Source organism: Vanacampus margaritifer, chromosome 1 (assembly GCF_051991255.1).
Source record: "Vanacampus margaritifer isolate UIUO_Vmar chromosome 1, RoL_Vmar_1.0, whole genome shotgun sequence".
In the NCBI taxonomy this organism is placed as follows: domain Eukaryota; kingdom Metazoa; phylum Chordata; class Actinopteri; order Syngnathiformes; family Syngnathidae; genus Vanacampus; species Vanacampus margaritifer.
This window is the reverse complement of record NC_135432.1, coordinates 49,775,390-49,836,946: the sequence shown is the minus strand read 5'-3', so window position 1 is coordinate 49,836,946 and position 61,557 is coordinate 49,775,390. Positions and strand designations below refer to the sequence as shown.

Genomic DNA, 61,557 nt, shown 5'->3' with positions numbered 1-61,557 from the left:
CAGTTGGGGCACTTATACTGTATTGCCGTTGTTCACAAACTTTGAATAAACGAGCACGTTGTCAGTCCTTTACCGCGACAACACGCTTCCGTAAACTACTTCAAAATAAAAGCGCTACAATGCATTGATCTACATATACTACTTGGTTAGGTAGGTTTATTTTGAAATTGGGTTTCTCTCAGTGTTAGCCCCGTGTACTGTCATGCATACTGCCGTTAGTTTGACTACGACTATCTCAGCGGGTATCAGAGGTAGAAATGACGAGGACTCTTTTCAGCCCTATTATTAATCATCGTCTTTGTACGATTATGGCAATTTTGTAATCGTGGAGGGCAATAATCAAAATAGTAATTTAATTTTGATTAATTGTTTTAACTACTTATATTTAATTTAGTTAATAATCAATGTATAGATGCACACATACGTATTATTCCCCCACATCTATTATAGCTGCAATGTTTTTGCTGATGATGTAATGACTATATTCTTTTGATAGCAAAACGCTTGTGGGAAATCTGGTTTATTCAAACTTTTACATCTATTGCATACATTGACATTTATATGCTCAAAACTTTTCAAGAATGAGTCACAGGTGTGGAATATAACGGAGACAGTCAAAAAGTCAAAAAGCCTGTAAAAGTAACAAGGACTAAATGGGGACCTGTGCTTGTTCCAAGTCACTTTGTTTGTTAGCGCTGCAAGACTGATCACACATACTGAAGCCTTTAGAGAAGGCAACTAGCAGAGAGGGAGTTGTCAGCAGACGAGCAGACGAGCTTTGATAGTGTTTAGGGGAGATGAGGAAAAAAACTTTTGACTGTTTCCCTATGCTCCAGAGTGAGGTGAGAACTCCACTATGTGCTTTTTAATGTGAAGCTCCACTACAGGGGACACAGTGGTGGGTGACTCAGAAAGATTCAATCTAGGTCACAGCCACACAATTACTTCCCAAGTGGAAGCAGGAAACACATAACACTTAACTGAAAATTGTTATTTCGTCTGCACAACGCCATTACGATGATTCTTTGTCAACTTAAAACCCGTGTCACTGCTGCTATTGCTATTTATTACGTCATATAAAATAGTGGCACACTCACGACTTCTAAAGCCGATATGACGCGTCCTTGAAATGTTTTCACTCATGATTAAATTTGGCATTGTTGAAACAAGGAGCATAAAGCTGGCTCCTGAATAAAGGAGTGAGTCAAAAGTGGCAGATTTTTGCAGCAAACTATAATGGAACCTGATTGAAAAGAAAAATGTTCCTATTGTCATACGAATTGGAATATATATTTGGTGTCTCGTGTAGACCAGCAATCTTCACGCTTCGGCAGTAATGGTATTTTGTATTTTTACTTATTACAGCAGGACTGGCTGAACTGATAATGGATTTTTGAGATTTAGCCCAATAATCTCAGGTGCTTAGTTTATTTTTTATCTATCCACAAATAAATTGACAAAATAAAAGATTGGGGGACTACTTTCAAATCTATCAAGAATCAAGTTAAGGCCCCGTCCAGACAGAAGCAAAGCCGGTTTCGTTCCTCAAACAAATCTCGTACACACAGAAGCATTTCAAGACTTGTGTGTGTCCAAAAGAAGACGCTAAGGACGTTTAATGGCTGTAATGTATATGCCAAGTCTGGAGTGGCACTGTAGCGCAGCCACAGGGAGTTAACAGAAAGCGTAGAAGAAAAATCAGCGAAAAAGACGGACACTTTTTAATTTTTTTATTTTTATTTTTTACTTTATTGCAATCTACAGAGCAAACATGGCTTTGCATGTATCAAAACAACATGAAAAAGACAAACAGGACAAGTGACAATGGCAGGTGATTCAAATACAACACCACTTGTTGAACGTGGGAATAAAGAAGCAAAATAGTTTGCTGCAAAAGCATAAAAAAAGCTAAGGAAGCTGCGCAAAACGACTACTACACGGCTATCCGCCATTGTTGTTGACGGACTGACGGTTCGCGCGCAGACATGCGAGAATTGGAGCATATGACCTCAATCTGCGACAATGCGTTGTCATCGAGCTGCGACCATTACGTCATCACTGGAGGAGTATCCTGCATAAGGTGTCCAGACGGACGCATATGGGGCGCGTATTGAAATCTTTCCACTCTGGAGCCCGGTTTCAAAAGTTATCGTTTCAAGCTCCGTCATATGGACGGACGGCTTAAACGACCAGAAACTTGTGAGGATACATTGAAACTGGCTTTTGTGTGGACGGGGTCTAAGTATACACATGAGGCCTTGACTTTTAGTACTTCAGCACTTGTTGCCGTTCTAGATCAACCGTCCAAACACCTTCAAGGGCAGCCTCCTCTATCTGATTATGTACAGTAATACAGTGCCATGCCACAAGTAATCATTATTCCACATGAAATGACAGTAACAATCATACATATTTCAAAAATGTTATTCCTCAATGGCATTATTATAACATGAATGTAGAAACATTACAGGGCAAGCTGGGCTAAAACACAGCTATGCCTTACCTAAAAATGGTACTACCGTGCGCAATACAAAAGTGATATACCGAAGTATGTTTGTATCCTTAGATTGTGTCCATCTACAGTCTCTACAAAAATGCCCGCCAGCCCTAATAAAGGAGGAGGTTATGAAGGGCAATGTCAGTAGCAAGTGGTTCAGTGAAGAAAGGAAAAGGGCATGTCTTTGAAAGAAAACAAAACCAATGGCAGATGCATCCCATTCATTGTTGAGGTAGAGTGGGAAGCTTTTCCTCATAATGATATGTGTCCATTTACGATACAAATCTGTGTTACTATAACAAGTTTGGCAGAGTAATGGTCATATTTGATGCAGTTTATAACAAGTTGTATTGCCATTGTGTCAAGGCCGAACAGTCCTGTGTTCGCAAGGCTGTTTCAAAATGGCACATGGCAGACAAGGAAGGCGCTCTTCACAGGAGATGAGAGTAAAGTTACACAGCAAAGTCAAGACTTAAAATCCAAAGACCAGATGGAAAAGGATACCTCAAGTGATTTTCGGTATTCGATCGAGAAGAGGACTTGAGGAGAATTGTTAGGTACATTTACAACAACAAAAGGCTTGCCTGCAAGCAATGCAGGGCTTGACAAACGAGACAGACGTGCCAAAACATGATATCAAAAAAGTGTATTTGTCCTGAATGTCCTGGAGATCTTCCCCGTGGTGAGCCCGTGATCATCAGTAGATCAGCAAAAGTCATAAAGGAATCATTAGAAATGGAACCGAAATTTCAGTTGTACACTTGCATGGAATTACATTTCTGGTTTATTAATGATTCCAGACTCTTGCAGCTCTGAGCCGAACCATCGAGACATGGGAGCAGCACCCAAACAAAAATATAACTGGATATGGATAGCTTCTGTAAATTTGAAGCAACTGACAGACCATGATTATTGTTTGTTTTGTTTTATTATTTTTTTCCTTTCGGACACATTATTACAGGTTACATCGATCACATAATATAATTTGCAACATTGTCATCTGAAAGAAGGGCTGACGGGTAGAAGCCATGGTTTATTAATAACCCGTCCCCATCAATTCTTACTATACGCATCAGTCATATACATTGCTTATGAAAGTCATTGGTTCATATCGTTATCAATCCCAGACTTAAGTCTCCACACTCCTCGCTCAGTTCATCTAAAGTAATATCTGTGTGTAAGTTGCAGCTAGTACCAATCATTTGGAATTGGTAAATCGGTTCCCGGACGCCACCAACAAGGCCACTCAACCAGGCAAGCAGCCAAGGCGAGCACATGCTCGTTCACCAGTAGCGTCTTTGCTGATCTTGGATCAGCTTTCACACGTTGTGGCTTCCAGAAGAGTAGATCGGCTTGCATTCTGCCCATTGCGTATACAGTAATGTTCACTCCATTTTGATCAGTTCAGCCACCACTGTTGCCAGAATCCGATGATGCTTAGATCTTGATACTCCTGAGCGCTCAACAAGACCAGCCCACCCGGCGGAGTAGCCCCCGCTAGCCGCATCTCGAAACCATGTTTACCAACCCCATTGTAACTATTTACCGCGGATACATTGCAGCCACAATACAACCTTATCACAACAGCCTTGCATGTTACAACAAATGACCAAACTGAAATAGAGCCAAACAATGTTTACGTTCTTACAGGAACAGCAATACATGTTATTAATGCAGGGGTATAAACAAGAGTTAACCTTGGCAGTGTCAGCAAGTAATCATATGCTATATTTCCATTATTCAAATCATGAGACAGCTCCAGTTTTGGGTTAATTAGTAATATGTTACAATAATTTCATTTGGGTAAGGCATGATCCACAATTTAATGATGTGAGTTACTGATAGCAGTTATTGTCTCTCAAACTCCACCAATTCTTCTACTCTTTTCATGATCTGCATTTTCTTCTGAGAAGATGAATCTTCTTTTGTTTGGATGAAGATCCGACAGTCTTTTGTCCATGTGATCTCGATAAATCCATTCTTTCTCATTTGTCGCGCCCTTCTGGCAATGTCAGCATTTCGTTTTGTGAGATTTTCATTGACGTAGACATGTTTATCTTTAAACAACTTGTAGCTATCTCTCAAAAGAGCAATCTATTTCTTCCTGTCAACAAACCTGATCGGAACTGCTGGTGGTCGTGTCCCCCCAGTTGGAAGCGAAAAGCACATCTGTATGTGCGCTGGATCCACAATTAATCTCAAATCTCTGAGTTGAGTTGTCATTTGCTGTTCGACAGTCTCGTTCGCTGAAGCTTGGTCAGACTCAACTGCACTTGTGCTGACCCCAGCTCTCGCCCGAGGGCCGCGGCGCGGTTTAATCTGGATACCTGTTAACTATCACATCGTTAATTCAAAGATTCTGCTCAAAATCATCCACTTTTTGTTCCAAGGTGACAATGTGTCAATCTTTTTCTTGTGTCTCTTTCTTAAACAGCTGAATTTCCTGCAGAAATGGCTCTATGCTCTTTTTCATTTCAAGTATTTCGATGACCATTTTTGCAAGATAATTTATCTCCTCAATTTCGTCAGCTTTTTTTCCGCCAGGCATATTGCAACAATGTAGTTAAAAATCCCAATGTCAACAAAATAGTTAGAATTTACAAGCGAGTGCTGGAGAAAGTACAGATGTGTCCTTCCTCGACAGATGCGTCCCTGAGGACATCACTTCCCGATGTCCACTGTGGACATAGCCTCCCTGTGGTGGTCATGAATTTACACAAGAGCTGTTTCTTCAGCATGGCAGGTTATAATTCAGATTGAATTTGCATGGTTTTGTTCAAAGTAGATGACTTTTTAAGTGTGATCATTTTGCCCTGATAAATATACAGTACTCCCTTTGTTACCTTTCTGTCCTCTCTTTTCCACTACACTTTAAGAATTCCATAATTTTGAACCATCGACCAATACTACTTTTTTCCTAGCCAACTGACAGTCCATTTTCAGTTTAACCTACCTATCACAACTGGGGCCCGTGGATTGGACCTCACACCGGCAAGTCGAACAAGGTGCTTAATACGGAGCATGAAAAGGTTCATACATGTAGGCACCCTAAAGAACATGTAGGATGCAATATAGCAGAGGACAGGCTTTTGGACAGTGTCCGATTGGAAGGTAAACAGGTCTACGTATTTATTTCTGTTTTATCCCATTATAGAGTTGACATAGCTGGTAGTTTAAACCTTAATTTTAATCATCTATTTATAGCTACATGCTGTACGAAAGCTTTGCAGAGAGCGTAGAATTGATTCTAAAGGTTCCAAAATGGAATTGATTCTGCGGGTGAAGGAAGAAATGAAGACTCTAAGCAAATATGATAACATCTTTCAGAAGGTTTGGGGAGCATCTGGTAAGTACAACAAGGGGGAAAAAAAGAATGTCAACAATTTTAATCTGATCTCATTTGATGACTACTAGTAATTTAGTTTTTAAATATTTACATCTTTGCAAAAGAACTGCCGGCAACTTCAGAGTGCCTGAAACGACCCAACGGTGGGATGGTTAATTAACCATGGCTCACCACATGTTGCAGCCCGGGGCCATGTTTCATTATTAAGGGTGTATTTAGATAAGAGAACAAGTTTGGTCCGCTTGTTTGGTCTGGACCAAAAGCTGACTTTATTTTTTTGTTTTGTTTGGTGTGGTTTGTATTCACACTGTGCTTATTGCAAGTCAACTATATTGTGTAAACACATCAACACGTGTGACAATCGGTGTTGCACGCAGAGCACACACCCCAAAATAGAGGAAAACGTTAATTCCTAAGTGCTGCATTACTGCTCTGCATATTTGTGGTGTTATTAGAAGCAAAATAATTGAGAGCATCACGGGCAGCTCGTTCAACAGTGGTTCCGCAACGCTGTTTCGAATTTTGGGACAGTGTCGTCGATTGTGCTCAGTAACGCAAAGGAGCAGTTGTGCTCTGCGTGCCCCAACCCAAAACATACTGGCAGCAGCGTGGCCAAACAGAGTCCGAAGAATTATGTATGAATTTAGGACAAAATTCACTACCGGGCAGTTTTTTCCCCCCACAATGCTTGGCTACGGTGGCTTGTTCAGCCCAAAAAGACATGTGTCCTGCAGTTGGTGCGCTTCGAAAGCAATTTGTATTCACTCTTGAAGCAAACCAAACAGAATCTGTTTGGAAGTGGGCCACAGTCTGGTTGTTTGACCCACACCAGGATTTGTTAGTGTGTATAATTTCACACCTGTATAAAAGGTCCAGACCAGCGCGTTTTAAACACTATTTAAACAGATCATTGTTGTTCAGATCACCCTATTTCTAAATGGCTACAACTCATTCGATGCCTGTTAGTACATCGTGTTGTCTACTTTGTGTGAATTTACCTTATTGTGAAAGTCACATTCCAGTTAGTTCACCTTGGTTAATTCCTGCACATTCCGCCCCTCTAATTTCTGGTGTCAACATAAATGCATGTCCTCAGGAATTGGTGTAAAAAATGTTATGAAGCTAGTCAATCTGCTTTACCTCACCTCTATCTATCTATCTATCTATCTATCTATCTATCTATCTATCTATCTATCTATCTATCTATCTATCTATCTATCTATCTATCTATCTATCTATCTATCCTCCATAAAGTGTTGCCTTCAGGAACAGTCTGAAACAGCTTCCCTAATGCAACTCAAATGAACTTAAATCTATCTATCCATCTATCTAGTGATGCAGCGTAGTGCACCAGTGGTTAGCATGTTCACAGTTCTTCTGCTTTGGATTTGAATTGCAGGTGTTCAGGCTCCCTTAAGTATTCCAAAACCACGCATATCAAACAGCCATAACACCGAAAAGACCAATATATGTCATATACATTTTTTTCGTTTGTTTGAATTATTATTATTATTTTTACATTATTGGAATTAGAGTAATCCAAAAGTAATTTATAAGTATTCAAGTTACACTACTTTAATATGATTGCATTTTGATTAAATTACTAATTACATTTTTAACAGGTAATTGTATCGGAATACATTTTAAAAGTAACCCTCCCAACCATGGTTGTGGGGAATTTGTGTGAAACATTGTTGTACTGTTGTTGCCTTAACTACTGTATTCTTTTGTAAACCATCATTTCGGATCTTCTGCTATTTTTGCCTCTATGTAGATTGTCATTATACGCTGGATTACATTTCCACAACACCTTCCTTGAGATTATTTTACTACTGAAAATCCAAACCGTTATCTCTCGTTCGCCTCTATTTCCCAATTTAAGGTCTAATTTTTGTTTGCTTTTTTTAATCCCCTCGCTTCATCAATAGCACTTTTACAGCTCACAAGCAATGTTACACCTTCAAGCACCCACAGTGCACCAATTGATATTCTCCTCACACTTTTGCTCTTTCACTTTTGGCACACTATGTCTGCCTCACCCCCTCTCTTTCTAACAACCCACTTTGATTATTCTAATCACACAATCATATATTTTCCTATGTCTTGTGAATTCATCATGTTTTATGGATATATTCTACTGATGGTTTAACACAAAGTTATGTATAGCAGCTGTCACAGTCAACACAAGTCAACATGTAGTCAAATTGTCAGATGCAATATGAATATGAAATGTTTGATTAATAAGGGCACAGAGCTATACGAATTATAAGAAGCTGAAGCTGTCTACTGAAAGAAATTACTTGACATTAACAAACATGAGATTTTGTTCTCTCAAGGCAGGTTACACAGAGTGGAAACATTCAAGCCAATTAAATGTGTTAGTGTATAATTACCTCCGGTCATTGTGTCAGTTGATTACATCACTAGACTGTTTTACTGTTGTATTTCATGGAAAATAAATAAATAATATTACTCAATATGCTTTATATACATATACAGTATATATATATACACATATATATATATATGTATATATATATATATATATATATATATATATACACACACACACACACATATATATATATATATATATGTATATATATAAACATTACTCAGTATGTTTGCATAAATGACTTAAAAAAAAAAAAAACTATTCCATTAAGCTGTTTGGAATCAGACTTCTATGAATATCGCGCTCTATTGAGACACATCTTCAATGATGTGCCAAGATCTCATCCACTCCCGAGTCCCTTCTGCCGACGAGCTTTTTAACCACCTCAATGACTTCAACCCCAGAGCAGGAGGGCCATCTCAGAGATGACAGACTCTGCCTTCTCAGGGGAAGGCATGTCGGTGGAATTGAGGCGGTCCTTGAAGTATTCTCCCCACCTACTCACAAGGTCTCGTGTCGAGGTCAGTAGTACCCGATCCCCACTATGCACAGTGTTGATGGTGCACTGCTTACCCCACTCAACACACCCGCTGGTGGACCAGAATTTCCTCAAAGCCGTCCGGAAGTCGTTCCTTATGGCCTCACTGAATTCCTCCCACGCCCGAGCTTCTGTCTCATATACCTGTGGAGGTATGGAAGTGTCTAGGAGAGGTAGCAGTAGAATTTCTGACTGGGTTGTTCAACAGGATCTTAGATAGTGAGAAGATGCAACTGCAGAGGAATTAAGCTGATGAGCCACATAATGAAGCTATGGGAAAGAGTAGTTGAAGCTAGACTGAGGGCAGAGGTGAACATTTGTGAGCAGCAGTATGGTTTCATGCCAAAAAAAAAGAGTACCACAGATGCAGTATTTGCTTTGAGGATGTTGATAGAGAAGGTCAAAAGGAGCTGCAATGTGTCTTTTTAGATCTGGAGAAAGCTTATGACAGGGTGCCCAGAGAGGAACTGTGGTTTTGTATGAGGAAGTCTGGAGTGGCATGTTCAAGTGGCAAATATGGCACAACACCCCTTACTAGAAAAATGAATTTAAAGCTTAACTTTAAATAAAGCCAGTGTGCAAAATATCCAGTTAAGTGCATTTTACTGATACTAAAGCTTGTTAAGCACTTTAATGATTTATGGAATTATTTTCACTTGTGATAATTAAATCCAGTGACAGTTTCATTTCAACGGATTTGTCAAAGAAACCAGTGGGTGTCAGAACTTGAATTTCTTCTCAATAAGTGATTCATGTGTCATATCATTCTGCTGTAAGGCACAAAAGGTGTGATTGGAATTCATTTGGAACATTTGTGCAACAATGAGAAATAAAACACTGTACACACAGGGAGAAGTGGAAAAGTACAGAGTATAAACCGGAAAAGATGATACAGTACACAATAGAGTTTTTGTTGGTCTTCACACATTTATTATGAAAATCACAACCAGTCAAATCTTGCTTCATCAGATTTTCTCAATAACTGCACAGCACGGTATACGAGTGACCTAAAACTAAATATGCTATAATAGTATGTCACTTCCACGATACTGGTGTCAGGAAACCTGCAACTCAATGCCAAATGTGAATACAATTGATGTTGTCCATGTCCTAATGGGGTGGGGCGGGGTGGTGGTGGTGGGTGGGGGTGGGGGTGGGGGTTGCAACATTGTTAGGTCGTCGACCTAATCTTCCAGGTAGTATGGTTTGTTTGCGTGCATGTGTGTGTTTGTCTAGCAAGGATTATATCAGGTAAATTTGGGATTTATCTTAATGTGGCCATGCTTGTTTTGGCTTCAACAGAATAAGGGGTCATGTCAACATTGCTGTGGCAACCCAATCCACTGTGGGTGGAGGTGATAAGGGAATTATGGGAGAATGAGCAGTCTAATCCTATTAATTTGACACTGTGCATACCCTTTATTTCGTCTTCCCCAATGCGCTTATTTTCACAAATTTCTCTTCTTGCTCAAATCAGGTATTATTGCTATGTTCAACCTTTTTTGAATAAGTGCAAAATAAGTGGGCACAATTTATAACATTTGGCTTTTTTTCCGAAGGGAAATACATATGTAAAAGAGTCTGGAGAGTCTTTCGGGGGAATCAGACACTGAGTACTTGTGCTGTTGAAAATATTTAGCATCTCATGCATGCCAGATCCATCACACTAGCATCTATTGAAACTCAAACAGAATTTGCTTCTCCGACTGGTCGCTGAATCAATGGAGGCTGGTGTTTGTGGATCTCACTCTGCTTCATCTACCCTTCCTACCTTCCTTTAGTCTTTCTTCTGGTTTCTTGAGGTCTCCCTAATCTGTTGGAATTGAGATGTTTCTGGGATTGGTGAAATATTCTGGATTTGTAACTCTGTGGGTGGAAGGTAGTGTCTGCTTGGTTCTGGATTTCACTTTGTTTCATCTTTCTTTTCTTTGATCCTTCCTCTGATCTCCTGACAGCTTCACGACTCTGGCAGAACTCTGAAGTATCCGGTTAAGGTGAAGGGTTTGGGATTTTTAATATGTTTCAGGTGAATTAAAGAGCACAAACTCAAACACACACCCGCACACACGCACGCACGCACACAAAAAAAAAGCAATGATGATGATGATGACATGTTGACTCCTGGCTGACGAATGAATAATACTGAGGTCTCTCTCTCTCTCTCTCTCTTTAAATTTTTAAAAAAATATATTGCATTTTGTTCAACAGGTTTTCTCGCATATCTGGTACTGAAATTGACATATTTTCAACTTCCTCATAAACAAAGCCAATTTGTTGAGAAATCTGCCTGTTTTTTTCCCGAGTGAAACAAGATGACATAACATCTTTTATAGGTGGTATTATATACACTATCAGATGTGTTTCTGCCAGGTATGGTACAAAGTTTATCTGCCAGGGACTAAGCCAGCTCATGACATGCTCTGCTTCAGAAATTGCCTTTCGAAGCAGTGCCTTTCAAACTATTACACAGCAAAATAATCAGTCTGTTTCCACCCATTACACACTTGAACACACCATCACACGCCCAGGCTGCACCTAGCAACTCAAAGCATTTTCAGCTTTTATTGACAGTCAGATTGATTAGCAAGGAGCTGCTCGGCTCCCATCCATCATTCTGCAAGCGCAACCGAGACATAAAGTAGAGAGAGAGAGTGATACTAATGAGTGACAGAGCTAGAGAATGACACCAGCAAGGCCAGCTTCATCAATCATCATCATAAAAAAAATAAATGTTGGAGAGACAGCAAAAGAATGAGGGTTTTGGGATTGGCGATGGAGAACATAGCGGGACTACATTCATCAAAGCTATATAGCAGTGGACATTAAAGAAATGTACTCAAACATCATCTAATTAAATTTATTTTTGTTCTCCACAAACTCATGGTTGAGGAGAAGTTATTTTGGCTACACTTTCAGATGTCAAAGCTCCAGTTCATCTTTTACAAAACACCCGAATTGTTCATCTGTGGGCAATTAACAGTTTTCACATTTTCTTGGAAACATGATAGATGCTATTTAAAAAGAAGATATTGATGGCAGAGCTGAAGGTATTTTGGAATAAATATGCAAAGTTAGCCAAAGTGCGATTGATCAAGTGGAAGGATGTTCTCTGAAAGCTGGTTATGCACCTGTGAAAGTATGCACAACAATTGTCAGAATATAGTGTGTTAGTGTTAGTCTTGGGAAGGAATATACTGCATTTCAAACTGTTATGACTGTTTTGGATTGGGTCATGGGATCATGAAATTGTTATGGCCTTGGATTATATCATTCCTTGTGATGATGAGGTATTTGTCGGTCTTTTTTTGTTTAGTCATTTTTATTTTGTAGTTGCTACACAGTTGGTTGATGGGGTCATGAAGTCACTGTGTTATGATGTTGATGTAATTTGCTTATGCAGTTATGTCCCTTATGATAATGTATGATGATGAAGAATTAGCCACTCTTAGTTTGTTAGTCTGTTGCAGATACTATGTCCCTTGTGATGATAATATGATAAAGGTGTCAGTGTTATGCAGTTGCTATGTGTCTATATTAGTCATTTTTATCAAAGAGGCCTTTATTCTGCCGCATAGTACGTACATTGCCCTAGCAAGTGTTACTTAATCATACTTTTGTCAGTAAGCAGAGGTTCTTTAGCCAATGTTCCGCTCAGCACGTTGAGTTTTCTTCCATGCAAGCTGTCTTTCATGTGTTCTGCTTCCAGCCCTGCTCTCTGTGGTTACTTTGTACTTTTGAATTCGGCATCCAGCCTGCTCAAGGTACTTTTACCTAAAACTTTTCTGTCAAGTTTTTCTTCGGGGCCATCTAAATCCAGTCCTGTTCTGTTGCTACTTAAATTTTTTATATATGACAACAATATATAATAATAATAATAATCTCCCAACTCCCATGTCTGTCTGCGTTTGGGTCCAAAATCCTCATCTCATGTAACACGAACAATTTAAGAGTATAAAATGAATGTATATACTTCAACTATTTAAAAGAATACCTTTGTATGAGTCAAGTCTTAACAGCTACAAATGTATCTAACACTGTTACTGTGATAATACATATTTAAATATGCTGAATGTGGGAGTAAACATGTTATAATCATCAAATTTCAAAACTTCATTTTTGGTACAACTCTATTAGTGTGTGTAAATGGGAGGCATTCGTGCACTTGGTAGATTGTCACTTTATTAAGTTTAGTGAAGTTGAGGCACAATAGTTTACGGGGCCCTGCCACATCAAATATGGGGGACACACTCATTACCAGAAAAGTACTCAAAGTGGAGTAAACAAAAATTCTTTAAAGGATAAACAATTTCAGACCTGCACTGTTTGGTCCGCTTTAAACGGACCAGAGTTTGTTTCCCACGCTGATCCGGACTTTTTGTGCAGGTCTGAATACACACAAACAAATCCTGGTGCGGACCAAACGCACTCGGTGCGGTTCGCGTCGCAGGCTGAATACAAACCACAGCTAATCTGCTCCAACTGCAGGACATATGTGCCTTTTTTGGGCTTAACAAGACACCGTAGCCAAGCATCGCAGGGGGGGAAAACATTCCCCGGTAGTGAATATTGTGCTAAATTCATTCATAATCATCTATATTCTGTTTAGCCATGCTGCTGTCAGCATGTTGTGGGGGCGGGGCACGCGGAGAGCAACTGCTCCTCCGGTTACTGCACGCAATGGACGACGCGTTTCAAAATTAGAAACAGCGTCAACCTCCATTGAATGGGCTACTCTTGATGCTTGCAAATATCTTCCATCTAATTACGACACAAATATGCAGAGCAGTAATGCAGCACGTCGAAATTTCATGTTTTCCTCTATTTCCGGGTTTGGTTATGCCTTCAGCCCTCGTTATTTTTGTCCAGTGGGAGCACAGATCGTCACGCGGGTCAATGTGATTACGCAATATAGTCCACTTGCAAAAAGCACAGTGTGAATAAAAATAATAATTAAAAAAAGAATGAAAAATGTGCTGTAAAATAGGGCAAATTTGTTTGATATATGATTTTTTTTGTAATTCCCTCTCTGCGTCAATCTGAGGTGGAACCCCAAACAGCAGTATTGTACCTTTACTGTGCCGATTGACAAGTTTATTTTTTATGTACTCAAACAATACAAGGTGATAATGATGAGCCTGGCATCATCAGTTGGAATGTTATTAAATCTTAATAAGGTTCAAGCCTCTTGTGGTTGTTCATGAAATTCACAAAAAGCAGTTTATCACACATGGATAAGAATATGCATGCAGCATATGTCTGCAAAATTAAAGATGGCAAGGGGGCACATAGACAAAACTGACTTATGCATAAATGTTTAATAGCCGGGGCTCGTAAAATAACTATGTAGAAGTATTTGGGTATTACATAATATATTCTGTTTAGTATTTCCAGCTGTATCTGCTTCTCAGGAAGTCATCTATGGACCCCGGGGATGCACTTTGTGGAGACATCAATATCTGGACAAGTCTAGCAGAGACAATTTAACAGTACCAGGGGGCCTTTGTGGCATACTCCGCTACTTCAGGTGACCCTCTCGCACCCCCCTCCTGTAGCGTATTCATTGACCTGGCATGAGGCAGTTGATAATTAAACACCCTTTTGTCCTCTTGACAGATGTCCAGCATGGGTCCTCATTATGTTGCTGCAAAAAAGAAAGGGTTCACTCCAAAAATAATCAGCCACTTTGCAAGACTGTCTTGATTTCCAAAGGTAGAAGCACATCTAATATCATCAGTAAGCCTACACCATTCATATGTGCATTTACCTGTCATTTAGTCTCATTCAATTAGTAAAAAGCTAGTTTTCATTTTTGTGATGGGGCAAGTCGAGTCAACAGTGTTTGGGACGGATCTGCGCCTCACTCAGCGTTTCGTAGAATATACTACCGTTCCAAAGTTTGGGGTTACCCAGGGTATTCTGTGTTTTTTGTCAATTTCTCACATGTGCTAACATTATTGCACAGGGGTTTTCTAATATCCATTAGCCTTCTGACACAATGAGCAAACACCTTGTACCTTAAGAACACTGGCGTGATAAAACCAGACATTTGCAGCTACAATAGTCATTTACCACATTAACAATGTATAGAGTGTATTTCTAATATTTTCATTGAAAAACTGTGCTTTTCTTTAAAAAATAAGGACATTTTTGGGTGAACTTTTGAACGGTAGTGTCGCTGATGCGCCCTGGCATACCCGACAATAAATTTGGTAACAAAAAGTAGATTCATTTTTCTGCCGCAGCAAGTCTAGTTTAGCTCGTTTATGAATTTGGTAGCCTGCACTATGCCTTGATTAGGCATTCCAGTGTATTCTATAGCACGCCCCTGACGCATCTTGCAACCTGCTGACAAGAAGTAGACTCAATTTTAGATTCTCTAAAACCACGTCTACGTGGTGACACGTTGAATGAATTTGGGACAATCTCTCAATAATTGAAGAAATCAATTAATTGAATGAATTATCAACATCATCTTAAAAATACTTTTATCAATAGTACCCCCTGACTGCATGGCACACGGTGGTGGGGCCCTTTAATTTAACAGTGTTCATGCACCTTGCGCACGACGATCTCTTGCATAGACTACAACGAGTCTCGGTGCATGTAGACCAGGAGTGCCCAACCTCGACTGTAGCCCACGGACTGATCGCAAGTCGACCGCAAGGAAAGCGAGAGAGAAGAGCGAAAGAGATTTGCTTATGTTATTATATTATTTTTTATTATTATATATTTTTTGTAAGAACTGCCCCTGCGGACCATATTACACATTCACTCAAAAAAGTATTTAAAAAATATATATATCTTATGTTACCTTTAACCCAAGGTAGCGTGTAAATAAATCTGAGATTCTGAAGGCCATTAACAAAGTGCAACTTTCCCGCAACGCCACTACAACGCAATGTAAAGGAATGGCTGTGGATGTACAGGAGCAGCTGTGGAAGGATATTGACAGATGTAATTTGACGAGTGGACTGACATTATGGATGTGGCACAATTATGTGTTTTCATCAGGATGTTTTTTGAAGACATGAGCATCAAGGAAGAGCTACTCATCATTTTACCATTAAAATGATTCACCAGAGGTGAAGATATTTTTAATGCTTTCATGGGATTTGTTGGTGAGACAAAGCTGCCTCTCATCGAGCTGATCTCCATCACAACTGACAGGGCACCTGCTATGACAGCAGAGAGGCACATTTTTGGCCAGATTTTCAGAGCTGTTGCCTGATATCAAGGGCTGATTGACCCATTCAAAGCATGTGGATTAGCATGCAAAGTTAGAAGACCACCAGTGGCTGTTAGATTTATCATTCCTTACTGATCTGACGAGCTCAATGACTTGGATTTAGAGTTGCTGCAGGGAAAGGATAAAGATGTACTCAACATGGTGAGTTTAGTGAACACGTTTAAAAGCAAGCTACAGCTGATGCCAACCAGGCTGCAGCATGGCAACCTGCACAACTTCCCTTACATGCAAGCAGAACTACAATGTCAAGGAAAATGTGTGACACAGCTTGACAGTGCACGTTATGAGGAACATGTTTGAAGCATCTTGTCAGAGTTTGAGAGGCGTTGTACTGACTTTGCCTCAATTGAGCCTGTAGCTAGCTATATGTGTTTTCCATGGAAATCTTTGCTCTTCAGGATGACATTCTGACCTTGCAAAATATCATTTAGATCAGTGGTCCCCAACCTTTTCTGTACCACGGACCGGTTTAATGTCTGACAATATTTTCACGGCCCAATCTAAAGGTTTAGCTGATAAAAACAAAATAAAATGACAAGAAAAAAACTGTGGTATTTTCTCTATAATGATAATGAACGTAAATCTACTGTGTAATCATGTGCAACTTTATTAACGGTGTCCGTAACGTCGCACCAACAACAGAACATCACATGAGCAACATCGTTTCTGCCCCAAAACAATGCAACACACTCTGGTCGCTAGGGTAGCGTTTAAACATACCTTCAAAATAGAGAAGGCGTTTGTGGTCCATCTCTTCACAAAGCTGTTCAAACAGGCGCGAATTAAGGGCGTGTGCTTTAATGTGGTTGATAACTTTAACCACATCATTCAGTACGCCGCTCAGTTCCTGTGGCATTTTTCGGCTTGCTAGCATTTCCCTGTGAATGACACAATGCGTGGACTGGCATTCAGGTGCAACCGCCTTGATCCGAGCAGTTAAACCAGACAGCCGTCCAGTCATGGCAGCAGCTCCGTCCGTGCATATGCCGACACAAAAGGACCATTTCAGTTTTCCTGACATATAATCATCTAGCGACTTAAATAGTTCTGCAGCTGTAGTTTTAGTTGGTAATGACGTGCACACAACATATCTTCGTGCGTATCCTCCTGATAAAGATATCGCACATAAACAAGAAGTACTGCCTTGTTGTCAATATCTGTTGACTCGTCAACCTGGAGCGCATACCATGGTGAATTATTAATTCTCTCCAACAGCTGTGTCTCAATGTCCTCTGCTATTTCCTCAATGCGCCGAGTGACGGTGCTCGCTGAAAGAGGCACCTGTGCAATCTTTTTAACAGCAGCCTCTAGGAGTTCACGGCAAATGTCTTTAGTGGCGGGTAGGATAAGGTCTTCACCAATAGTGAATGGCTTCTTGGCCTTAGCAATACGGTTAGCAACCAAATAAGATGCTCTCAGTGCACTTGCCTGTGTGGACGTGGTGGCCATCAGCAACTTCTTCTGCCCCTCATGTTCACGTTGTTCCAAAGGCTTGTCTTTTGCTGTGGGGTGCTTGCTCTCCAAGTGGCGAACCAGTTTTGAAGGCTTCATCGCCTCATTAGAAAGCCGGTCACCGCATATTACGCACAGCAGGCTTGGTGCGTGGGAATCGCCCGTGGCGATAAATCCATATTTTAAATACGATTCTTGATACTGCCTGTTAAAGGCAGCTTTCCCTTTTTTAGAGGGTCCAGGTTCCTCTTCTGTCCCTTCATTGGACCGTTTCCCCTTCGCAAAGAAACTTTTTAAAGAAGTTTGTTTTTTGCTCATTTTGCTAGCTTGGAATTAAATTTAGCGTAAATTTAGGGTCCGGGGGGTGGCGGAGGTTGGGTTGTGGTAGGTGGCGGGCGGTAAATTTGTGGGTGGAGTGGGGGTTGTGGACCGGTGGGGTGCCGTGTGGGCCTGCTGTGCCCCGTTTTGCTGCGTTGGGCTTGGGGTGAGGGACGTGTTGGGTGGGGGGCGCTCTGGGCTCCTGGGTTTCCGAGGGGGCCTAGGGGGGTTGTGCCCTGGCGCTAAGATACAATACAAACTGAGATGGACTGAAGGACATTTTTGACTCATAAACATTAGTTTGAAATGACTAAATGTACAAGTACTGCTTGTTTACCTTCAGTCAGACACAGACATCAACATAAATGGCACAATGAGATTTTCAAAATAGTAAATGTAGGCGTACAACATACATTTACACAGATTTACTTTTTCAAAATTAATATTTTGAAGGCTTGCCTGCTTCAGTTGATGAAACAGAACTCGTCTAAAATTCATCTAAATAACAGCAGCAGATGTTCCACAACAATGACCTTTTTTTGGTACTGTGATTGAATTTCTATTTTTAAATAGCCACATCCGACTGGGGCTTCTGCTAGCTGTAAGATGTGGTTATCCGTCAAGCTTCACGAGCCGCTGTCTTGTACAATTATTGCCACATGAGCAAGAAGCAGAACCTGTGAAACATTTTTTTTTCTAGTCAGCCCTTTGTATTGGACGGCTGCCAGCAAGAACAACATTACATAATATAGCTACTGTATTGTCTCGCTTCTCACCTTCTGATCAATCCCTCCCTTTCTGTCTCCCCATTATTTCATTCATTCTTTAGTATTTATTTAACCATTAAAACAGATGGTCAAATTGACACAACATAATGTCCCTTGCTATTTTATGTTCTAGCATACTGATCTAGTCAAAGTCTGCTGCAAAATGCTCGAGATATTCTGGTTTTAGACTATTTTGTGTGCTCTACATGATGTACACTGACATAATTTTTGTGTGTTCTTGCCAGCTCATTTTACTGCCATTTCGGAGGTTTGTGGGTGCATCTGTTTATAACAAAATATATTTTGTAATTATAATAATTTGCAGACTCTGTATCAGTCTGTTGGTGAAGAAGGAGATGAGTGGAAAGGCGAATTTATGGCAATTTACCGTTCCATCTACGTTCCTACCCTCACCTATGGTCACAAGCTGTGGGTCGTGACCAAAAGAACAAGATCCCGGATAAAAGCGTGCAAAATGAGTTTCCTTCGCAGGGTGTCCGGGCTCTCCCTTAGAGATAGGGTGAGAAGCTCGGTGGAGGGAGGGACTTAGAGTCGAACTCTGCCAGGTTGAGAGGAACCAGTTGAGGTGGCTTGGGCATTTGGTTCGGGTCACCTCCCTGGAGAGGTGTTCCGGGCTTGTTCCACCGGCGGGAGGCTTCTGGGACGACCCAGGACACGCTGGAGAGACTATATCTCTCGGCAGGCCTGGGAATGCCTTGAGATCCCGCCGGAGGAGCTGGTTGAAGTGGCTGGGGAGAGGGAAGTCTGGCCTTCCCTGCTAAAGCTGCTGCCCACCCGACTCGACCTCGGATAAGCGGTAGATGATGGCTGGATAGTTGGATAATTTACATTCCAAAAGGAAAAAATAGTTTTTATGCTGCTGTATATTTGTGTGCGCATGCATTACACCTCAAACATGTCATGTGACTGCTCCTGTTGTCTGTTGTTGAATGTCAGAAGAGCAGGGGGAGGGAAATGAATGATAACACAATGTTCCTTCCTGTGAGTGCAATTAACAAGTCACTATTAGAAGTAATTCATCAAAGCACTTGAGCAGTAACTTTTAATAGAGTGACTGCTTTGTCAGCAGGGAGCTTTTATTACGCAGCCCAAATGAAATCTTCCATTTTGTAGCCAATAGGTCAGTTCCATTTGTCATGAATATTGTGTCAAAATGTTGTCAACTTTACTACTGAGCTTGACGGATTATCCATGAACAAGCAGTAACAAAAGTTACACAATTACATAAAACTTCTCTCTTTGTTCTGCCTACACATGCAGTATAAAATATGAGTACATTTTTACAACATTTTGTTGTAATGCTGCATAATATTAGGTTCCTGTATTGTGATTTATCATGGAATAAAATCAAAGGGCGATACTTTGGGAGGATTATGGTTATTTTTCACGCCAGAAATGAATCACAGTACATGCATTGCTGCACACAGGCCCCATACACACACACACACACACACACACACACACGCGCACACACACACACACACACAAACACACACACACACGCACACACATTTTTGCCGGTGGCCTATTGTGTGAGAACTGATGTCCCACAGAAGATAAAATGGCCCCCTCTGGATAGAAGGAGCTTCACTTAATTTCTCTCCATTCCCGCGTGTGTGTGCATGCTGTGGGTAAGACAGATAGCATACCATTACTCTGCTCCTTTAACTATCCACCTCATCTTCTTTCACTTATTTCCTTGTTTTCCTGTCACCACTGTCACATTACATCATTTGTAATCTTGTCATCACCTTTCAGTCCTTTGCCTCATGCCTAATGACCCCCAACTCAGATTGCACTTTTGAAAAGGAACCAACTGATTTTTTATTTTCATTTTACTCTGCAATTTTTCCTCATGACTCCTCCCTGCAGAAACCACTATTTTTAACCTCAGTCTCCATCTTTTCACCCTCATAATCTACATTTTGCTACTCTGCTTACATTTCTATTAATTTTTTTCTGTCCACAGTATCTCCGTCCCTCCATTGCTCCACTCCACAGCTTCCTCTTCTACCACTCCAGCGGGCTGCCAGAGCCAGTTAAGTGTTGTCCTGCAGCTCGTTCTTCTACTCTCAATCACATCGCACTAACATTTACTTTTTAATTATTTCCATTAATCCATCATGTCTTCCTCTTGCTTTTGCTCCCTGACCCGACGACCCCTCAGCTGAACTTTGGGGGCATCCATCTTATATTGTGAAAGTAAGAAAAATCGAATTGTTACTTGGATTTAGGAGTACATTTGTTTACTGTTACACTACAACAATTAAAGGCATTCTGCAAGCCAAGATAACGAGTGGGTCAAATGGTGGCTAGCACTCAGATGAACACATCTGACATAATCATTAAAATGGTAGGAGAACAGTCCATGACCTCCATCCTCTTAGGACTCTGTGTGTGTGGAGAGTACAAATGCAAAGAAAGACCAATTGGCAGAAAAGATGATGATGGTAGCATAGCTTGCGGTGGTCCAAAGTGAATGGCTTCGGGTCAGAGAACGGAATCCAATGGTGTAGGCAAGGAGCAAGGCACCAAACGATCTGAGGATTCAAGGAACAAGGCAGAGCGAAAAAAAAGAAAATACTAGTACTTAGCAAAGGTACTAGAAAATTGCTGAAAGTATAAATTCGGGGAAGAGCGTGTTGATCTGGCAACGAGGTGGTGTTCGGGACCAACTTAAATATGGCACTGATTAAGATTGCTTGCACCTGATCCCAGCACCTCTCGACTCTCCAATCCTGCACAATGGCACACCCACACATAAGGAAAAGGTTGGGACGGGTCTTAAGGGATAACTCAAGACCAAATCAACTTTTTTTTGCTGATAAACTGTATAAACTGGTGTCTAAAAATGCTGTCTACATGTCCTGGTCATTACTTTTACATTGTAGTGCATGTTTGTTGAAAGCTTGAATTTGGGGCAAAAACCGTGTGTTTGGCGCCATCTTCTGGTAACACACTGGGATTTGGCTGTTTGTCCTGTCATTACACCAGACGATACGGACTACGTCACTTGTTCCGCATGACGTAGTCGCCCCCGCCACCCACCCCGGCTCATTTCTCGTACACGCCTCCTTAAACGGCTTCTTAATGAGTTGCTGCTGTCAATCACAGCCAGACCACGCCCAACCGTCTCCCCATTCGCAACCCAATGGTCCTCCAGCCAACACCGCCTTTGAGCTCAAATTAAAAATCTTAGTGAGGGTTGGAGCTGAGTCTGACTTCCTGTTGAGTTATCCTTTAAGGAGCAGGCCCAAGAAACCTGACTGGGCGGGTACGGGGGCTTGTTCATCTGCTTGGTATGCAGAATGGTGGAGCTTGAAATACTTCCTTGGGTTGTTTGTATTGTGATATTTATTTGAAATGTAGATGGACAGAACAAAGTTTGTGTGGGGTTAGCCAGAGAGAAAAGACAGAATAGCGAAAAACAACAAAAAAAAACTGAATAATACAGTTTTTGACTACTATAACATTAAAGAGTTCTTATCTGTGAAGAAGGGCATTATCTCATCTGTGAGGATGAATACTGTTATGTTTTTCGATTTTATGGATGTGATAGTGATATTTTCTAATTGGAGCTCACATTGTGTCAATAAAATCCCAAATAATTTGCCGACCGCTTTTGTCTTTTCACAGGTTGAGGTAGACAAGAGTAGGAATGTAGGTGTGACTTTTGATGACGATTGGTCACTGATTTCAGACACTGGGTGACAACAGAACCTGACAAAACAAGCCAGGAAATAAGGCCCAGGGGACGACCCAGGACATACTGGAGAGACTATGTCTGTCAGCTGCCCTGGGAACGCCTTGGGATCCCGCCTGTGGAGCTGGTTGAAGTGGCTGGGGAGAGGGAAGTCTGGGCTTCCCTCCTAAAGCTGCTGCCCCTGCGACCCGACCTCGGATGAGCGGTTGAAGATGGATAGATGGATAGATGAACGTGCCAGAGCATGTCAGTCAGTGTTTTTGGAGCAATACAAGCGCAATATCGTCCTGAACGGGGCAAAAGGGTCTACAGTATGCAGTGGAAGGATATGCTGTATACATATTAAATTATGCAGAGAAGTGGACTTTACAACTATTGATGCTAAATCATACAGGTTTCAAGATAAGTCCAGTACAACAATGGCGTGTCTCTCAGCAAGGAAATTGTAATCCCAACGGTTCTTTACTCTCAGGTAACACAAAATGCTACATCAAAGATGAAAACAAAATAATTTCAAAGTGCCTGTTACGATGCTATGTTCACTTTGTGTAGATTGATGAAACCTCACAGAGCTCCTGAAATAACTTCAATTTTATTATCAGTATTGCTTTTTGCACACAGTGATCCAAAAAGTCCATCATATAAAGTTAAGATTTTGATCTGGAAAATGCCTATCATTGGTTTAGTTGTCACTCTGCTCCTTCCTGTCTTATCTCTGACTACCTATCATCACTTTTCATCTGATCCTCAATCAAGTACGGGCTCGACTGACAAATGATGAAAATCTAGTAGCAGAGGATGGTGGTGGTTGAGGTGGATCACTTGACTTCGATCTGAGGAATTGTAAAACAAGAAGGGAGTTGTATGACACAGTAAGAATCTGGAATCATCCTGTGTATTTTGTAAGACTTGTCCCAAAATTTGCATCATGAACTATATTACAAAGCTCTTCAGTATGTATGGGCTTAACTTTAGGCAGATTTTATTGTCTCTATGTACAGTACTAACACATTAATTTTAATACAATCTTGAATTGTAATATATCATATAATAATACATACATGCCACGAGACAGGAAGAAAAGAAATGTGAACGAAACATATTTCGCTATGGCCACTGGGAATAAGGATTAGTTAAGTGTGTGTGTGTGTGTGTGTGTGTGTGTGTGTGTGTGTGTGTGCGTGTGTGTGTGGCCAGTGGAGGCCAGGATTGTTGTGGTTCGTGTTCACATTATCTCATGTTTGATTGTACGTATGTAAGGTTGGGAAACGCTGGGTACACAAAACGGTGTTATTATAGTCTAGTGAGGTCTGAATTCCAACTCTCAGTTGAATTTGAACACATCGTCAAAGGGGACGTGAATCGCTTTCTGAAGTGCTTGCTCAACGTGATGAAAGAACAATTTTCAGTTTTCTTCTTAGCTAGATATGCCTTTTAGCATGTACTCATCGCTAGCTGGACTGAAATATACATACAATTATCTGTGGAAATAGCTAAATTTTTGGAAGTAGACATCGTTTTTTACATTTTTGGGTTTGTCAGGGTGAGGTCCTAAGGAACAGGTGTCCTCTCTGTGCCTATTTTAGTTTACAGACATTTAGAAGAACAAAAGTCAGTAAGCAAAGCCTTTGATTTGTTAGAATTTACAGATGGACTTTAACGTGACGTGAGAACGTTGTCACAGTGTCTTACCTCAAACCTACCTGTCATTGTTCAACACCAAAGTCCTGGCAGCTAAGTCTGATGACACAAACCTAACCAAAACAAGCAAAGAAAGCATTCTAGACTACCTAAATACAAAGATGACATTGACGTATTAAGTTTGGCTCGGGAACCGCTACAATGATAATGACCAGGTTACAACAATTTCATCAGCCATCACAACTGAGCTGCTCGCCATAGCACCTGAGGCAGACCACAATTCCCCAGACCACTCAACAGCTCAGGCAGCAGAGAGTAACAACACAAGGGAGCCACCCAAAAAGACCAACAAAAACATTTGGCTATTACTAAATTATTACTTCAAAAAATAAGACACAAGAGAAAAGGAGTCTCCAGCCACTGCCATTAAAAAATGAGCTCAAAAGCTACCAGACGATTCCTGAGGGTGGACATTGATGGATGCCAATCCTCTTGTGTGATGATGTTGTGATTGATATTTATTGTGATGTATTGTGTGTGTGATATTGCTTTTAGCTTGCATCACCCACCCCTAGTCATATAACGTTGTAATCATGGCTAAAAGTCTAGTGAAACATTTACTGACCACACACAATCACAGTTGTCAGACGCCTCCTCCAAGTTAAACCTCATTTGCCAGATATGCGTCTTCTACATGTCAGTAAGGTGGGGGCTTTAGGACCCAGATGCGGGAAGGCAGGGCAAGGAGGCAGAGGTGCAGTCCAAAAAGACGTTTTAATATCTAATCAAAAAAAAACCTAACTTCAAAATACAAAATAAACTGAACTAACAAAACATGAAGCTAAACATGACAAAACAACTAAGGCGAGACTAACAACATGACATGGATCCTGATCAGGCGAAGAGGTCAGCGTGACGTGGTGAAAGACTTACGACAGTTGCAACAGCAAAAACAAACCGACACAGACAGGGGGGAGACAACCGACTAAATACACCAACACTAATGACATGACAAGACACACCTGGCTGAGGGCACTGATTGGATGACACATGAGGGTAATGGGGAAAGGTGGACACAATCAGGGTTGACACAGACACCACACGAGGAAGGGCAAGTGACCAGAAACGAGAGGAGTCAGACTTTTCACAATAAAACAGGAAATGACAAGACAAGGGGAAAACACAAGGAAAACATGACAGGGAGTAAACAAGACTGAAAATAAACATGACACTACATTGCATAACATTGACTCTTCTTTCTCATTAAACAGCAGAAGCAGGGTCATCTCCTTAACATGTTATGAGCAGCCACTCAGTTGTTCCCTGCATCATTTGAAGCCTCGTGTGAGCTTCATACTAAAACACAGTGTGTACATCCAAATCCAGAAAATGTCGCTTGAACAAATAAAATCCAGCTGCACGAATCTCTGTGTATGCATGGACCCAAGCACATTTTCTTCGTACATCCCAATCGGTGCGTAATCAAAGAAACGTGGGAGAAAGACATTAATACTGTCAAGGTATGATATGTAGTCGCGGAGAGCCATAAGCCTCCTCCAAAGTGTGAAGAGAGTAGAGGATCAACTTTCCCCGTTTGACCAGAGTGACGGTGATCTGGGAGATGCTGATCATAAAGGTTGTGGGAGCAAACGTGGGTGACTCGGACCAACCTCAAGGTAAATATATATTTGAGTGACTTTCCTCACCTTAACAGTGTCATTTATTGAAGCCCATATCCGCCTGTAAAATAGAATTAATATATTTCCTACCTATGGAAGACCTTCTGCGCCCGGAAAAAAGCAACAAAATTTGTAGAAAAACAGTCATTGTCAGTAACGGCCCCTGACGTTTAAAAGAGAGGGGAAAAAATAGAAGAAGAAAATATTTTATTTTCTCTTTTTATTGGTGGGCATGGGAAGCCATACATGTGTGCTCACAGCCAAGCAAGATAAATGTTCTTGTGTCTTCAAACCAGAATATGAAAACAGGCCTCAGAACTTTCATGGCTTTCATGTTTTAATATACATTCATGTTGCCAACAGATAATGAGGTACACACAGTCGCAGGGTCGCAAGCCCCAGTGTCACAGACCCAACGGTTCCATCCAGCCTCCCCGGCGTCAGCCATGAGTCCTCCATTAACCGCAACAGCCAGCTGCTGATGACAGGCCATGTCCTCACCGCCGCTGTCCTCAAGCCACAGGAGGACATCGTGAGGGCAATCAGGGTTCAACAAGCGTCTGTACCGACTCAGTGTATTGTCAGACCTCAATGGTCAGTGATTTGTGCACTTTACATCGTAACATCATTGTGAATGCTCCAAACACAATTTTATTCTTTTTTATCTATATCTATAATCTTGGAATCTGGAATTACACAATAAATGAGTATATGAAAAAGTGAAGAAGTTAGGGCTGAAATCACACATTGCCGGAGAGTAGGCTTGTGTCGTCACTTTTGAATCTTTTTTAAATCGATTATCTTATTTATTATTCCATTGACTAATTTCATCAGGGTCACACACACTATATGAACCCAATTGTGAGTTTGATCAAGTCATATGAAACGCTATGCACATGTTGATTTACATAACTTTGCCGAGACCATAGCCGTTTCTATAGACCAAGTAGGCGGCTGCCTTGGGCCCCAAGCCACCAGGGGCCCCCCAAGCTCTACCATCTGACCAGGATGCAGCATCTTCATCTTCATACTTACATGGTCAGCTGCCTATTTTTTGGTAACCCAGTAGATCCTGCTGACTGGCCATCAGTTCTCTACGATTCATTCAGGACTGATGTAGGCAGTGGGCCACTTCAGGTTAGTTCAAAATTCACATTTCCCCAAAAAGAGGATGACAGAAGCTTTTGCTATCATTTTTTTTACAAAACGTTAGTGAATGGGGAAAAGATGGCTAACGACTTGGCGCTTATCTACTAAAAAAAACAAACAAAAAAACAATGCCCTTTAACTGCTTTTGTTGTAAGTTACAAAAAGAAAAAAAAGAAACATAAATTATTGACAGTAGGACTGACGGACTGGAAAAACGTAGATATACTTTTGAAAAGTCACTAACGCACTCCAGAACATACATTACACATGAGAAACTGGAAAGAGGCGCTGAAGAGATGCCCTGACTCGCTTAATCTCCATCATACAATCTCTAGCTGAGAAAAACGTTGCATTGAGAGGGTCATTGAACACATAACACCAACAAAATAATGGATTTTTTTTTAAAAAGAGGTGGAGCTTCTTGCTAAATTTGAACCCGTCATGAAGCAACACATTGAGCGTGTTGAAAGTGTCCAGTTCAATCATTCCAGCTATCCTGGAAATGTCATCCAAAAGGAACCTTTTGGGTCAATCAGTGGGAAAATGTTGGAGACAATGGTACCTGAAATTAAACAGTCCAAATATTATTCCATCATTTTGGACTGTACTCCTGATGTAAGCCACCAAGAGCAGATAATAGTCTAGTTATCATGGGCTTTCTTGTAGCTTATGAAACAACAGGATTTGGTTTGTCATCTCTGATTTTAAACAAATTTATGGAGCTGAATATTCCCTTTGATGATTGCAGAGGACAATCATATGATAATGGCGCCAACATGAAAGGGAGGAACAAAGAAGTTCAAGCTAGGCTTCTTGGGAAGAATCCTTGTGTGCTTTATGTTCCATGTGGACCACATTCCCTAAACTTGGTGGTGGCTGATGCAGCAAAAGCTTCAACAGATGCCATCAGCTACTTTGGCAATGTACAGAAACTATACAACCTTTATTCAGCAACCCCACAAAAATGGGCAATCCTAAGGGAACACGTCACTGTTGGACTCAAGACGTGGAGTGACACACGGTGGGATAGCCGTATTAACAGCATAGAGGTTGTGCGGTACCAGGCCTCTAATATAAGGGAAGTATTGTTGGAGGTCAGGGAGAAGATGACTGATCCTCTGATCAAGGTTGAAGCCTAAAGTTTGGCAGAAGAGGTTGTCATACAGATTTCTCATTTGCACGGGAGTATGGTATATGACATTCTAAACTATGTGAACCACGTCAGCAAGCTCCTGCAGTCTGCCAATATGAAGCTTGATGTGGCAATTGACCTCATCACTAAGGACAAAAAAATCCCTGACTAATTACAGGGAAACTGGCTGACGTGTGTAAGGAAATGAATGTGGAGGCTGTACTAAAAGAGAAAAGACTAAGAAGCACAAAAAGGCAGTTTGCCTATGAAGTCCCAGCAGAGCCTATTGTAGATGCCATGAAGAGGCGAGAAACATCATTCTTTAATGTTGTTGTTGTTGACCCAGCCATTGGATCCTTAAAGGATAGGTTTGAAACACTAGGTGAAGTGAGAGCCAGATTCTGAGTGCTGCTCAATTTCCAAAAACTGGATGATGAGGAATTGTGCACCCAAAGTGACAACCTCTGTAGGACATTAAGCACTGGAGATGAACGTGACATTGATGGAAAGGAACTGGCTGAGGAGGTCAAAAACTTGCCAATCCTGCCTTCTGTTGACATGACTGCTTTTGAGCTCCTCACTTTCATTCACAAGAAACGTCTGGAGGAACTGTATCCCAATCTTTGGGTTTCCCTGAGAATTGTCTGCACTCAGCCTGTGACTGTAGCCTCAGCAGAGAGGAGCTTTTCAAAGCTGAAGTTCATCGAAACCTACTTAAGGTCATCCATGGGACCGGATCGCCTTGCAGGTCTTGCACTAATCAGCATAATCCATTAGGTGGGCAAGCGGCTGTTATATGAGGACATCAATGATGACTTTGCAAGTTTTGCTGTGCTGTGTAACCTGTGTTGCTGTGTTGAACCCGCCATGTGGAGCGCGGCTGACCCTCTGGTGCCGTTGTTCCCTTCTCCCCGGGCGAGCGTGCTCAACATCCCTCTGTCTGTGGGAACGATCGGACTTCTCGTCCGTCCATTCAATTATTCCACCTCGGCTGACCTGGCCGGCAATCTGCCTGCTTGAACTTTATTGTAACGAACTGTAATTTGAAAACATTAGTTTTAATAACTTTTGCTGGGGTTAATTTGGGTGGGTTCTTTGGCTAAATTGCTTTAAATTAAAATTTCATGTTTCTTTTTTTCCTTTAGAGCCAGGCTCAACTGTGGTGGCACGAGTGCTTGGGTGGCAGCGACCGTTTCTTGTGCGTGCTGTGCCTCCTGGTTGTGGGTTCACGTTCCTTTCATTCCTTGGGTGCATCCCCAAGGTGGCGTTGTCAAGCTATCCCACCACACCTTGATGTGAAGTTGCCACATTTGTTTTGTTCTTTAACAGATATTCAGCCTGTTCTGCTTTCGCAAAACAAACACATTTCTTAGTGGTATCGCACTGTCATGTATTTTCTATGCAACAACATACAGTCCACCATCATGATATTGAAGTAATTATATGCATATTAAGTTTGAGCCACAGTTAAACTCAATGATTACCCAGCTCATTTAACATAGTAAGGTAAAATCAGCTAAGTACTTAGCATACATTTACTCAAAGAATTGGGCTATTGACTATAAACAGCAACAGCAAGGTACAAGACCCTTTATACCAACATATTTTGTGGAGCTTGACATTGCATTGTGATAGTGACTGTATGCTCTCGCTCTTTGGGAAAGGAGTTTACACTGTTCTAAAACTATTATTGATAATAATGACAAATAACAAGATTAACCAACTAGGAGGAGGAGAAATGTTCAGACAGTGCCAATCATTTAAATTTCAAGGTAATAATAACTGACAAAAGAGAAATTCTTCACAAAACCCAACTAAGCTGGTAAATTTCCACCTTCTCAGACCTGCGGCGCAGAGACTGCACCCCTGGAACGGGTGTGGGGCCACTGGTATAAGACCCACATCCGCTACTTCTTCTTTGCCTCTTCTCTTTCCCTTGGCTCCCTCTTCATACTGCTGGTGGCCTGTGGCTCTGTTTCACCCTCCTGCCCCTCTTCATCTGACACGGCTGCAAGCAGAGAGCTAGCACACGGCCACCTGCATACGACTACCTCAAGGCGCCATCGCTCCGCGACAGGCCCAGCGAAACGCGCTGCTTTTGTCCCTGCCAGGCGCAACGGGTCGCAGGGCTTGGCGGAGACAGGCTCTCTGAAACTGAAACAAAACCAGCCCTTTCCAGCCAGCAGGTCGAGTGGGTAACCCTGCATTAAAAATTTTGGGGAAGAAGGTGGCACACTTTTTCAACCTAAATCTAATGTTTTTGGGTGAAAACTAAGCAAAATATCAATCTAAAATGATAATGTATAAAGTGCATTGTTTATTAGAACTTGGTGACAGTCATCAACATTAACAAGCTTGGCAATAAAAAACAGAATTGAACTCATATTGTACTGCAGTGTGATAAATAATTTTATCCTGCAACATAAGTTGTTGTGTGCCTGCATGCGTTTGTGGGTCTGTTTGACCGCATCACTGTGTGTGTTGTTTGACAATTTTGTGCATGTGTGTGGCTTGACTGATTAAAATAAAAGTTTCCCACTCACTTGTGACCATTGTAACGTGAAGAGTGGACTCACAGGAATTCCAGCGATGTCAACTGTGTCAGCCTGGATCGATGTTTGACGTTTGGTGGCTCCCATTATAATACGTCGCTTTGCATCACTTTTTTTTTATCCACAAAAAAGCAGCGCCAGACACTGCTTGCTACATAAATATGACGGGGCCGGTCATTCAGTCGACGGGCGCGCGCGCGCTGGCTAACCCGGAAGTAGATTTGTGTGTCAAAGGACGCGTATCTGAAACCCCACCCACCCCTGATCCCGATAGTCATTGGCTAGCTTTAGCTGTCAATCAAAGCCAAACTTGAAAGTAAGTATTGGGTTGGTTGGCATGCCATGCTTTACGCGAAACAGAAGCAACGCAAGCATGACAGAAAGGAAGAATTTACAGATTGGCAAGGCCTCTCAACACAGCTTCCAACCTAGGGCGGGCACAGCTGACTCTCAGGGTGGGCCTGGCCCCCTAATGCCCGCCCATGCCGCCGGTTCCGTGTAGTAACTTGTCATAACGCCACTGTTCAGGCTAAATTTACGTTGAAGAAAAACTAGTCCACCAGTCCACTGATCTGTAGCGTGCACAGCTTAATTTGCATATGACACTGATGAAAGTCGCTTGCCTCAACAGCTTGGCTGGCGGTAAAACGTTGCGAGTCGGGACAATATTTACTTCCGTGAACACCACAACGTGATGTCATTGTTTTGGGGGGACATCACTCGGTGTGTGCTCTTTGCGCATGCGAGTCGCATCGCGGGCGTGTTGTGTTCACATTAGATGTTGCATTTGTTTTTATAATGTGAACGGTACATAAAAAGATCGGATTTAACAAAAAATCCGAATTGGGCATCCCGCCCTGCAGTGTGAACGTAGCACAAGTTGACTCTTCCGTGCTCTCATGTCTGTCCTCAGTAAAGTCCGTCTTTCTTGTATATAAGCAATGTGTCGCAGGAAGTCGTCCCACACAGTCAGTCAGATCGAGTTTTGAGAACATTTCAGACTTTAAAGTGCACCTTATAATTGTGAAAATACGGTATATGGTGCTATATATAAACATTTAATTAATAGGTTCATTGGTGGGAACACATTGCATTCATGGGCTTCTTTCTGAAGTCTGTTTGTTAGTGGATGGAAGTTGCAGATTGATAAAAATGTTGAGATTCGGTCTCAATGTCTGCGTATGATTCACTGTTGACAGCCCACACAACCTGCCAAGAATCTCATTACAATGAGTTAAACGCACATCCCTGCCTGACAAATCCTCTTTTCTTCCACTCCCAAAGCACTTGACTTAGCCTCTCTATTACGACTCACATAATCAGATCCATAAAGTTGTTTCCCAATGCCTTTACTCAACCCTTCAGTTATTTCCGCAACATTTATATATTGCTGATTTTAATGATAAAACAAAACAATAAATGAGGAGGGGTTATGTTTCTCATGATTTATAATTTTTATGTCCCACATCTATGCTGTGACACACACTGGCCCGTTGTGCTCCCCTGTATTTCCAATCTTTCCAAGTTCTCACCTTTCCCAAGCTGATGACAGTCATTACCAATTATCTACTCTGCTTTTTGGCTTCATAAACTTGCAAATTGTTGTTGTTGTTGTTTTGGGGGTTGGTCAAAACATCTTGACATACAGCAAACATTCTTTCACAGTTTGCTTTGTTTATATACATGAAATAATTTTTTATCGCATGTCGGCACGCATGTCTACACTGTTTTACTGTTATCAAACAACATTTTTAAACGGGAGGGAGAATCGGAATGTTACCCCTGGTTCCAAATGATTATCAAGACTGGATACCCAACCCAAGGCTCCCATAGTATAAGTAATATTAAAACAATAAATAAATAATCAAATTAATGAACTAATGAGGCCCCACTTACCACCTTCTGTCCCTGAAGAATCGCATAGGTAGTTTATACCACGAGTCAGCTTTGGTTAGATCTGTCACTGATATGTTGTGTTTTGCAGTGTTCGAAAGTAAGAGACAACACTTTTTCAAAACCTCCTGCATGCTTAGATTTATTTTTGCGACACCAGAAATTCGTATTTTGTTCTCAGGTTATTAGCTCGTTCAAGGTAGTCAATTGATATTTAATGATCACCAATGAGCATTTTCTGTGACTGTTGTGTCTATATTGAGGCCACAAATGTATAGACAAAAAAATAACTTCTGTCATGTCTGGGGCTCTACTGTATAAGCTTCACGTGCACCTGTCCCTTCAAAAGGTCTCTGTACACCCCTGTTCTTTACCTTGGTCCAATTTGATTCAAGGTATTATTATATATAGAATTCCAATATGCCAACTGTAATTAAATAGAGATTGCATATTCTATCATGCTTGTTCAGTGATTGCTTCGGTAGGTCACACAACAAAAAATTGATGTAGACAATCCGCATTGGGATTGCTGCCCCACGTGTTTGGACCAGTCATTGCGGCCTCATCTAATGATGAAGACAAATAAGCACATATATTAAACATACTTTGTCAGAGAAGGAGAGAAAGAAAAATAAATTTACATCAAAGACGAGTCCTTCTGTTGTGACAAGTTCGTCACCGTTGTTTGCGGCCACCACTTCTCCAATAGTCTTTCTGACAGAGTGGATAGATTAGGTTCGATTTTTGCCTTCTCCTCCAAATCAGGAGAGATGTCAATGGTTGCGCTCACAAAGAACTCTGTGTTCTTTTTACAAAGTAGAACTCTGCTATCCCCCTTTCCCATGCCGTAGTTTCGTGCGATGTAACTACGGCATGTGATAACCTGTCCCAGAGTCAGTCAGTTTCCAATCAACAAAATTTTGGGCTGCTCTCACTGCAACTACTTTGTCACGGATTAATGGTTTTTTTTGTTGCAAATAAGCTTTCCATTCTGAAAAACAAACAGACATATCACATCAAAGGTTACTACCACAATACACGTATATACGTAATGTTACACAATCATTTAATATGAATCTTTTGTCGATTGAGATCAGATTTGAGGGGTGAGGAGCAAAAGTCACAGTCACACGGTTTTCTTATTTTCATTCCAAAAGAAAAAATGCTGCAAACTGCCGATCCTCAATGAATTTCACTGTTGATCACAGAGAAAAGTACAGTTAAACACACACAGACGTGTGTTTCCATCTCTTCAGATGGCCTTACACAAAGGCCACAGTTGTGTATCTTGGCATGAAACATTACCAATTAGTGTCAGTGTCTGTTTTGGCTGACTTCAGTGCAATGTGTCCGTGCCGCTACCAGGCATCCTATTACTCTGTCAGCAAGACAAAAGTGATAAATTTTCGCGGCTGAACCCGTTCTAAAATAAAAAGTCTCACTATGTCCCATATTTGGGAAACCATTTTCATGTTTAGACAGGTAGGCAATTTTTTTTCCAAAGTGACATAAAATATCAGAGCTACATTGGATGCAGGAGATCTCTGGTCGGTGGTGGGTGCCCTTGTGTGCTTTGCCGGGGACTGGCCAGGCTTCTTTGGAGGCTCTGGTGACATCATATGGAAACGCTGCCGTTTCGCATGCTCCAATCGGGAACGCGTCCCCTTGAAAACAATGACGTGGTGGAAGGGGCGTTTTGCCAACGTTCTGGGGGACGCGATGCTGGTTTCTTGTCGCCTACTGCACCTGCGGCTAACCTGCACTTGTCTGCTTGATTTTTTTGTTGGGAACGTTACTTTAAAAAAGTAATTAGTTATAGTTACTCATTACTTGCTTAAATAAGTAACTGAGTTAGTAATTGAATTACTTCATAATAAAAATAACTCGTTACCAGGCAAAGTAAATATTTTCACTACTTTTTAAAACAAATGTTTTGTCAAATATTTGGATTCTTTTTTCTTTTTTTTAATATTATTATTATTATTATTATTATTATATTTTATTATACAATGAATTCAAATTATGTCCAGGCAATATAGGGTAATTTAAATTATTTTTGTGAATATTTGTCACACAATTGCCTCACTCCATAATGACATATCATATAATAATAATAATAAAATAATAACATTTGTAATCGCAACACAGTTAAAAAAAACAACAACTAAATTTAAACCAAAATTCTACAGATTAAATAGAATTGTGACAAAAAAAAAACAATTAATAAAATATCAAGAAAAAAGCAGTGTGGTTATACTAGGCGATCTTAAAAAGGTGAGTTTTTAGTTTGGATTTGAAAATGGTCAAAGAGGGTGAATTGTGGAGATCAGGAGGCAGAGCAGCTAAAGACCATGTTCCCCATAGTACTGAGGTGGACAGGTAGAACAGTCAGATGGATTGATAAGGAGGATCTGAGGGTGTGAACTGGAGTGGTGATGTACTGTATGTTGTAACACTGCCAATTACTACAGCAATCAAAATACTAATAAAAATAAAATAAATACTGGATATATGGGGATTTGTGGCACATATATCATCTATAGGTACGTCGGCATATTTATACATTTTTCAGGATTCTTCAGCATATATATGTCCTACCGGGGGACGGTAGACCTGAAGATAGAGGCCCGACAGTTTCCCCAATTTCATGCCCAGGAACGCTCCAGTGTGCGTCCTCCACCGCCCCATGGCTCAACCCTAGATTACACTGCATGCGTGTGCATTGCGGATCCGCTCCGCCGATTTGTTAACATTTCCAGCTCATTACACCAGCTGCGTATGCGCTGTGGATCGACTGCCGACCAGCTTGTCGTGCCAAGACCGCCAGATGAATATAGACCCACATGGGCAGGCGCCGGCCACCAGGCAGCAATGCGCTCCCAAATCTCCCAATCAAAATGGATTTCTCAGCCTCGTATCATCATCATTAAAATTAAGAGTGTAATTTCTAACAGCTGTTTTGTTGTTGTGTGTGTTTTTATTACTTTTTTTTTTCAGGGAAATATACAAATGGATCATTATATTTTTGTTTCTCAAATAAATGTTTTGGATATTAGTTTAATTCAATTTTCTTTTTATCATTTTAAAATCTACAAAGGTTTGAACACAGAGTGTATAAGCCTACTGATTTTTAAAAAGAGTTTGAACTTTGCGCCGATCCGGCCAAGATCTAGATTCTAGGCGGTAGTGGACTGGCTGAACCCAAATACTTGGAAGCAGTTACAGAAGTTCCTGGGGTTTGCCAACTTCTATAGATGATTAATACGCAACTATAGTCAAAGGGCCACATACGCCTCACATCCAGTAAGGTCCCGTTTAAATGGTCGATTTAAGCCGACACCACGTACCACATTAACAGGACAAAGTGGAAAAAAAAACGTTTACTGTGGATGGCTGCTACATGGGACACTGTTGTCAGTTGGGTGTCTCTAGCTGTCCTGCGGGGTTTTCTTGGGTACACTGTACAATGCACCTGTCTTTTTACGGTGTGTATACAGTATATATTCATACTGAGACACCACCAGCCGCTACTGATGTAATGCAAAATGGTTGTTTTCACAAAAACGTTTTAATATATTTATCATATTTAAAATTGTTTAAGAGCAGAGATATTTGAGTCAAGAGGTTCCACTATGATTCAAAATATGATTCAAAACCCAGTGGCTATACTAAATTTATATCTACAATAATAATTGGAAACACACCTGTGGATATCTGTTACAGTATATCACCACAGGGGAGAAACCATGAGACATCAATTAATATCAGGCTCACAGTAAATCAGATGTGATACCACTATGAGCTCATCTTCTCTGCCTAACAGATTGAAAATCCTACATCTAGCTTCTTCAGTTCATGGTGGGAAATGTTGGTGCGGGGTATGTTCTCGAGGGGATCAGCACTGGAAGAGGTAAGAGTTTGTGCGCGCACATACTGTATAACCGTATACAGTATAAACCGGAAGAATTGACGACGGGACTGACACTTTACACAATATTACCCATTGCTAATCTTTGTGTTGTCACAGTTCAGATGCTTTTAAGAACTAAAACGGTACTCTATAACTAAAATTGAGTGGAGTTGGTTATAAGCCAATAAGGGATGCATGTGTGCCAGGCATTACACGCAGTATGTTAGGCAATAAACACTTGTAAGTACACATATTTTCACACACGCTTTCATGCTACACTGCACCATGTTCCAATGACAGAAAGGGACACTTGAAAAGCTACTGGAAGCTGTTGTCATCACCGATAAATCACTTCAAGAAAGCCTATATCAGCCGTTGCGTGTGTAATCTTCATTACATTCGGTGAATCGAGACAGCAGCTCTCAACTGTACAGCTCCGTTGAGATGAAAAGACAAATGTGCTTGAACAAAAACAAAGCAAAATGTTCCACAGTCTCACTATCACTAGTATGCACCAGGGGTTGAACCGATCAACTTTACCACTCTGCAATACTTACAGAACTCTATCAACAATCCACATAACACAACTGCAGGTTTGCAACAATGCAGTATTGACCAGCACTTGTTGAGTTGTGATAAGGCAAGCACATCGCAGATATATGGTAGGCTACATAGTAAATACTGACAAATGGATGGAGAACGTAATATCTATACGTCTAAACTGAAAATAATGAGACACTGAAAATGGAAGTGTACAACAAATCAAAAGTGTCAGTCATTCTGCTCGCACTTTGACTGTCGAGTTTTACATCAAGGAAAAGGAATGTGTCACTTAGCCAATTCATTTAACAGAATTGGAACTTTACATAAGCGTCAAGAAGTGGAGGTTGCGAGCAGTGAAAGAAGTGTTCCTCATTACTCAGATGTCCTCAGGATAAACCCTTCTCCGCTCACTAAAGCTTTAATCAGTTAAATGCTCATATTTCACACAAGATTTGCCACTTTGATGTTGTATTGCCATTCTGGTTCAAGAGAAGTTCAATGTTTTCCTTTAAGCATGTGTTTGGTCTGCATAAATATGTGTGTACACGACACGTTTACTGAATGCCTGAGTAAGGTGGCACTTTTGGCTCATCACTCCTAGTTGGTCTACATAAGAACAAAAGAATAATTAGAATTTTCCTTACAATAGAAATTCCACACTCGTTAGAAACTGCAGTCAAATTGTACCACCAATGTAGTTTTGGGTTATTTTTTAGTTAACATTTGTTAAGCCTAAGCATATTTGTGATTGAATCATAATTTACCGTGTAATCCCTTGTGGGACCATAGTCAAGAGCCGCATCCAATCATGAGAAGAAAAAAAAAATCTTGTTTGCATTGACCTCCATAAATAGAAATGAAAGTAAAATCACATTCTGCTTTGATGTGGGTTCAGTTCATCCATCCATTTTCTAGATTTCTTCTCAGTATTAGTGTAGGCGAGCTGGAGCCTTATCCCGGATGACCTTGGGCAGGAGGGACTTTCACCCTGGACTGGTAAATAGAAGTGAATAACATCTATGGATCATTTATAATCTTCAGGTAACCTAAAGTGCAAGTTTTGGAATGTGGATGGAAGCACGAGTGCCCGAAGAAATTACATACAAATCCCGTGCAGGAGAGACTGAGCTAAGGTTTGGAGTTGGGATATCCTAACTGTGAGGCAGATGCTAATAGATAGATATAGATACTAATCACTAGTTTATGACAGTTCAACAATAAAAAGTAAGTAGCGGTGACACAATAACTTGTTTTGTAAATTTCAAGAATTTTGATATGTGAACATGCTGATCTCACTATCAGAAACAATTATTTTTGCTAGGTTGTTTAATGGGCCAAGGAATTCAACCTGAGGGTACTCATCAGCCCATTTTAATTCACATTTTTGAAGATGTATTTTACGCTTATTAAGTATCTAAAACTGAGTACTGTTTCTTACAACATTGATATGAATATTATATTTGATTAAAAGTCAAAATGACACCTAAATGCCTTTACCAGATTACAATCAGAATATGTTTGAGAACATAGTTAACATGTAAGAGCAGTTAACAAACTGATGGGACCACCTGTAATATCAATCAATCCAGTAACAAGAGGTGCTTTAATGCTAACTCTTTCATTTTCAGTCAGCTCTCTGTGTTTGACCTTTTTCAACATGAATGAGGGATTTCAAACACAACAAAATTTGAACCGTCAAACTGGCCTCTCTGAAAAATCTGAAATTGTAAATCAAGAAATATTAATGTACTTTCCATTTTTTCTGTGTTTGTGTGCTCAGTTTGTTTTTCTCATATTCTATTGAGAAAGATTTGGATGCTGGTGTTTGGATTAATAAAGAAGTAAAAAAAAAAAAAAAAAAACAGACAAATGGACGCTGCAATTGATTCCGTTCTCGTAGAATTACCCACCGTTCCCTTGTTGTATGATGAACAGCGAGAGGTGCTTCGTGCATTTTCATCTGGTAAAGATGTTCGTGCTTTTTTTCCCCCCCATAGATGAGACCAAAGACGACATTTTTATCCGTTGCCGTGATTGGTCAAAACAAACGTGCACAAGATGCTGCATCGTCCAATCAGCTTGAAGTATTGTACAGAATATCCCGCCTTGCCTGAGCAAATCACCGTGGAGCAGTCCCAGAGTGATAATGTAAAGAACTCCCTTGAGTGAATCACAATTATCAATTTAGCTATTGCCAAGTTAACCACTCCTGAATCCAAAATATCTTCAGAAGCGTCTGTGCTGGCTCTAAGAAGAAAAACTACATTTGTTGCCCAGTGGTCCCCAAATCCTCTTTTCAGATGAAATTAATTTTTGCATTTTGTTTGGAAATCAAGGTTCCATTGTCTTGATTTGGCACCTGCCCATAAAGCCAAAACTACTAATACCTGCTTTAACAGCCATGGGATAACAGCACTTGGTTGGCCAGCAAAGTGGCTTGATTTACTGTTGATTGATCTTGTACAGTATTGTCAAGAGGAGACGAGGGAAAAGAAACCCTGAAATGCAAACGATCTTAAGGCCAATATCAAATTATCTTGGGATACAGTAACCACCTTAACTGTGACACACCACCTTGATGCTGCCATGGATGTAAAATGAGGCTCAACCAAGTACTAAGGGCATTTCACTTGAAAACACTTTTCAGAAAGCCAACATTTCTGTGTGTGAGATCCATTTTTTGGGGGGGGGCACAAACATACAAATTTTAAGAAAAACTGGATTTTAGTTGTTTTTTGTAGGTCTTTTTGCTATATCATCAAAATTGAAACAAATAAATATTTAAATTTGTGTGTGGTGAACTAATATAATGTAAGGGAAATCGGTTCAATTAAATATTAAATCAATAATTGTTCATTATTTAATTGAAAATGAAATGACTCATTAATGAAGGAGACTCAAATTTAATATTTAAATTAATTCAGTCCAGTCTGCAAAGCACCACATCTATTTTTGACTTTTTTTTTATTTTAAATCAGGATAATAGATGAGAACCTTGTTGAATTAGTCATTAAAGGGAATGCACCATGGTATTTTAAGCCCTTCCACAGTTAACTATAGGCATATAATTAGTTATTTCGGTGGCTATTTTTCTTACCCGGAAGTCAAACGCTCGGTTCAGTAAAACCCCGCCTCACCCCCTGTGGCTGCCGCGCCCCTCCCTCTCATGACGTCGTCCGAGCCGGCTGCTGGTTTTAAGACAATTTTTAAAATGGACTAAATTTCACGGGCTGCTAGATCTTTGCGTTTGGTCACGCAAGCCATCAATTCTTAAATAAACATTTGAAACAAAATAGGTCCTTGTCGCAAGATATCGTGGAAGAGGAGAGAAGCATTGAGGTTTAGAGGAAAGAAGGAGGAGAGAAAAAAAAGCAACACAGCGGGTCGCAAACGCGCGCCCTGTTGCTTATGGGGTGAGTGCACTATCCACTACACCATCCATTCATTTAAATACATCAGTGCAAATATTTTACTTGTAGTTTACACCAGTGCCAGTCTATGGATTTTAAGACAGCCAATTGTCATTTCATTGCACTTTGGCATTGCAAAAATGTGAAGAATAATGGATTGCTTTGAATTCATTTGGACAGAATGTTTATTGATAAACTACTTTTGTCATTATCCCATGCAGGGAGGTCTCAGAGAAAGTGGGCGTGCCTTCAGTCCGCAGAGGCGGTGCGGGGGTGGGGCTGCACGCAATTACGTCGTACCGTGCCAACAGCTTGTTTTCTCAGGTTGGGAGGGGCTGGTGCTTGGAGAGCAGAATAAACTAGAATTTCTCATACACTCTAACTACTGTAATAGGAACTCTAACTACTGTAATAGTGTGGGGGTGCACAGCCAAAACCTACACTGAACCCATTTTTCTTTTACAGAAACTTGCTATTTGTGTCGTTTTTGGTTGTGGATACAGAGATCACACAAATCCAATATTCATAAAAAAATTTTTTTAATGAATTGATGGAGTTTAATCGCCTTAAAATAATGTATAAAGACCATCATGAAATCTTACCAATTAACAATCAAATCAAAAAAAAAAAGGGGGAAAGTGAGTACAAATGTAGAGGAACAGATATTTTTTACAACAATTACTGAAAAAATATATTTAGCACAAGGTCATTATTTTGAATTATTTTGATTAGGGGCAGATATCACAAATGTGTGTGTGTGTGTGTGTGTGTGTCAGTCAGTCTTCTCACTCCAGACTGGGTGGGGCTGGAGGTCTGTGGGGGGTGAGAAACCCCACTGTGGCATGTCCCAGGACAAAGAAATAAAGTTCCTTTGTCTGTGTTGAGGTTGAAAAAGTTACAACTGGCCGATAATCGTTACATTAACATGCAAGTTTTACTTTTTTAAACAAATGAGCGGAAACAAGAAATAACTTTTCTTCCCATCTAATTTTTCTGACCACCTGTCCACGGAACAGCCCGAACAAACACATACGCACATTTGACACGTGGTAAAAGGCGGTTGATTTCTCCTCCTCCTGGTTGGTTAATCTTGTTATTTGTCATTATTATCAATAATTGTTTTAGAACAGTGTAAACTCCTTTCCCAAAGAGTAAGAGCATACGGTCACTATCACAATGCAATGTCAAGCGCCACAAAGTATGTTGGTATAAAGGGTGTTGTACCTTGCTGTTACTGTTTATAGTCCATAGCCTAATTCTTTGCGTAAATGTATGCTAAGTACTTAGCTGGTGACCTTACTATGTTAAATGAGCTGGGTAATCATTGATAATAATTTACGGAGTTTAACTGTGGCTCAGACTTAATATGCATATAATTACTTCAATATCATGATGGTGGACTGTATGTTGTTGCATAGAAAATACATGACAGTGCGGTACCACTAAGAAATGTGTTTGTTTTGCGAAAGGAGAACAGGCTGAATATCTGTTAAAGAACAAAAGAAATGTGGCAAATTCACATCAAGGTGTGGTGGGATAGCTTGACAATGCCACCTTGGGGATGCACCCAAGGAATTAATTTTACACAAGGCACACAGGTTCAATATTCACTGATGAGCATAAGAATGTGTTGATTTAAAATAAATACAAAAGTTTATTTAATTAAGCAGAAAGTTCAAAATACACTTGGTCCAGAGCTCAACAATGGGGGCCAAGGCCCTTCAGAGTGGGGAAAACCCTATAAAAAAAAAATACAATAAATGCACACCAATAAATGTGAAAGTCACACACTCACGCAAGAGAAGGAGGGGGACGTGAACCCACAACCAGGAGGCACAGCACACACAAGAAATGGTCTCCGCCACCCAAGCACTCGTGCCACCACCGTTGAGCCTGGCTCTAAAGGGAAAAAAAGAAACAAGACATTTTAATTTAAAGCAATTTAGCCAAAGAACCCACCCAAATTAACCCCAGCAAAAGATATTAAACTAATGTTTTAAAATGACAGTTCGTTTCAAAAAAGTCCAAGCAGGCAGATTGGTCAGCCGGGCTGGAATAATTAATAATTAATTAATTCATTAAATGAAAAAAAAAAAAAAAACATATTTGATGTATGAAAAAGCATTCATACTACACTAAAAATCATACCAAAACCTAAGAAAAATATATGTATAATGAACGGGATAAAAATAATAAATTGAATTAATGCGGATTTCCATTATAGCGTGTTGTTTTTGGAATGTAACACCCGCGAGAAACGAGGGAACACTTTTCAACTCATTTTTCTACTTCAAACGAACTTTTTAAAAACATGTGCTAGCACTAGCATGTTTTAGCATAATAGCATACTACCATATATTTTGAGCTAGCGTATGTTTAACCATGCCTGTGCCCAATAGTGTGCCTTATGTGTGTGTTTACCACACACAAATAGCACCCGTAACTGTGACTGCGCCTTATAGTCATGAAAATACGGTAGTACAGACGCTTCCCTACTTACGAACATTCGAGTTACGAACAACGGTACATACGAACATTTCTGCGCGTACAGTATGTCGAAAAATGTTCGGAAAGAAATGCTGTAAGTTAGATTTTGTATTGCGCGTAGTGCTTCTTTCCGCCGCTAATACCGACGATTGGCGCTGTGAGAGCTCATTGGAGGCTGAGCAACGTGGCGAGGAGGAGGAGGAAGAAACGCCGGTCCCCATGAAGCAGGAAATAACTTTTGAAGCCGATTCCAGCAACGACGAAGAATCTCTCATGATATAAAATCCTCCTCTTCCTCCTCCTCCATCATCTCCTTAAGCATCGAGTACATCTTCCAAAAGTAAATTAAACTTCATTTTATTTATCTTATTACGTACATGTACATACTGTGTGTGTCTCTCTCGCTCTCTCTCTCTAACATACGTAGTACAGTACAGTACTGTACGTATTCTCTCCATTTTATTAAAAGTTTTTTTCAGTACAAACCAATGCAGGTTACTTGTACAAGCCTTAAACATACTTATATAAACCTTCAATATACTTATATAGGCTTTAAACATAAATTATAATACAAAATATAGCACTGAAGCAACTTACGAACAAATTCACCTTACGAACGATCGTCCGGAACGTAACTCGTTCGTAAGGTGGGGAGCGTCTGTATACATTTAGCATGCCCAGTCTCATCTAGCCTGGCAGTCATTTTCTAAATGAATTTTTTTTCTGCAAATAAGTGTAAATATAGTGGTTTGTTGTTATGGTGTTGGTGTCTACGTGTGTATGGTGGTGCGTTCAAGACTTGAATGTCTGAAATTTACCAGAGGGCTAGGAGCGAAGGATGCAGGACACATACTTCCTTGCGTTTAATCAAGTCCTTTCTGAATTTTGCATATTGGAGATTTTAGACAGCCATCCATTCCCTTTTTTGTTTAGTTTTTTTGCCTGTAGCCTATCCTATCCGAGAGGCAGGAAAAACCCTGAATCAGCCAATAGCAGGGCAAGCATAGACCACCAAACAATCATACTAGCTTTCAAACCTATGGGCAACAAATCAATAAACAGTGCCCGACGGTAGCTGCCTGCACTTGTAAACCTCAAAACGTTTGATTCCACCATAAAACATTCGACAACCTGCAACTGTTGCCTGTTGCCTGGCAACCATCTTCTACATTTTCAGAAATAAACACAGAAGTCCTCATTTCCAGTCTAGGCCTGCTGTAACACCCCTCCCATAAAAACATAGTACCTTAAAGCTTTAGGCACACCTGCAACTGTCTTTCAGTAAAGGGACATTTGATTGGGATGAATTCACCCCCATGAAATTTCAGTAGTGATTTCATGCGTTTTATATGACTACATTTCACACATCTTGTGCCACCCACTTTATGGGCGAAGTTATGTGAGCTACAAACATATAACACACATTGAAACACAGATATAGGTGATATTTCTCACAACTATACTACTGTACTTACTTATTTTCAGTAACGCACACCCAAATGGAGCTTCCATAAGTAATCAAAATAAGTGTTACCTCATAAGGAGACAAACATGAAACGAGCAAGACGGAACAAAACTTTCATTCCCTCCCAGTCTTTCTTACAGTGCATTTGAGCAAATGTACATTGAAGGCGACTGGTCTCCGTTTTAAACATCTAGCGACGCTAAAGTTATGATACACTTTAGGCAGTCAGGCAGGCAGCTAGCTCCCCTGGCTCACAACACACAGCAGTCGTGTCAGTAATTAGCTTTTGGCCACTAAAAAGACGAGGTTAACAGGAGAAATTGACTTCTTACCGGTGCTCCTTGTCTTGAACGTTGCGCCCGCCACCGGTGACCGGTCAGGCAGCCAAGTAAGCTCTGTGTTCAAAACAAAACAAACTGGACCAAACAGTTCTTGTAAGGCTTTAAACAGCGAAATCACTGTAGCTCATACACTCACTGTTTTATCCTGACTTTGCCTACACTTTATAACATCATATTTGCCTTGATGACAGCATTGAGTTCTATAAAATAATATTTACTACATTTCCCTCTCCTTTATCGGTCTTAAAGTTGTTACACTCTGTGCGAGTCCTTTTCCTTTTCTTTTCCATCTTCAGTTGAATTAGCCATTTTTGCCTTTGCCCTCTGCTTTGTGGGGCGAGTTAGGCTTTCTGTGTGAAAAAAGAAGCTTATGTCAAGACGCTCCAATAAAACCAGATATACAATTTCAGATAGTTGACATCAAAGACATAATATTTCTATTATAAATTTATAAAGTTATAAAACCTTTAGCCAGCTCCAACTTTACAATAGCACTTTTTATCATTTTCAGTTCCAGCTTTATCAGTCACCAACTTCCAGCTCCAAAAGTTGCATGGGAAGGCAGTGAATAAAACAAATCTAATAAACGTTATGCATAGGAGAAAAGGACTGTAATAGTAAAATATGAACATATCCTAACTCTAATTTATGGGGAAGGGTACTCTTTTTGCTACAAAGAGCTCCTCTACATACATTGAAAATGTCACGAAGGGGTGGAGGAACTAAATGCAGGGAGGCAGGAGAACCACGGCAGGGATGCATGTAATACTGAACACAATTTATTTAACAAAAACACAAACAGGGGAACTGGGTAAAACTCTAAATTAACAAAACAACAAAGTTCTGAAAAGAGCAAAAATCAAAGTAACAACAAAACACAAAAGTGGTGACAGTGATCCAACAAAGACTGAACGAAACCAGGAAACTAAATACAAGCCAACTGACGAGACAACGAGAGACACCTGGCTGGACAAGACACAGGTGGCTGGGGGAGATGATTGGATGACACAAGTGAACAGGATGACAGTACAGCTGCAAACAAAACCTAACAAGCAAGACAGCACACAAAGCTAAAACAACAAACCTAAGCATGATATACACAAATCATAACAGAAAAAAATGGGGATTGATACTTACTTGAAAAAAATCTAGTAAATTACTTGAAAAAATCTAGTAAAGTTTCTTCACATCAGAAATTCTAGTTAAACTCCTTGTCAAATTTATTTAGAATTTCTGAGTGCATCAACATTTATAAGCTTTTTCAAGTAAATATCACTCCCAATTTTTTTCAGTGTACATGAGTAAACCACCTCCCCCCAGTTTACAGTGAGAACACAAATGGACCTTGGACTTGTTTGTTTTTTGACTATATATTGCTTGTCTGTACTTTGTTATAAAAATAATATATACAATATATATATATATATATATATATATATATATATATATATAAATAATTAAAAAAGAAATGCACTTGAATCTGCAACATAATATTGGATGTACAAGTCTGTGTATGGGTGAAGTGCAGACACAATATAAAACATTTTAACAAAACAAATTGACTTTTTTTGTCCTTTTAACATCTTGTCTTTAATACAAATATTTAAATAAGAATACGCTTCAAAATGGAGCTTTTGTTTGCTGAAAATCAATCTTATGTCCACGATTTTCTCCATGAGGCAACTTTCTTTCGGTGGAGATACACACATGCACGCACGCTACACACATTAGTTAAGATAGCGAATAGCAGCACAATAGAGACATTAATATTAACACTTGCTTCTCTCATTTCCACTCAAAAATGACAGTGATGGGCATAAGCCTTCACTCCGACGACCTGCAACATTTCCTAGCTTTGGGGGAAACTTCAGCTAACAACCTACCTCTACCAAGTAGCATGACTACAAGAGCTCCCCCCCAAAAAATTAGGTATTTTTGTTGTTTAAATATTACTTTTAAACTATATGGTTTATATACATACTAGGCCTATATAATATACTAGCTTCTTAAAAAAGAACACACAGTAAAAATATATCTATATACTATATACTAAATTTTGGGGGTGCTGCTGTTCACTTTGGAAGGGCTAAATACGAGTCTGCTGTACAGTATTCTAATTCAGCAGCACAAACCTGTCCATAACACAGCATTGCTTTGAGTGCAAAGAGATGAAAGAAGAAGGAGAACAGATAAGCTCTCCTCTGGCTTCCTGCTGGCTCTGCTTCACCATGTTCAGATTAACTGCTACACCGTGACCTTTAATACATCCCTTGTTGCGCTGACTTGGTTCAATACCACTCATTTTATCAGCACAGAGGAGTGCGATAGTGTCAGTCCACAAAAATTCAACTTTTTGTAACATGCGCAATTACTTTTTGACTTTAAATAATTCAGCTTTGGGAAGATTGTGAGGAAGAACGGCGATTAGGTGTGATTTGCTGACTTGACTCAACTGCAGGGTTGGCAGTTTATCTTGGGTTCATTTGCCACTCAGTGAAAGAGTGTGAATAGTTGTCTGTTTTTTCATTTGCTCAGTGAGTTATTGATGACCATTCCAGTGTGAATGGTTTGGGTCCTGAATATATTCAAGAAATGCTGATTGAATACAAACCCAGCAGGGCTCTGAGATCTGCAGACTTTAATTAGTGGTACCCAGAGTTCCAATAAACATGGTGAGGCTACATTTAGCTGTTATGCTGCATACAAATTCAATAAGTTGCCAACAAAAGTGAAGTCCGAGTGTAAATGCTTTTAAATCCAGGTTAAAAAAAACAAACAGTTTTCTTCCTGTACCTTTGATTACGGTCTTTTAAACATTTTTAAATAATGTTTTTTCTTTTTCTTTTAATTATTTTAGCAAACCACTCTAATTTCTCTACTTTAAATTTTAGGTTTTTAAAGTTTGTGGTTAATGTATTTTAACATTGGCAATCAATGTATGTTCTTTGAATAATTTGTAAGCTACTTTTGTTTTCTATGCTTTGCTTCTGAATGTTGTTAACTGTTGTGTTTGCTGATGGTTGTAGGTGTTGTGTCTGCTTGTGTAAAGCACATCAAGTTGCGTTGTGTATGAAATGTGTTATAGAAATAAACTTGCCTTGCCTTTGGTCCTCTCTGGGGGAAATAAAGGCTAGGGGCCTCATTTATAAAGCTTGCGTAAGATCAAAATGAGGCCAAAACTCTACGTACGAACATTTCTGCGGTGGTATTTATAGAAAACAAACTGAACGTGAAACTTTACGTGCTGCCACGTCAAGTCTTACCGTACGCAATCCGCACATTCTTAAGACTTGGGAAAACGGATTCAAACAGCTTTGTAGTGCATTTCGATTCCTCAAACGCCACGTATGCTGGATGTTGGGTCACATTAATGTTTGTTTTGCTCCAGACTTGCTCCGATGTAACAAGCACGCAGCGGGGCAGAAAGCATGTGAATGAACGTACACATTCTAAATGCCCATCTTCTCTCATTGATCAGCTATCTTGAAAAAGCCTCATGCAACAAATCATATTAATGACAACTAATGTGGACACATACTGCATGCATTGCATCATCGCGCCGCGCGGCAATACACGCCTATATTTCACCCGCCTGCCTCCATAAATGCCATTAGAGGCTAAATAAAACTATATTGACACAAGACAATAAGAATAAAAATTAGCTAGAAAAATACGGTCTGGTACAAGAATCTTTGCTATGGAGCTTGATATAATTATAGGATTTTGTAATGCAAATGATTACATCAATAAATAAATAAATGCGCACGTCATTAAATTCTGTCATAAACGTTCACAATGCGATGAAAGCTAAGATGCTGGATGAAGATTCATACAACACATTGGGAATATTAATAGATACTAATAACAACAACAATTATAGGGAGGCCTTTTGATCGCCTAATTTTTGGAGACAATTTCCCTAATGCATTAGTAAAGTCTGAGTAAAGACAATAAAATTGGTCAAATTATTTTATTTATGCTCATCCTTTGTATCAGACCATATTATTAATATTATTATTATTCTTTCTTTCTGCCACTGTGCACCCTGCGGCGTCATTATTGCAACTCGTCTTGCTTGCTTTTATTGGCGATGCTCCCAATCATGGCCTTCCGTGACTCAACCTCTCCAATGAGGGTTTCAATGTACATCTTTTTTTTTGTGTCTTTAAAAAAAGTATATTATTCACACAAAAATTCTATATACATCATGGTGAAGTTAGCCTTCTTTCTTGCCCAAATTGTTTTGATTTGGTGTTTGCCACCACGTGAGCCAACAGTCTCAAATGTGGGTGTTAAGCTTGACAGTGATTTTAAATTGGTTCGTCAAATTGGTGTTGTTAAATCTACCTTTTTTTTCATCTTAGGCGGGTGGCTAAAGTAAAGAGCTCTACCACCCCTACGCACCTGTCCGGTACCTCAGACCAACGGACCAGACACTATTGGAGGTGTTGAGGATTAAGCAAAGGCTTGGAAGAGATTGAGCCTTTTCTGTTGCTGGTTCCAGTCTTTGGAATGACCACTCTCTCTCCATCTTTAAAACCCAAATTAAAACAAACTTTTACTCTTTGTCTTTTGACTCAGCATGAGACTTAGTGTTGTTTTAGTGTTTTGTGGTGCTCACTGTTTTTATGTTAATTGTTTTAACTACCTCATTGTATGATTAATGTTGCTCCATGTTTGCAGCGGTGGTTGTTTTAAAGAGCTCTACTGTATTAATAAAGTTAATTTGAGTTGAATGCTGCCTATAATCAGCAGTTCGTGCTAAAACTATTTACTTTCCATGTGGTGGGTGACACGCTGGGCTGTGGTACTCCGCCTTTTGGAGGACTCTGACTAATTGAACATCACATTTGAACAATGGTCTGAGTTTCCAAACGGAGCTCGGGGTGTATTTTCAAACACATCCGCGATGAGGGAACGAGGATTATGGCAGTGATGAATTTCAGTTCATGGTTTCAGTTTTGGTTAAACAAATTTCCTCTGCAAAAAAAATAAATAATAATTGCAGTGTTAAAGTAAAATATTTTTTAAAAGTATTTTGCTTAAAATAGGCCACAGCATATGTAATTTGTTTACTGTGACTCTAAAAAATGGGAACACCTGACAATGCATCGGTGCACTCAAGATCCACAAAAAGCTCTCACTCGTCTACATCCAGCGCACCAATTCAAGCATGAGCGCAAGCAGAAAAAAACGGTCCCATTACAAAGCCTTAACATAGCCATAACATCCTTTAAAAAAAAAGGAGAGCATTCAGTTCAGATAGCATTGAGGAAAGAAGAACTATCGTTAAAGAATATGACTTTTGGTTCAAATGTCTCACCTCAAGCAGCCATTTAACGAAAGACTGTGAAGCCCTTGTTAAATACTCAGTGTGTGACAGCGACCGACACAACACTACGATGCACGTGGATCTGCCTCATGTCACCACCGCCACTAAGCCTACTTCCCCAGCAAACAATGGAAGGGAGGAGGAACGAACTGCCACTGACATAGCAGTAAGCTCACAATGCACCCAAGTGTGTGGCCCAGTGCTAGCAGGCAGATCCTGTTCTAAAATCTGTCTGGTTCGAGGTGTACTAACAAGGTCATCACGAAAAAGCAGCCAACATGTATGCGATTTTGGATGCCAAAGTAATCGCTCACTGGCTTTTGACTTTTTCAAACTGTTTAACATAAACAGCCAGCTGTTTCCCTACAAGCTAAGGACTTGTATCGGGCCTATCAAAACATCAGGCTGCAAAGTTGAAGCTTTACAGATTGAATCTCTTGATGGAAAACTTGTGCTCACGCTTCCACCGCTCACCGAGTGCAACAAAATACTGAATGACCACTCCAAAATCCCCACAACAAATGCTGCCCTAGCCCAGCCAGCGGACTTCCTTGCCACAGCCAGCTGACTCGCTCCCCTCTGACCTGACGGTCATTTTATCAGCAGCCAAGGGGACCCTTTGAAGCTGCACTTCAAAGCTGTGCATAAATTGAAGCAAAGAAGGATCCTTCACCAGCACTTTGCAATATGGCCACAAGGCGCTGTGGTGTGTGCAAGCTTGAGGAACATAATATAAGACGACACTTACAGCTTCAACAGTAAAAGAACGCAGATGAAACAAAACTTTTAGTGTCTTACACAATAGGTAGGTGAAATTTTTTTGGGATTGTCTCATTTGCCTGAAGGAGTCATCGTCACGCCTGGACAAACATTTGTTAAATTTTCATTGTCAGTTTACCTGTCTGGAGCAGGAATCCTACCTGCTCTTTTCCAAGTGGGCAGAAGTGGTGAAAAGTCCTGAAATCCTCAGCTAGCAATCCACAAGTAGCAATGTTGTCAACTCTGGACCTGGATGAACCCAAGCTAATGGCATTGCGGTCGGATTGAGAAATCGAAGAGCAGCATCGGCAACAATGGAATGAGCAGAGATTCCAAACAGGAGGAGCAGTATGAGCCGATGTGGGATAAGTCTGTACCCCCAGATCAAAGCGCGCAACATTCTGCCAGCAGCACACCCACCCCCAAAAGTACCGCCCTGCCGAGGGTCGCCACGCCATCAAGGGTCGTCGCCATGCCAACCACACGTCAAGATTGGCCACGCCCTCAAGGGTCGCCACAACAGCCACTCCCTCAAGGGTGTCTACGCTCTCAAGGGTCACCACGCCCTCAAGGGTCGCCACATTAGCCACGCCTAGACCTGTCAGGATACGACATCCTGACATCAGCACCACCACCACAAAGCTCATGTCAAGTCAGCATCTCCTGGCCACTTGGATAAAAGGGAATTACCACCATACTGCAGAACCATCCTAATGCCTTCCGACAGCGCATTGCCACCAGGGCCTGGCTTACACCCACCATGGTGTCCTCCTGGCACCAGCAATGCACCCAGGGGAAGGGCCAAAGCCAAAGGCCGAACAGAGTACCATCGTTATCAAGACAGTGGGGTGGAAAAAATAAAAGAAAACTCTGAGGACTGCTATCGCGAGATGCTGTGACTATCGCGAGACCTACAGCGAGACCGGGAAACCCCAACATGGCGGCGCCCTGCTGCTAAGATAGAACTAGCTCTATTATGTTAAACTAATCCGAATTTAACCACCATATATCTTGGCTTTTCTCTTCTCTCATTCATCAGGCAGATTTGGAATACCACTCAGCGTGGAGGACCTTGAATGTTTCATCGACGGATATTTTTACAGCTGCGCGATGGAGGATCCTTCCGTCGAGAAACCTTCGAAGAAGAGGAAAAAAGGCTCAGTGACGGACACGGATGACATAACCACTACGGACGTTTCGGTCAGTATGCTGGAATCCATAAATAAAAAACTAGATGTCCTCTGCCTCATCCGCGAGGACGTTAAAGAATTAAAGGGGGGGGGGGGTGGTCGCTCCTCTTAACTCACTGCACTAGTTTTGCACAATACACTTTGATTATAGACATATAGGGCACATAACACACTTTAGGGGGGTGGGGTAGGGTGGAGACACCGTCTTCGCCCTTCAACTCCCCTCCAATTTTAATGCACCACACAACTCGGAAGGGGGGCATCGGTTGGAGCAGTATAGAGCAGTGCTGCGATCCCCTGTCCGTGTCCCCCCCCCCCCTCCCATTTATTTTTTTTAATGCACCACATACACTCACTGACATGACTGGGAGGCAGGTGGATCGGACCGTGGGGATATCATTTCCCTTTGCTCCGGCTCACTTGCTCCCAATTTTAATGCACCACACACACACACTTGTATATACACTGGGTGGGGTCACATTCAAGGTGTAGGGGTAGAGTTCGCCAGTCGGCGAGCTGGCGAACTCAGTAACAGGGTTAGCTTTCACTAAGAATGCTGGAGTGACGACCGGGGGCCTTTCCCCGCTGGGCCTGGGCTTCGGGGGTGCCGCCCGTCCCCCGGTGACCCCATCTCTCCCTTCTGCCCCCGGTGTTCCGTCCCTCCACGCGGCGGGAGGTGGGGTGGGCGCAGGTGTCCTCTCCGCTCCGCTGTCCGGCCCCTCTTCGGCACCGATGCCTGGTTGCGGGGGGTCCCCGGGGTCTGAGGCTCGGGGGCCTAGGGTTAGATTTTGGCTTTCAAAGTCCGTTTTGGGTCCTCTTTGCAGTCACTGCGAAATTATGTGAATGACCTCTAGCACCAGACCAGGCAGAACAATCAGAATTGCACTCATACTGAATAAAAAATGTTTGAATAATATTTTATTTCCCAAATTAGTCCATTAATGCTCAAGAATCCTTATTTGGGATAAAAATGCACAGTACTTCCATTACCGTTATTCAAGACTTTTGAGATTGTATAACATGCATAAACATGGTTATTAAAAGTGTTTGTTGAACGCTAACTAGATTACTTAGAAAGCTAATTTACATTAATTTGGGCATGGGCATAAGGAGTATACTTTAAATTCGTAATTGGCAACATCTGTCTGCTGTGATAAGCCAAGAAGCCAGGAGCCACGGATAAACATGCATTATTTTGTGTGTGTGCTGCGTGAGTGGATGGTGAGACTTTTACAAACCCTTGAATGTAATAATAATAATTATTGCCCATCTCAAATGAAACATGATTGACTGTACTGTGTCCACCATGTTTGGACTACATTAAGACTCCAAAGATATTATGCCGGATCCAAACGTAGGCTTGTAGAGTAAAGGAAAACATACTGGCCTTACTGTATGTATTCAGGATAATCCATTACAGTTACATAGAAAAAAAAACACATTCAGATTACATGTATATTTATCTATCAATCAATCAATCGATCAATCAATCATTCTTTATTTGTATAGCACGTCTCATACAATTTATTTAAATGAAATGCAGATATAAAAATCACCGTTTGTGTGTGTGTGTAGTAAATCATATTTATGAAAAATGTGTATTATTTTGCAGGATTATGTTTTTAATACGGGGGGAGAGACACTGCAGTCGAGTCCTCGCCCACTTTCAAACTATTTGGCAAGAAGCTTTCCTGGAGTTAAGTGCATAACTGCTCATAAAATAACTTAATGGTCGTCCCACAGTTTTTGTTGGCCAACAAGTAAATGACACAGGTCACTGGATGCATGTAGGTCTTGAAGTTGTCTGTTTCAAAGGTGACTCAAAAGGAATGGATGGTGATTTGTATTATATTCTCTGAACAACTTATCTATTTTAAATAACATTTACAAAGGAATGTGCGAGCTGTCGTAACCATCTGGACTGCTGGTTACCACGTGGAGCTAGCGGGCTAGCACGACGCCCTCAACTTGCAAGTGAATACTTGACTATTTTCCTTAATGAATCACCTACAGCTTTACTATTTAAACACCATATTACTAATGTCATCTGATAAACTTGTCACTGGGAGTAAACAGACAAAAAATTTGCGATTGACGTCATGTATCATTTAGACCAGAAAAGTACTTTAGTTCGCTTGTTTGGTCCGGACCAAAGGTGGACTTTAGTTTTTTTGTTTAGTGGGGTTCATATTCACACTGTGTTTTTTCCAAGTGGACTATATTACATAATCACGTGAACCCGCGTGACGATCTGTGTTCCCATTGGACAAAAATGACGAGGGCTGAATCCATAACGAAACCCGGAAAAAGAGAAAAACATGAGCCGTTTCGCAATATGTGTTCTTGTACGTATTTACGTCCTTGTGATCTTACTCTTCCAATTGAGAGTACAGTATGCAAAAAGCAAGAACAAAGAACGGCGAACTGCAAGATTCCTGGTTCTGACGCATTGTTGTAACTGTGTACCACATGACTAAATGTTATACACAGGGAGTCCTCAAGTCACGGCGGAGTTCCGTTCCTATGCTGGCAATGTAACCTGAAGTCAGATTTAACATTTAACATCAAAATACTTTGCACAGTAATTAAAAAAAACATATTTGCGCGACCCGGAAGACACCGAAACCAACATTTTGTGTTTACGCAGACATTCTTTGCTGACTTGACAGCACAGCGGAGCTAATTCAAACTTAAACATGGAAATGTGACAGGCCTGACATCTAGCCGACCCCAGCTAGATAAACGTTCGTTGCTGGAGGTAACAACAACACAACTTTAAAACGGTGTGATTACTGTGAGAAATTAACAACTACGGACAAGGCACGGGCGCCGTAAAGTCAAAACAACGTAGGTCTTGTACGACGCAACTCGAGGACTCTCTGTAATTACGAGTAGTATAATAAATTAGTATTATTTGAAATTATATATCAGAATTATCCAATTTAGGATTATATTGAAGTAACAAAAAAAAGGTTCTGGAAAGACACCGATGTGAGTTGCAGATTTTGTTCAGATTCTCCTGAAATTACATCTATAAAAATGATCTTTGAATGTGTGTGTGTGTGTGGTAAATCATATTTAATATGTATTAATATATTTATATATGATATTGTAAATTGCAGTTGTTAAACTAAGTTGTATAAAAAAGACAAAATTTAATGAAGTTGTACTTTACATGTTAAATTATTTATTATTATTTATGATCATAAAAGGGGAGGAATACTGTACTTACAAACATGATGCTTGGTGGGGAGCAGCAATGCACATGCCGTGCTTAGTCTGCCGGAAATGAAAGAAGAACAAACGTGATGCTCCTCCGCTGCCAATTGTTCCTTGAAGTAGAAAATGCATTTTAGGATTTTTCCCAGCTAAGCCTCCACCAAGCAACAACCAATGCATCCTTGATTTAACCTAGCAAAAAATACAACAAAAAAACGTCATCCGGGAATTCCATGTGGTCTTGGCTTATGCATATACTTTCAATTGGAACAGTAGAGTTGGGTCGCCATTGATGATATCTCACGAAATCACAAGAACGTAAGTAAGGTTTTTAACTGATGTACTGTATGTTGTACAAACACATTTTGAAACATCAAATTGTTAGTACAAATTCATTAAAAGCTAGTCACATGATATAACTGTGATGAATTACGGAGATATGCGTGCTTGGGAAGTACGTTCTTGAGACCGGGCTTACCAAGAACGTACTCGTCTCACAAGAACGTACTCTGTGTTCTTGATATTGAGAAACGGCAATGAAATTCGGATATGCTGCATTACTGCCCTGCAAATTTGTTGCGTTATTAGATGCAAGGTATTTGCGGGCGTCAAGAGCAGCTCATTCAACGGAGGTTTTTAATTTTGAAACAGCGTTGTCAATTGCGTGCAGTAACCCGAAGGAGCCGATCCACAACATGCTGACATTAGCGTGGCTAAACAGAATACGGAGGATTATGAATGAATTTAGCACAATGTTCACTACCAGGCAATATTTCCCCCCAGTGATGCTAAACTATGGTGGCTTCTTAAGCCGACCGAGACCATCTCAAAAAAGTGGGTTTCGGTGCGCTTGTTGGGTCCGCACCAGGATTCGTTTGTGTGTATTCAGACCTGCACAAAAGATCCGGTCAGCGTGGGAAACAAACTCTAGTCCGTTTAAAGCGGACCAAACAATGCAGGTCTGAATACACATCGTATCAAAACTGTGTGTGTGTAAGACTGGGGGAGGGGTTTGAAGCAAACTTCTCTTCTTTTTTTTTACCGTTTGCTCGTTCTAATTTCCCTCACGGGACAAAGTTATCTATATAACTGCAGTATGGTGCACAAATGGTTAGCATGTCTACCTCACAGTTCTTGTGATTTTTTGGGGGGGAGGTCTTTAATTTTTCAATATTTCATTTTTTCTTGTTTTTCTTGTTTTTTGTAGATTTTTTTTCTTTCTTTTTTTCACATTTCAGAAAAACGGGTGTTTTGGGGGAGGGGACAAAACAAAAAAGTGCCAAAGTGAATACAAAATTCGAATGTGTAAGTGAAATTTGAAAATGTAAACAATGGAATAATTTTGTTGAACTGCAGTGTTGCATATTTGCATTCATCCGTTTCTTAATTGTGAAAAATCACTGATATAATCTTGTCTTCCAATGTTTTTTAAAATTTTATTATTACGGTTGTCACAAACCTTTTTAGTATTGCTTATCTTTTATAGTCTGGTAATTGCCCCGCTCCAATTTGGAGGCAGAAATGATGTCAACCAAGTTTTGTGGTCGACCAATTTTCTTTTCCAGCCATAATAATAATGTTCATTAACCAAGAAGAAGCTCTCAGTTTCAAAATGTTGGTGACCTCTGGTCTATATGAATTACTTTACATTTACAATTCAAATAAATTACATGACATTGCGTCAACTACTATAGAGATGGTCTAATGGTCCGGATGGCTTAAACTCAAGGCGCCTCAAAACCTGCGCAAGGCAACTGTGGGATTGTGGAGCATATTTTCAACATGATCTTGAGGCTGAAAAAGATGCCACTGCTGTGGAAGACATCTTGCGTGGTACCGGTGCCCAAGTCATCTCAGCCTAGTGACTTCACCCACTACCGACCAGTAGCCCTTACATCCTACCTGGCAAATACCCTGGAGAGACTGGTTCTCCACTACATGCACCCCCTAGTGAGTACTTTGGCAGACCCACTACAATTTGCCTACCAGCAATGAAATGGAGTTGAGGACGCCTTCATTTTTCTCATCCAGAGATCCCTTTCCCATCTGAAAAGGCCTGGAAGTGCTGTGAGAATCATGTTCTATGATTTCTCCAGTGCTTTCAATGCCATCCAGCCAGATCTCCTGACGGACAAATTGGAGCGGCTGTGTGTCTGATTCAGTGGTCTGCAGTACAGGGGCGCCTCAAAGGACTGTTGTAGCGACTCTACTGTTCACCATTTACGCAGCTGACTTCTCACACCACACAACGAACTGTCACCTGCAAAAGTTCTCGGATGACTCTGCCATCAACAATGGAGATAAGACAGAGTACCGAGAACTGAACAAGAACTTTGTGGCCTGGTGTGAGGAAAATCGCCTCCAGATTAATGCAGGAAAAACTAAGGAGCTGGTGGTGGATTTTCGCCTGACTAAAGGTAATTTAACCCACCCCCAGGGAATAGACATTGAGATAGTGGACTGACAACACTCAGGCTTTGTACAAAAAGGGACTGAGTAGACTACACCTGCTACGTAGACTGAGGTCCTTCGGGGTGCGGAAGGACTATGACTCTGTGGTGGCCTCAGTCTTATTTTACGGTGTGGTCTGTTGGAGCAGCAGCATCTCAACTGAGAGGAAGAGACTGAACAAATTGGTAAAGAAAGCTGTCATCTATCCGGGGTAATGCCTCCCATCTCCTGTGCGGGACTGTTCGAGCCATGGAGAGCACCATTAGTGCTAGGCTTCTTCACCCACGCCGTAACAAGGAAAGGTACCGAAGGTTCTTCCTACCCGCTGCTGTTAGACTTTACAATCAGCTGTACTCTCGGTAGACCAGTGATTATGGTGTGATGTGATGTTATAATTTCAAATTTAACAAATGTGATGATGATGCCATCAATTTGCACTACTGTGTTTCTCTGTTTTTATGCTACATCAGTATTTTTTTGTGATACATATTATTTATGTATGATGTGTGAGGATGTGTATTGCTGCTAGTGACGCTGTGAATTTCTCCACTGTGGGATAAATTAAGGTGTATCTTATCTTATCCAATTAACCTGATAGTTCAAAGCTTGTTTCAGACTTCCTGAATCACACTGCTCCGAAATAGTGCTTCATTCTGCAAATATCACATGACGGATGAAGTTGAAGCCACATACATCATAGTGTGTATTGATAGCTCGAGACAGATTGGTCGCCGTCAGTGGTTTGACATGCACCATCCACATGGTGGGTTTGTAAGGAGAACATTTGTGAGTTAATGCCAAATAAGGTAAGTAAGTAGTGCTGTTATGGAAGTTTTCTGTCGGCTTGCATTTCATTCTTACATGTGTTTTTACTTTTAGGTGCTATGCATGCAGGAATTGTAATACAGTACAGCAATAATACCTCGTCTATCTTAAGACACTTGAGAAGATAATACCCAGCAAGCTAACGAGTCTGTCAATGGTGGGCAACCGCTCTTGGTTTCCCATCAACCAAAATAAATACATATGTGGAATGATGAATTATTCATCATGTAACCTACAGTATACGAGTTTCAGAGTTTCATAAATGGTCTCTCTTTTTTTCAAATAAATAAAATGCAGTGTCAAGAGAACAGTGTTTGGATGATGTACTCTTGCCCGGTTGTTCAATTCTCATTATTTTGACCACTGATTAACCCATAACGGCCAGTTAAATTTGTAACCCGCCATTAACTAACCAACCGTTAAATATGCGTTGTTCAAAACATGGTTACTACCGTTGTTTGGTAAGAGCCCTGTCAAAGTTAACCGTGTGGTTAATGTAACTGGTTAGCACCAATATACCCCACGATTTCTCATTTTGTTTACCTGAGGTTTTGCGGGAAAAACAAAATGGATAGCCAAACAATTAGTGTGTCCTCTGTTTGTCAGACACTGCAGATTACCTTCCAGTAGCTTGCATAGGTAAGCAATCAGCACCCTCCCAAATCAGTAGCAGATGCGTAGGTCTTCGTCAGAAAGTCAAGCGCACATGATAGACTCTCTCTTTCCTGTGCTTAACTGGCTTCATGAACGCAACGTTAGCCACAAACGCCATCTTGAGAGTAAACCACACTGTTAATTTAGGTTTGTTAACTTTGAGTGATTGCCATTTTGACTGGTTCATAGGTTGAATTTTCCTTTGATCTTTGTATATGACGTCATTGAATGATGACTGATTTCCATCATCTATCTGGAAGAATCAACAATTTGCACTTCGACAGTCGTCGATTTTGGACCCTTCAAAAACATTGACCGAACATTTAGGACACATCAACAAGTAAATGGACCGTTAGACTATCTTCTTTTTTATTGTATTGTCAAATTTTATTTCACTCTGAGAAGTTTAAGGTATATTATGAAGCTCCAGATGACGGAGCTGCTTGGCCGGCGATCTACCATACTAGGCACATAAAAGTCCATTCCAGTCGCTGATTTAGTCTGATCACGTTTTAATCGAAATAACAGCGTTACAAACACAATTAACAAGAGCAGCTGTTAGCCGCAACTCATGCTCATGCACTCCTCAAACAGACTGACTAACAGAGCCCAACTTTCTCAATTCCACCTCCCGTCTCCCTGACGTCACATCCCACTTAACTGGCCCCACCCTCAAATACGTACAATAACAGACATTACACTATGATTTCTTTCTCTTGATGAATTTGCCCTGTAAATCTAATGATCATATGAATATTGTTTTGAATGGAACGGCCCGGTTTAGTCTGCTGAGGTACGTGACTTTAATGGCGCCATCTGATTGGACGAGAAGTTGTGATTTGTACCCAAGCAAACGGTGTGGCATCCTTTTTTTGTTGTTGCCAATTTTAGTTTAAGTTTTTGATTCGCGTTGGAATACATTGTGAGTATGCGTTGTTTATGTTTTTATTTACTTTTTCTAACAATGAGGAATGGTGACTACAGCTACCGATGTTATGGAGGGGTATTAGTTTTTACGTATGCATAGAATGTACTTAATAATTGACATTGGCGTCTGTCTTTCGCGGTGTGTACTCCCGCCAGTCCTCCATTCAACCTGAGAGTATGTCATCATTGAAGAACGTCCTATGTTTTTTTATCTTTTTCTTTAGTCATCACAAAGTAGCCAGGCTGGGACAGAGAGGGTGCTACAATCTGCATTCCCCAACGGAAAGTTGCCTTCTGTCCTAAAGTCCAGGATTAAAAGCCATGTAACAAGGAATTCTACATTTAAAAAAACTGAGTTGTCCAAATGAGTACTATTCAGTGAAATGTACAGTGAGATATTAATCATCGGTGAGACCACTGCAGTAGGAGTTGAGGGTGATGATGGTGATGAAGTCGGAATTGAAGGTGATTGTACAAGGAATGTCCCTGCTCTTATCCCACTCCAGGCTGCCCAGGACATTGAAGAGCCAGCTCCATCCCCAAACAAAACACCGTCTGCTGTTTCTTTCAGCCTCGTTACACCAAGACACTGCCATGACCTGCATCACCACGCTTAATTGCAATTCCTGACACCACGAAGAGCAAAGATTAAGAGGAGACTGGAATTTGCTGAGGAAAGGCTAGTGAAAAGTGCAAAAACTTTCAAAAATAAAAATTAAGTACAGACAGAAACATTTTAAGTTCCTAGCCGTGTTATTAACCAAGCTATTAAACGCAACAATAATCAAATTTATAGAAGGAACAAGAAATAAAATAACTTGAAGCTAAATTAGAGGGAAATGTATTGGTACTAGATCTTGCAGCTGCCGAGCAAGAGCTCGTTGACCTCAAATTTAAACACGAAAAATAAACAATCTATCACCAGAATAAGAAAAAGGGTGACGCTGCCGTCACCATTCTACTTCATAAATTTCAGAAGGTCCAGTGATAACTGATGGTAGTATTAAAAAATATGGCAAAACATTTACCAGTACCTCAATTTACCATGGATGTGCATACAATTGTGTGTCACTCAGATAGAGGCAACTGGTCAGCTCATAAAAAACGTGACCGAAATGACAGGTTTGGTCCCAGACTCTGATGCTTAGCCACTGTGCAATTGAGCTGGGTATTCTAGCACGAATTCAGATTGGTAGACTCTCAAAAAGGAAAATAATCTGAATATTGCTTGGGATGCCAACTGGAACATGTCGATGAAATTCAAAATCAGGTATAGTTCTTCAAATCGAGATTTTAGCAGGTGGCAAAGCAACAGACTATGTTCAGCATATTTGCTAGGCTATTCGGGAAATCTGCAATACCTACAGTAAATTCAAAGATATTGACAGTCGTAAATTTCACCAGTGTGGTAAATAAACTAAAGAGTACTAAAGAGTGACTGTGCTATTGTCTCATGGGCGTGTGGAGCTCCACCGGAAACGTGTGACCTCCACTCAAACACTGAAGTTGTGGCGCAGAGCCATCGAATGCAACATTGTCACTGTGTGTTACATCCTTAACGTTGGTTTCTGACTTTGAGGACAATGTACAGTATGTGGCACTTTGTTCAAGTGGAGGCGACTGTCAGGAGGGTACAGTTTAGTGGAGAACCCATATGCAGGGAAGCAGGGCAAGGAGGCAGAGGTAATTTACAAAAAGAAATTTAATTATTTAAA

The 61,557-nt window shown here is 40.6% G+C and overlaps 1 long non-coding RNA gene across 6 annotated transcripts; it reads left to right on the top strand.

Annotated features, from left to right (window-relative positions):
• The first annotated feature begins 12,359 nt into the window (after nucleotides 1-12,359).
• LOC144056403 (uncharacterized) lies at nucleotides 12,360-22,975 on the top strand. 6 transcript variants are annotated; one of them, XR_013295075.1, is made up of 5 exons: nucleotides 12,360-12,537; nucleotides 14,185-14,300; nucleotides 14,390-14,485; nucleotides 20,134-20,211; nucleotides 20,550-22,975. It is a non-coding gene; the product is annotated as an uncharacterized LOC144056403 (long non-coding RNA). The 6 variants fall into 6 exon arrangements; XR_013295079.1 differs by lacking the exon at nucleotides 20,134-20,211 and having other exon boundaries at nucleotides 12,362-12,537; nucleotides 20,550-20,782; nucleotides 22,281-22,975; XR_013295073.1 differs by lacking the exon at nucleotides 20,134-20,211 and having other exon boundaries at nucleotides 12,362-12,537; nucleotides 20,550-20,782; nucleotides 22,217-22,975.
• The last annotated feature ends 38,582 nt before the right edge of the window (nucleotides 22,976-61,557 follow it).